This window comes from Pituophis catenifer, unplaced genomic scaffold, assembly GCF_029215685.1.
Source record: "Pituophis catenifer annectens isolate HBS135680 unplaced genomic scaffold, rPitCat1.0.hap2 SCAF_3, whole genome shotgun sequence".
NCBI classification, from domain to species: Eukaryota; Metazoa; Chordata; class Lepidosauria; order Squamata; family Colubridae; genus Pituophis; species Pituophis catenifer.
This window is the reverse complement of record NW_027256883.1, coordinates 99,385,665-99,457,753: the sequence shown is the minus strand read 5'-3', so window position 1 is coordinate 99,457,753 and position 72,089 is coordinate 99,385,665. Positions and strand designations below refer to the sequence as shown.

Genomic DNA, 72,089 nt, shown 5'->3' with positions numbered 1-72,089 from the left:
TAGAAAAAGGTACTTGACAAGGATGCCCATTGTCCCCATTGTTGTTTATATTGACGCTGGAAGTTTTAAATAGAAATATTAGAGAAGAAAAAGATATAAAAGGTATGAAAATCCGAAAAGAAGAATACAAATTACAAGCTTTCGCAGATGACCTGGTCTTTATTATTGAAGAACCACTAGCATCAATAAATAAACTGATAGAAAACATTGGAGAGTTTGGGGAAGTTGCTGGTTTGAAAATTAATAAAGAAAAGATGAAGATATGTTAAAAATATGTTAAAAAAACAAAAAGAAGAATTGATGGAGATTTCAAAGATGCAGGTCATAAAAAAGGTAAAATATTTGGGGATACAATTGACAACTAGGTGTAGTTCACTTAAAGAAAATAATTATAATAAGCTTAAGCAAGAGATAGGACAAGATTTGTTGAAATGGGGAAATTTGCAGTTATCTTTGATTGGTAGGATTGCAACTATTAAGATGAATATTTTGTATCTTTTTGAATTTTGAATTTTGTATCTTTTTCAGACAATTCCAATAAAGCTGGGTAAGGAATTTTTTGTAGATTTGAATAAAATGGTGTTGAAATACATTTGGCAGGGAAAGAAGGCAAGAATAAAATTTAAGCTGTTACAAGATGCTAAAATGAGGGGTGGTTTTGGTCTACCTAACTTTGAATTATATTACCAAGCAGCTAGTTTAATGTGGATTAAAGAATGGGTAACATTGAAAAACACTAGATTATTGAATTTGGAGGGACATGATTTGTTGCTCTCTACATGGGGCTCCCCTTGAAGAGCACCCGGAGGCTCCAACTGGTCCAGAACGCAGCAGCGCGGGTAGTGACGGGAGCAGCATGGCGCTCCCATGTAACACCGCTCCTGCGTGAACTGCACTGGTTCCCGGTGGTCTTCCGGGTGCGCTTCAAGGTGTTGGTTATCACTTTTAAAGCGCTCCATAGCATAGGGCCTAGCTATCTTCGAGACCGCCTACTGCCACCGACGACCTCCCACCGACCCGTGCGCTCCCACAGAGAGGGCCTCCTCGGGGTGCCATCAGCCAAACAATGCAGGCTGGTGACCCCCAGGGGGAGGGCTTTCTCTGTGGGGGCACCCACCCTCTGGAATCAGTTGCCCCCTGAGATAAGGAGAATCCATGACCTCAGTGCCTTCCGCCGTGCCCTTAAAACTTTCTTTTTTCAACAAGCCGGGCTGGCTTAATTTCTTTTTAAGGGTTTTTTAATTGTTTTGTTTATCGTTTTAATTAATGGGGCCAAATCTATATATATTTTTTAAATGTGTTTTAATATTTGTATTTGATGTTTTTATTTGGCTGTTCACCGCCCTGAGTCCTCAGGGAGAAGGGCGGTATACAAATTCAAAAATAAAATAAAATAAATAAAATAAACATTTGTTTTTTGTTGGAGGAAAGAACATTTGTCATATAATGAGATTTTGAAAATTTTCAGAGCACGAAATGATTTTAACTGATTGAAACACTGTCTGTAATTGTTTGGAAGGATGATGTTTTTATGTTGTTTTTGTTTAAAAAATAAAAAACTTTTTGCAAGAAAAAAAACCATTTAAAGTACTGAGCCCATTGTACTTGTTTCGGGGAGAGTTTCCTTGGGGTCTTTAGGGCTTCTAAATTTTTATGATCAGTCCAGACTTCAAAAGGGGTCTTACTCCCCTCTAGGAAGTGCCTCCAGGTTAAAAGTGCCAAACGAACTGCTTAAGCCTCTTTCTTCCAAATGGCCCACCTTTGCTCAGTCTCATTCAACTTTTGGGATGTGTAAGTGCATGGTTGTAGCTGGTCTTGCTCATTTTTCTGAAACAGGACCGCTTCTATTGCCACATCGTTGGCATCTGCTTGTATGACAAATGGTTTCTCTGTGTCCTGGTGTTTTAGAATTAGTTCTGCTGAGAACAGCCGTTTAAGTTTTTCAAATGCCGCTTGGCATTCCATTGTCCAGTTCAAAGGCTGCTTTGGTTTAGGGTTGCCCTCCCTCTTCATTTTTAAGAGCTTGGTAATGGGGAGGGCAATTTGAGTGAAAGTGAGGATAAATTGGCAGTAAAAGTTGGCAAAACCCAGGAAATTTTGTAACTGTTTACACATGCACAGTGGTTCCCAATCAAGTACAGCCTCTACTTTTTGAGGGCCCATTTCTATGCCCTGGTGTTAAATGCGGTACCCCAAATAGTAATTTTCTCTTGGTGGAATTCACATTTAGAAAGTTTAGCATAAAGTGGAGAATTTAAAAGTTTTTAAAAAAGTTTTTAAAAAGATTTTAAAAGGTTAAAAGGGGAAGAAAGAAAAAGATAGTAGAAAGGGTATCAAAGCATTAACATGGCTTGGACTGATGGGGTTTTAATTCTAATTTAATTTTAATTTGTTAGTCTTAATTGTACTTTTAACTGTTAAATTATGAGGTTTGGATTTAATTTTTTAACTTTTTATTAGATGTTTCTTAACTGTTGTGAGCCACCCTGAGTCCGGCTGGAGATAGGGCGGCATATAAATTTCATTAATAAATAATAATAATAATAATAATAATAATAATAATAATAATAATAATAATAATAATAATAAATAATGTTGATTTAAGGGAATGGTATTAGTAGTAGAAATTGTATGTAAGAAACCAATTGGAATAAATATATAGATTATTGTAAAAGGGAATACTTAATTGAAGTAAGACATAAAATTGGAATGTTAGCAAAGTAAAGTAAAGTAAAGTAAAGTAAGTAAAGATGAAATGAAATGTAAGGAGTTAAAAAAAAGAAATATATTTTATAAGGTAAAACAGACCAGTAGATGCAATGTGAAAAATAGAAAGGTTTATATTTTGTTGTCTGGGGATCTATGGATTGGAGAGAAACATCTGCTGATAGTAAAGAAATGTGTGCCAAAGATTGAAAAAACAAAGGAATTAATTTAAATTAAGAAATAAAATTGAAATGTTAGTAAATGATATAAGTAAAGATGAAATGAAATATATGTAAGAATTTTAAAAAAAGAGTATATTCATGTAATGTTCAATGTAAAACAGATCAGCAGATACAGAATAGTTTATATATAAAAATAACTGAAAGTAATTGAAATATTAAGAAAAGAGAAAAATAATTATTGAAGTGGGAATAAAAAAATTAGAATTTAAAGAAAATAAGAGGTGGAAGGTTAATTAATTTGAAAGATTTTAAGGTAAAAATGGAATAAGTTGAAATACATTGTTAAGAATTAAAAACATGATGAGAATCTTGAGGAATATATTCAATAAATGTAGAGAAAATTGGGGATGCCTGGACACTATAGAAAAAAAAACCACTGAATTGAAAATGAATACAGCAATAGAGAGAGATGAAAGAAGGAGTAGGGAGATCAAAGGAAGGGAGAAGGAGAGAGAAGAATAGAAGAAAGGAAGAGGAGAGAAAGAAAGGAAAGGGAAGTAAGAGTAGGAGAGAAGGTTAGATGGGGGGAAGAAAGGAGGAGAGGGAGAAAGGAAGGGGAAGTAGAGAAGGAGCAGGATAGGAGGGAAGAAGAAGGTAGGAAGGATAAAAGAAGGGAGGGAGAGGAAGAGAAAGAGAAAAAAGATTGCTGTAAAACAAAAAAGATGAAATGGAAGAAAGGCATCCCCAAACATGTTTAAATATATTAGGATAAAGAATGAATTATTAAAAATTAAAAGAGAATATATCTGATTAAAAATGGAGAAAATAGAATTTGAAGGTGAAAGAAGATGCTGTTTATAGAAACAAGAATAGAAATTGTTAGATATTAACAGGGTAGTTTTCTCTCTGGTCCACTGTTTGGGCAGGAAGAATGTTTAAATGTGATTGTCTGAGCTCCCTGACAACCCTCTATATAAAGGCTGGCTGTTAGAGGGACTGGCTGCTGGATTGTAAATAGTTGCTGAATAAAGAGCTGTTGTCTGAAGCCTGTCTCCAGTCTCTTCAATCCACCTATCTAACTCTGGCGATGAAGGTGGGATACTGAAGAAAACACTGAGACCAGAAAGAGCTGACAACAAAACAATCCAGCCCAGCGGCAAATGCGAACGGCAGCCATCTTGCATGCCAAATTCAAACGCTTGGAACTGCAGCAAGCATGTCTGCATTCTACCCCCGGCTCCATTCGATCCAGCGAAGGAGAAATGGGGCACTTACATGACGAGGTTCAAATGCTTCATGGAAGCAAACAGCATCCTTGGACTGTCAGACAACAGGAAAAGAGCACTGTTCCTGAGCCACCATAGGCACGATGTGTTCAACACTACTGAAGCCCTGTGCAAATCAACTCCGGTACAATCCATACCGTGGCAAATGCTACAAAACGCACTAAAAACACACTATGCTCCTGTGTTAGGGAATGGGGTTGAGGCGTACCCCGGACCGTGAACCAGCTCATGAGCAAACACACTGAGACTGAAATAAATCTGACAGAGGCGTCTTGTGTAAAAATATAATTTACTTTAAAACATTTAAAAAGCACTATGTCTTTAAGAAAGCACATTAAAAACAAAGTCTTATCTTGGTTATATGAAGCAAGGCTATCTCCCTAGATTCCTCTCCACAATACCGAAATAGTTCACAAGACAATAAAGCTAACAAGAAGATAAGCAGCTTCGGCGTCGATACATCATCGAGGTAATAGAAGGGGGGCAGCACAAACTTCACAGCTAAAAGTCACCTTAAATAAAAACAGTTCAAACAGCAAACATTGCTTGAAGCTTGTGGGAGGAAGAAGGTCCAGCAACAGCAGTCCCGATGATAGCTTGCGTGCTACAAAACAGCAAAAGATAAGCATCCGTGGGAGTTTCTCTGCAATGGCATCTGGAGTCCTTATCTGCATTCTTCTCCCATCTGCAGCATTTGCACTGAGCTTCCTGCAGGAGCTGTGCATTTAGGCCTAAACCGGAGTCTAGGCCCAAGCAGCAAGCGAAAAGGTCCTTGCTTATATGGGGAGTTAACCTGCAATTAACTAGGGCGGGGAAGGCTTGCAGGTAATTACAAACAGGAGATGGCTTGATTGAAACCATACTGTTTGTGAGTAGGCAAGTAGCCACAGCAATCCTGGAAACACTCGTGACATCCTGCCCCATCAAAGACGGTGAGGCACTATGAATTCCAGCACCGAATGTAGCAGGATGGAGAATCTATCAATCAATTTGTTGCTGCGCTACAAAAAGCCACCGTCCACTGTGAATTTAGAGAACTGGACGATATTTTAATTGACCAAATAATTTGTGGGGTAAAAGACCTCCGGCTGCAGAGAAGACTCTTAGCAAAGACAAATCTAATTTTGCAGGCTGCATTGGACGAGGCAAGGGCAACCGAGTCGTCAAATAGGGTGGCCGAGTCCCTCCGAAGCTTGCTACAGCTCCGGCTGCAACAAAACAAACTGCCATTATACATAAGAGCCATCACCAAGATGAAGAATCTGAAAGCAGCGGGGACAAGATTTATCAGACAAAAAGGAAGAAACACGCACCTGCTCGGGCTGGACTGGTTTAAGTCCCTTGGCCTGGGGGTGACTGGCATCAATGCCATCGCCAGCTCGTGGGCCGATGACCTAATCCGGGAATTCCAAGATGTGTTTAATCTGGAACTCGGCAAGTATGTGGGCACCCCAATATCATTCAGTCTACACCCCAAGGTGGCATCGATTAGGTTGAAACCCCGGAGAGTTCCATTTACCCTAAAACCTGGGATTGACAAAGAACTTGATAAACTGATCAGGCAGGGCATTCTTGAGCCAGTTGACCACGCTAAGTGGGAGACCCCCATTGTCACCCCAGTTAAGAGTAATGGCTGTGTGCGCATCTGTGCTGATTATAAGTGCACTCATTGAACTCTACAGCAGAGCGCATACCCAGTGCCCATAGTTCAGCACTTGTTGCATTCCTTGGGTCCCAGAAGGATTTTTGCAAAAGTGGACCTCGCACAGGCGTATCAGCAGCTGCCTGTAGAGGGCGCTACTGCCGAGGCCCAAACCATTGTGACGCATAGGGGGGTGTTCAAATGTCACCATTTACAATTTGGTGTAAGTGTTGCCTCAGGTCTTTTCCAGAGTGTAATGGAAAGACTATTGCAGAAAATTCCTGGGGTAGTGCCTTACTTTGACGATGTCCTAGTTACTGCTAGTGACGAACAGCAACTATGCTCCCGTCTGAGGGAGGTGCTGTCAAAATTTAGGACCGCAGGGCTCAGAGTAAAGGGCAGCAAATGCCAAATCGGGGTCCCCGAGTTTGAGTTCCTGGGATACAGAATAAATGGAGAAGGCATTCATCCTACCCAAAGCAAGGTCAGAGCAATTCAGGAAGCCCCAGCACCACGAAATCAGACAGAATTGCAAGCTTTCCTGGGATTGCTCAACTTCTATAGTGTATTTTTAAAGAACAAGGCTACCATTGCTGAACCACTCCACAAACTATTGGTGAAGAAAAGCCTCTGGGTTTGGGGACATAAGGAGGCTACCGCTTTTGCTGCTGTAAAACGCCTCCTTTCTGCTGACAGTTTTCTAATCACACACTATCATTGGTGCTAGTGTGTGATGCCTCTCCTTTTGATGTGGGGGCTGTGCTTAGCCATCGTCTCCCAAATGGGGCTGAAGCCCCAGTTGCCTATTTCTCCAGGACACTATCCAGTGCAGAGAGGAACAGCTGGACAGGGAAGCGCTGGCTGCAGTGGCCGGGGTCAAGCGGTTTCCTGAATATTTGTTTGGGAGGGATTTTGAATTGGTAATGGACCACAAACCTCTGTTGGGACTCTTGGCCGCCCCACACTGGCAGCATTGTCGCCTCGTTTTATGAGATGGGCCATTTTCCTGTCAGCATACTGCTACAAACTGATTCACCGGCCCGGAAAGACTGTGGGACATACTGATGCCCTCAGCATAGGCCCTCTGCCAGACTTATTGGATGACCCGACCCCGGGCATCCCCATTCTCCTCATTGACTGCCTGGATTCTGGCCTCGTGACTTCTGCCGCTGTGGCAAAGCACTCGGCTAAAAATGCTACATTCCAAAAAATTTTGAACTGGGTTTGGAGGGGATGGCCAAAGGGCCCGTTTGGCACAGAGTTTAAGCCATTTGCACTACGACAACATGAGATTTCGGTGCAAGGGGGTTATTTACTGTGGAGGGACCGGGTAATTATATCACCCAGTTTGAAGTATTCTGTACTTAATGCACTGCATGAGGGTCATCTGGGATTGTCCGGATGAAAGCCCTGGCTCGGAGTTTTGTATGGTGGCCCAATATGGACCAAGAGATACAAGAGTGGGTAGCCACATGCCAACCCTGCCAAGAATCACGGCCAGTTCCCCCTAAGGCACCCATCCAAGAGTGGGACCAAACAAGAGCCCCCTGGTCAAGGATATACATTGACTATGCTGGGCCATTCCATGGCCAAACCTTTCTAGTAATTGTGGATGCCTATTCCAAATGGATGGAAATTATTCTAATGGCTACCACCACAGCGGACGCAGTAATAAAAGTCCTCCGCAAAATATTCACAACTCACAGGTTGCCTGATGTCCTTGTATCGGACAATGGCCTGCAATTTACGGCCACACAATTTGAAGGGTATCTTGCAGAATTGGGAATACGCCATGCCCTCATAGCACCTTTCCATCCAGTCAGTAATGGGTTGGTTGAAAGATCTGTAAGATCTGCCAAAGAGGCACTAGGCAGGTTGGCATCAGGAGATTGGCAAGATCGGGCAGACAAATTCCTCCTGTACCAACACATAACCCCGAATGTGGTCACAGGTAGAAGCCTGGCTGAACTGTTGATGGGTTGCCGACTTCGATCAGTCCTAGACCGTCTGCACCCAAATTATGCACCCAAAACAACAAGTGAAATGCAGAACCGCACCAGGTCCTTTAGCATTGGGGACCTGATTCACGCACAAAACTTTGCCAAAGGACCCCTATGGCTACCTGGCAAAATAGAGAAAATCACAGGCCCCAAGTCGTATATTGTTAGACTGAACAACGGGCATCAATGGAGGTGGCGCATAGACCAATTACGCAGCCGCCTCAACTCTAACAACGAAAAATTAGGAACTGAACAACAAGAGTTTAATTCTAATCTCTTCCTAGCAGACTCAAGCCCAATGGAACCGGAGAACGCACCTGAAGAACCGGGAATCCAGCGACGCTCCTCCAGCGAACTGGTTCCAGTAGAATCCAAGACCCCGCCCAAAATTTTCCAGGACTTTCCAGAGGTGGAGCAAGAGGCAGCAGCAGGCACAACCTCTCAGCCTGCCACCACCATGCCAACCGAACCACGCAGGACAAATAGAGTTAGTAAACGCCCCGCCTACCTGCGCGACTACATATATAAAATGAATTGCTCCATCTAGAAGGGAGGGGTGTTAGATATTAACAGGGTAGTTTGTTTAAATGTGATTAGCTGAGCTCCCTGACAGCCCTCTATATAAAGGATGGCTGTTAGAGGGACTGGCTGCTGGATTGTAAATAGTTGCTGAAAAAAGAGCTGTTGTCTGAAGCCTGTGTCCAGTCTCTTCAATCCACCTATCTAACAGAAATATTAAGATTTGATTAAAAAATATGGAAAAAGAACACTTTGGCAGAAATTGTAACTAAGTAAAATATATTTGGATATGACAAGTTGTATATGATATGATATGATATGATATGATATGATATGATATGATATGATATGATATGATATGGTCAATACTCTGTTTCATAAAATATGTGGGTGTGTGTTGGGGGGAAACTAATAAAACTTGATTAAAAAAAAAGAAAGTGCAGCATTAGCACTCTCAGACAAAATAATGTTTAACAAAAAGAGAAAGACAGCTGACATTTGCAGTTGTCAACCAGCATGAATGGTTTATGAGGCCAATTTCCAGCAGAGCCAGATCTGTGGGAAGTTCTCCTGTTCTTTATTTTATTTATTTATTTATTTAATTTATTAATTTAATTTATATACCGCCCTTCTCCCAGAAGGACTCAGGGCGGTGTACAGCCAAAATAAAACACACAGATATAAAATTTAAAAAAACAATTTAAGAAATATTAAATAATTTGGCCCATATCTAATTAAAATAAAACTACCCATTTTGGACATTTAAAAGCTAAAGTTAATGATTAAAAATTTAAAAATTAGGCCAGCCCAGCTTGTTGGAATAAAAGCGTCTTGAGGGCCCGACGGAAGGTGCGTAAGTCGGGAATCCTCCGCATCTCAGGGGGCAATTCGTTCCAGAGGGCAGGAGCCCCCACAGAGAAGGCTTTCCCCCTGGGGGTCACCAGCTGACATTGTTTGGCCGATGGCACCTGGAGGAGCCCCTCTCTGTGGGAGCGAATTGGCCAGTGGGAGGCTATTAGTAGCAGAAGGCGGTCTTGTAAATATCCAGGTCCTAAGCCATGGAGTGCTCTGAAGGTGGTAACCAATACCTTGAATTGCACCCGGAGGACCACCGGAAGCCAATGCAGCTCATGCAGGAGAGGTTACATGGGAGCGCCATGATACTCCCATAATCACCCACGCGGCCGCATTCTGGACCAGTTGGAGCCTCCGGGTGCTCTTCAAGGGGAGCCCCATGTAGAGAGCATTACAGTAGTCTAGGCAGGAAGTGATGAGGGCATGAGTGAGCGTGTGTAGGGAGTCCCGATCCAGAAAGGGACACAACTGGCGGATCAGGCAAACCTGATAAAAAGCCCCCCTGGCCACGGCCGTCACATGTTCTTCTAAGGACAGCTGTGCATCCAGGAGGACACCTAAGTTGCAAGCCCTCTCTGTGGGGACCAACGACTCACCTCCAATAGTCAGAGATGGCACCAACTGACTATATCGGGACACCGGCAGCCACAGCCACTCAGTCTTGGACGGGTTGAGCTTGAGCCTGTTTCTCCCCATCCAGATCTGCACGGCCTCCAGACACCGGGACATCACATTAAGGGCATCATTGGGGTGTTCCGGGGTGGAGATGTACAGCTGAGTGTCATCAGCGTACTGGTGGAACTGCACCCCGAAACCACGGATGATCTCACCCAGAGTCTTCACATAAAAGTTGAACAAAAGGGGCAAGAGGACTGACCCTTGTGGCACCCCATACACAAGGCGCCTCAAGGTTGACCTCTGGCCCCCTGTCAACACAAACTGCGACTGGTCAGAGAGAAAGGAGGAGAACCACCGCAACACGGTGCCTCCCACCCCTAACCCCTCTAACCAGTGCACCATGATACCATGGTCGATGGTATCAAAAGCTGCTGAGAGATCTAATAGGACCAGGACAGAGGAAAATCCCCTGTCCCGAGCCCTCCAGAGATCATCAACCGATGCGACCAATGCCATTTCCGTGCTGTACCCAGGTCTGAAAACCCGACTGGAACCGATCAAGATAGACCGCTTCATCCAGGTACTGGGGGAACTGTCACACCACCACCACCACATTCTCAACAACCTTCACCACAAAGTGGAGGTTGGAGACTGGACGATAATTTGCTAAAACAGCCATGTCCAGGGAGGGCTTCTTGTGGAGGGGCCTCACCACCGCCTCTTTCAAGGCAGTGGGAAAGCAACCCTCACTCAAAGAAGCATTGATAATCCTCTGGAGCCAGCCCCGTGTAACCTCCCGGGAAGCCAGCACCAGCCAGGAGGGACATGGGTCCAATAAACATGTGGCCGTGCTAAGTCTACCCAGAATCCTGTCCACGTCTTTGGGAGTCACCGGATCAAACTCCTCCCAGATAACACTCTCAAGACCTTGCTCCATCACCCTATCTGAACCTACCCCGTCAGAGTCCAAGCCTTCCCGAATTTGAGCGATTTTGTCATGCAGATACTGAACAAAATCCTCAGCCCTACCCTCCAAAGGATCTTCCCGCACTCCCAGATGAAGCAGGGAGTGGGTCACCCTAAACAGGGCAGCCGGGCAATTATCTGCAGACGTGATAAGAGCAGGAAAGTAGTCAGGCTTTGCACTCTTATCGCCACTAGGTAGGTCTTAATATGAGACCTCACCAGTGTTTGGTCAGATTCAGACTGGCTGGCCCTCCAACCGCTCTCTAGGCATCTTTTCTGGCGCTTCATTTCTCTCAGCTCCTCAGAGAACCAGGGAGCCACCTGGGATCGGCACCGGGTCAGAGGCCGCAAAGGCACGATGTGGTCCAAAGCTCCAGCGGCCGCCCTATCCCAGGTGGCCACCAGGTCTTCAGCCACATCATGAGCCAGAACCTCAGGGAATGTCCCAAGCTCTGTCTGGAATTTATCTGGGTCCATCAGGTGCCTGGGGCGGAACCACCTAGTCGGTTCCGCCTCCCTGCAGTGAGGTGTAGCAGTTTGAAGATCAAGTCAAAGGAGAGAATGATCTGACCATGACAAGGGCTCGATCCAATATCCCCTATATCAAAACCATTCAGCCACTGGCCAGAGACAAAAACCAAGTCCAGAGTGTGTCCCCCCATGTGAGTGGGGCCATGAACTAACTGGGTCAGGTCCATGGCCATCATGGAAGCCATGAACTCCCGAGCCGCCTCAGACATTTCACCGTTAGATGGCAGGTTGAAATCCCGCATGACCATAAGCCTGGGGGTATCAACCGCCACCCTGGCTATCACATTGAGCAGCTCAGGCAAGGCCACCACCATGTGGCAGGGAGCCAGGTACGTGATCAGCAAGCCCATCTGCCCCCCCACGGCCCCACTTCACAAGGAGGGACTCACATCCAGCTATCTGAGGCACAGTGGCCTCCCTCGGACCAAGACCTTCCTTTATAACAACCACCACCACCCCACCCCTCCCCTGAGACCTCGGCTGATGGAATGCGCGGAAACCTGGTGGGCACATTTCAATGAGGAGGACCCCCCCTCCAGGCCCAACCAGGTCTCTGTAATACCCACCAGGTCTGCTCCCCCCTCCTGAACAAGATCACAAATGAGGGGGGCTTTATTTACCACAGACCCGGCGTTGCACAACATCAACCGAAGGCCCGGGCCCTGAGGATCAGTGCAACCCAGGGAACAAGAAGAGTATTTGGGGCTGGAGTGCGCAATTGCTTGAAGATAGCAAGTGTGCACTCCCCTAACATGATATGGCCCTCTGCTCCCGCCATATCTGCCCCTCCCACACACAGTACTGATGGAACAGCCCTCACTGATACGGAGACTAGCCCTCTCCTCAACCCCCGACCCCACACCCCCGGTCACATAGCCCCCTGTCAGACTAGGACCAACCCCTCATGGGTTACCCCCCAAACCCACACCCCTCCCCCTCCCCGGTGCCCCTAAAAACCTATTTAAAAAAGAATACAAAGAATACAAAGCCTTTTTTTAAAAAAATCCCAACACCCTCCTGCCAAATTCCTCTTTGCTGCGTGCCACCTCTCGGGGTTCCAAAACCCATCATCGAGGTAGGGCCTCGATAGAGTGGAGAGCCAGACCTGCGAGAGGGGGGAATCTCGCAGTTTGAGGAGTTCCGCACAGGCAATAAGGAGTTTCTTATTGCCTGTGTGATCCTATATCTATATGCTTGATCAGTAGAGAGATTCTTTATAACACAGTTGCTCAGTGAAATGAGAGGCTCACCAATTGAAATTCTGGTGAATGAAGGATCAATGTTATGTTCTTTTTTAAAAATTATTTTTAATATACATTTTCCTTTATTATACATAATGTTTCCATTTCTGCAATGGCAGTATACTGTCTGTATCAAATCTCTTTTAGTATTGAAAAAGGAACAAGATAAGGTTGTCCGCTATCCCCATTGTTATTTATTTTAACACTAGAAGTCTTGTTGAATACAATACGGGACTCAAATTCTTTACATGGAATAGTTATTAGGCAAGAAGATTATAGGACTAGGGCATTTGCAAATGATCTGGTTGTTACCCTAACATAGCCGATGGAATCAATAATCCAGATGAAAGACATTATAGAAGAATATGGTATGGTATCAGGATTTAGACTGAATCAGAAAAAAAATGAAGATGATAGTTAAAAATATGACACAAGTTCGAAAGCAGGAACTTGAAAGCAAGGCAGGCTTTGAAATAGTATCAAATGTTAAATATTTAGGAGTTCAAGTTGCAGATTCAAATTCAAAATTATTTCAAAATAATTATGAGGTGTTGTGGCGAGAGGTACAAAAGGATATGGAGACCTGGAAAAAACTGCAGCTGTTGCTACTTGGAAGAATAGCAGCAGTTAAGATGAACGTTTTGCCTAGATTTCTTTTTTTTTTTTTTTTGTTTCAAATGATTCCGGTGCTTAAAAGTGATAAACAACTGAGTGAATGGCAAAGAGGAGCGAATAAGTTTGTCTGGAATGAGAAAAAGCCGAGAGTTAAACTGAAAATTATGCAAGATGTCCCAGAAAGGGGAGGCCTTAAACTTCCAAACCTACAACTGTATTATGAAGCAGCGGCCTTGACGCAAGCAAGTGATTGGTTTGGAAGGATAAAGACTGGAATATTGAATATAGAAAGTCATGATCTTGAATTTGGTTGGCATGCATATTTATTCTACGAGAACAAAGTGGACAAAGTATTCAAAAGCCACATACTTAGGAACTCTTTGATGAGAGTCTAGAAGAAGCACCGACTCAAATGGGATTACAAAATACCATTATGGCTGGATCTTGGTCATATTATGTGGAATACAAATATAATGTCACTCGGGGAGGTTTTATACAAAGAAGTTATTTTTATGGATGGGGGCAGATGGCAACTAAAGACATTAGAAACACTGTTGGAAGAAGGGATTAATTTAACTTGGCTACAGTATAATCAACTCCAATTGAGATGGAAAGAAGATCAAAAACTTGGTATAATGATGTATGAAGAAGAATTGGTTAGACATATAAAAGAGAAAGGTCTAATGCCACCAATAGCCTCCCACCGGCCAGTACGCTCGCACAGAGTGGGCCTCCTCAGGGTGCCGTCCGCCAGACAATGTCGGCTGACGACTCCCAGGGGGAGAGCCTTCTCTGTGGCGGCGCCCACCCTCTGGAACAACCTCCCCCCAGAGATACGTACAATAACAGACCTCCGGATTTTTTGTCGGGCCCTGAAAACCCATTTATTTCAACTAGCTGGGCTGGCTTGAGTTAAATTTTAAATTGATTTTAAATTGGGTTGTTTTAATTTACGGCCAAAATATTTAATTATTTTAAACTGCTTTTAAATTTTGTATGTATTGTTTTTTACTTTGGCTGTTCACCGCCCTGAGTCCTATTTGGAGAAGGGCGGTATAGAAATAAGAACAAATAAATAAATAAATAAATATTAAGAGGGTTTATAATGTTTTGTTAGAAAGAGACTCAGAAAATGAACTGGTTAAAGATTGTATGATAAAGTGGGCACAAAATTTTTGCAGAACCAGTGATGTTGGAAACATGGGAAAAAATATGGGTCCAGAATGTTAAATTTACACAGTCACAGAACTTGAGGGAAAATTTTTATAAAATGTTTTATAAGTGGCATTTAGATCCTAAGAAATTATCGTGTATGTATCCTAATGTTCAACCAAAATGCTGGAGATGTGATTGTTTAGATGCCACATATTATCATATATGGTGGACCTGTAAGAAAGCGAAGGCTTTTTGGATAAAAATTTGGTGGGTTATGCAAAATGTTTTGAAGAAAAAACTTCAGTTTTCTCCACAATTGTTTTTATTGGGTATAGTTAAGGGTTTTACATTGGGTGAAACAAAGCTGATATTGTATATGGTGACAGCAGCGAGATTATTGATAGGCCAATATTGGAAAAATGATGCCATGCCCACTATTGAAGAATGGACTTTGAAGATGGCCAGTTTTGCAGAGATGGCGAAGATCTCAGCATATTTAAAAGATCGAACTCAAGAGACTTATATATGGGAGTGGAAAAAGTGGATAGATTATGTGCAGAATAAATATCAAACTAGGAAATATCAGATAGCTTTTAGCTGAATGTATTATGTAGGGATAGATTAACTGAGTTCTATGAAGATATAAATAGTACACAGGGGGTGGAGGGGTTTAAGTTTCAAAAAATGTAATTTTGATTTGGATTTTATCTAGAGGAAGTCATGGGGGGAGGGGAGGGTTAGGGAGGGTTTGGGTGGGGAATTGAGGAGAAAATGTATTTGTAAAACTTTTTAAATAAAAAAAAAAGAGGCAGTTCTGGTGGCCATCCCTAAAGAAAGGCATAGAAACACCAGCTGCCCTGTCTGCGCAGCCACAAAGAGAAGGCAGGAAAAAACCCCTGGCCTACTGCAAATAGTAGCAAATCTGTCAGCACCTTGAAGAAAGATCTCTATGGATTGTATTGTAGAACTGCCAGAAAGTGGAGGGAACACCGTTATTTGGGTCGTAATAGACCTGTTTTCCAAACAGGCCCATTTTATTCCCTGCCAAAAGATCCCCACTGCCAAAGCCCTTGCCAAAATGTTTCTACACCACATATACCAAAGGATCATATCCAATTGGGGGGTCCAATTCACATCAAAGTTCTGGAGAGTGTTCCTAAACCTTCTAGATACCGATCAGGGCCTAAGCTATTCCCATCATCCTCAAACTAATGGTAGGATGGAGAGAACTAATAGGGTTCTAGAGCAGTACTTAAGATGTTTCACCAACTACCAACAAGATAACTGGACCGACCTCCTGCCTTTTGCAGAGGTTGCTTACAACAACTCAGTGCATTCCAGCACTGGTTTCGCCCCTTTTAGAGTTGTCACAGGCAAGAGTTTAACCCAAAACCAGAACTGCCAGTAGAAGAACCAACCATACCCTTCTTTAAGGAGTGGATACATCAACTACAAAACACCTGGCCAGTGATAAAAAAAAAACAACTCTAAGCAATGCTAGAGTCGCTTTTAAAGCACAAGCTGATAAAAAAAGGGTGGAGCCCAAGCCATTTAAAGTAGGGGATAGGGTGTACTTATCCACCAAGTTCCTATAATCCTTGCAACCCTCTCAAAAGTTGGGACCAACATTAATAGAACCTTTTCCTATCGACCCAGTAACAGTCAAATTACTGCTCCTAAAACCCTCAGGCAAGTCCACCCAGTATTTCATTGCATCCTATTCAAACCCAAAATTACTTCCCCACTGAGACCACCATCAGACATTCCACCTATACTTATCATTATTGAGGGTGAGCAACACTTTGAAATTAAGGAAATCCTGGATTCATGCACACACCATGGCACTGTGCAGTACCTAGTTGCTTGGAAATACTTGCTCCCTTTTCAAAATGAGTGGGTGGCTAAAAACATATTAGGGTCCCCAATTTGCTGAAAAAAAATCTATTTACAGTATCCTGATAAGCCCAAATAACTCACTGCTCTGTTTTCTCTTTGTGCTTATTTTTTCAGGTGAATTTCTCCTATTCCTAGGAAGGCAACATGTCAGGTCCCATAGATCCCTATTGTGATGCTGCCATTCTGGTGGGGAGGTGGCCTGGGTGCATTCCTTAGTTTATAGCCTTTTCCCTGATGCCTATGTATCCTGTACTTTGATTTACCTTCTTGGGAATGTAAGGGGGGAGGGCCATCTGTTTTGTCTCAATTCCGAGGCCTCCATTAAGAGACGCCTGAGAACAGCTTCTTATCACCTTCTCAGCCTGTGATTCTCAAAACAACTTTGCACGTGTGGATTGGTTTATTCAACATCAGACTGAGGGGTGGGGTTTCTAACTGCTTTATCCTAACTGAATTGCATGGGAATCTTCAGATCCTGCTTCCTTTGTCCTGCAATCCCTTTCTTTCAATAAAAGGTTCCTTTTGAAATTTTAATTGTTTCAAGAGTTCTACTTTATTGAATGGAGAGGAGAGGCAGACCCTTACATTACCACTTTTTTTGCTTATTTTAACTTGTATTTCTAATCTGTCTTTTACAGTTATGTTTTTGGTGTCAGCATTCCAGAAAAACCCCCATCTCCAAGTAAAGACTCTTAAGCAAGCATTTTTTAAAGTTCTATTTACTAGAATAGGTAACTTCTGGGAAACCCCGAATCTGAGAGGTCTGGGTTTTCCCTCGGTAAGTCAAAATCCCCAAAACCATCCCCTCCCTCCTCAGTCGATCACATGCTCCAATCAACCACTGTCCCATCTCGAGACATCACTCTGACCACTTCTTCTCCAGATGCAGGATCGCCCTGACCTTGACTGACAGGAAGAATGCTATTATGTCTACAGTCAACCTGTCAGAGGAAAAGCCTCTGAGCATTTTGCTGCAACTAATTGATTGTTTAGTTTGCATGGTTTAAATGAACCAATCAGAGCATAGCTTCCTGCCTCTGAGTTTCCTGTGCTTTCCAATGGCTACTTGGCCAGTATATAAGTAGCAACAGGATTACAGCCACCTTAGAGCTGCCAGAGAGCTGCCAGAGAGCTGCAGCAGAGCAGCTGTGAGCTGAGCAGTTGAGAACAGCCAAAAGCCTCCAGAGCCGAGTCACTGCAAAGAGCTGAGTCATTGCCTTACTCCTGAGAAGACTTGCAGGAGAGGACTGGCAAACAACACAGAGGACCTCCCATGTTTTTGGGAAGAAGACTAGAGCAAATGGACTTTGCTAAAAGGAGAATCTTTTAGGCTGTTGATGCCTTTTTTGTAGGTTTGTTTTTATGTGTTTGGATTATTAAACTATTTTGATCTGTCCCCGTCCACACACACACACAAACACAGCCAGCTGAGGGTTAAGGAAGCACTTGGCACACACCCAGGTCTTTATCTCCAACTTGGCAGCGATATACACACCGTCTGCCAAGTGCTTTTATTGCCACAGAAACAGAAAGATAATATACTCAGCGTACAAGAGTCCAACAGAAACAATATTCCTCTCGGCAGCTTCGGACGAGGCTCTAGTGACTATCCAGGGTTTATTATTGTTCGTCACAGGGATCACTGGCCACCACCCTCTATTATATAGTCTCTCGGGTGTGGTCCAGTGACTCAGTTCTAATCCCTAGCACGCCTCCTGAGCTGCTGCAATCGTTTATCACGCCTTTGTTGGCGTGTGTCCAGGAATGACGTCTCTCCTTCACTCTCATCCGAGACACCTGTCTCCCGGCTAATCTCCTCTCCCTCGGCCGGCTCCTGAGACAGTGCCAGAGGGGAGGGGCCTGGAGAGGGAGGCCTGGCTGACTCCTCTTCCTCATGCTCGGAGCTTTCTTCCTCCGATGGGATAGGCTCAGAGGGCGGGGCCACAACATATTTACCTTTTTAAGACTCTTCTCTCAACTTGCATGCTTTTGTGCGTTTGTGTGTGTATCAGGCCACCGTTCATTCGAACCCAGAACCTCCTTCACAATTGGTAGCAGAGGATGGTTCAATGGACCTGATTCATAGCACAATGCACTAGCACGCCCATCATTAAACCAATGCGACAGGATAAAGTCAAGACCTGGGCATTTACCAAGAGTAAGCAACTCCAAGGCCGTTTGATGGAAGAACAAGCCAGGATTGCTTCAGCTGGAGGACTTCAAGCAATGGTCGGGCAGGAGAGTGAAGAGGCTGTGAGTTTTAAAGCAGATGCCCCAGCTCTCGAGCTGCACGCTGCAGAACGTGAATTTTCTCCCCTTGCAGGAGCAGAAGGTGGACAGGCATCCCCTAAGGCATCGAATGTGAGACCCATGGGAGAAGCTGAGATGAGGTCAATAATACTTCAAACCCTTGGTCTCCCCACGACATGTGAGAATCCAGTTGCTGCCCTCAGCGTTTTAATGCATGCAGCAATTGCGCCAGTGATGGCAGAGGACAGGATTGAAACTCAGGAAAATGCCAGGCTGGTAAGGGATTTTAAAACTTCCCCCGTAGCCCCCCTTGCTGGCTGTAGACCTAAAGCAGAAAATAAGAGACTGCCTGTTTTGAATTCTCTGCCAAATGTTATGGTGGCACCTATTGCTCAAACTGTTTCAAACCAGCTAGCTAGAAGTTTGAATGTAAAAGACTCACCTCCCGAAACTGAGGTTGCTAGCGCAATTGAAACATTTACTACATTGTTTGGAAGTGACTTTCAGTTGTTCCTGGCTCAACGTGCAGCAGCAGCCAGTATTAGTACATCCTTGATGCCTCCAACCCACCCCTCATCCGTTGTAAATGGGACGGGCTTTTCCACGGTGCCCCTAGTTTTTGGAGCTACCTCCGGGACTATACCAACTGAGGTTGAGGTTCCAGGAGCACGCTCAAGGTTTTCTATGGAGGGACAGCCAAGGAAGTCTTTGCATTTTGCATCACAGGCACGGATGAACTCTGAGCCCATGCAGGCTGAAAATTTGACCCCCCCTATTGAAGGAAGGTTGTTATTGAATGACCAATCGGCAGTTTTTAAGCCGACTGCTGTGATCCCTATGCCCTATTGTCAGTTTAAAAATTTGAAGCATCTGGGGGGGCAGCAATTTCCCAATTTTATGCCTATAAATGCAAATATTTTGCCATCTGGTTTTGAAACCTTACACATTAGTGGAAAGAATTTAGAGGGATGGTCTAAAAATGTCCAGGTAATTTTAATGAGGGAAAATGTGTTATCACTATTGTTGGAGCCTCCCTCAAAACCCTGGACTATGGAAACTGATCTTTGCATCACAAAGCGTTTTGTGTTTTGCTATCAGCCATTGACCCTGCTTTGTATCCCAGTATTCCACATGGTTTAACTATATATGAGGTTTGACAAAAATTGTTTAAATTGTTTTGTTGCAAGAATTCAAATGCAACAAGCAGAATTTCCAGGGAATTTCACTCTGTGAAATTGAAACCAGGTATTGATATGAGTTCACCTTTGTGAACTTCATAGAATGAGGGAGGAGTTAACTTTAAGGGGACAGCATGTAGATGAACAGAGTTTGATTAGTATCATAATTAACTCCTTGGATCCTAGTTGGGATAATTTTGTGTCCTGACTAGTTAACATTAGCCCTGAAAATATGTCCCTGGAAATTCGGTCTGGTAAATTAATTGGTGAAGACAATTTGAGGAAAGATAGGGCAACTTTCCATGGGAAGGATAGGCAAATGAGAGGGTCAAAAAGCCTCAAAAAGGTTTATATTGTTGGAGAATGTTTTAATTGTGGGTCTAAGGGACATTACAAAAGGGATTGCCCGCGTAATGTTAGAGCACACCAAAGGGTGCCCTCTGGTGCTCAGTATAGGAAAAGATCATCCACCCCACAATGGAAGCCACAAAGTAATACTTCTAGTCAGAGAAGGGGTAAATGGCCGAGGAAGGATGATAAGAAGGACAAATTGGGCTTTGCTAGCAACCTTGTTACTGTGATTGAGACATCTGAATCAGATCTCTCAAGGAAACAACGTGCTAAACTATGGTTGTTGGATAGTGGGGCCAGCAAACATATTGTGAATAACAGAGGTTTGTTTACTGAATTAAGGGGTTATAAATCCATGGTTAAGGTTGCAAATGGTAAAAGGGTAAGAGTTACTGGCATTGGTAAGGTTTTTATTCCTGGGCTTGGGGAAGTTGATGATGTTTTATATGTACCTGACATTGATCATAATTTACTCAACATTGTAAAGATAAGTGAGAACTCTAAGATAGAGATATTGTTCACAGAGGGAACTGCTGTGATTACCAATGATAAGCATGTGGTTGGGGAAGTGTTGAAAATCAGCGGTTTGCCCTATTATTCTCCTATTTCAAAGGCTGAGGAATCTGATGTTACAAACGAGGTTACCACTTTTGATAGTGATAATGATGAATCCCAATTTTATTTTATTTTTTTTATTTTTATTTATTATATTTCTATACCGCCTTTCTCCCGTAGGACTCAAGGCCGTGTACAGTCAAGAAAAATATAGACACACAAACATCATAAAATTGCTAATTAAAATTATTACTTAGTTTGGTCAATTAAATAAAACCCAGAATTAGATAACATTTAAAAAAATCATTCACATGTTCATATGTTTAGCCCCGCCTGTTGGAACATCAGGGTCTTGAGGGCACGGCGGAAAGCACGGAGATCAGGGATATTCCGTATCTCCGGGGGCAGTTCATTCCAAAGGGTTGGAGCCCTCACAGAGAAGGCCCTCCCCCTGGGAGTCACCAGTCGACATAATTTGACTGACGGTACCCTGAGTAGTCCCTCCCTGTGAGAACGAACTGGTCGGTGGGAGGCTATTGGTGGCAAAAGATGGTCTCATAGGTACCCAGGTCCTAAGCCATGGAGCGCTTTAAAGGTGATAACTAACACCTTGAATCGCACCCGGAAGACCAACGGGAGCCAGTGCAGCTCGCGTAGGAGAGATGTTACATGGGCGTAACGAGCTGTGCCCATAATCACCCGCGCAGCTACATTCTGGACCAGTTGGAGCCTCCAGGTGCTTTTCAAGGGGAACCCCATGTAGAGAGCATTACAGTAGTCCATACGGGAGGTAACTAGGGCATGAGTGACCGTGCGCAAGGCATCCCGATCCAGAAAGGGATGCAACTGGCGGATCAGGCGAACCTGATAAAAGGCACCCCTAGCCACAGCCGTCAAATGATCTTCTAAAGATAGCTGTGAATCCAGGAGGACACCCAAGTTGCGGGCCCTCTCTGTGGGGAGCAAGATCTCATCCCCTATTGTCAGTGATGGTACCAGCTGACTATACCGGGACGCCGGAAGCCACAGCCACTCGGTCTTGGAGGGGTTGAGTCTGAGCTTGTTTCTCCCCATCCAGATCCGCAGGGCCTCCAGGCAATGGGACATCACAGCAAGGGCATCATTGGGGTGGTCTGGGGTGGAGATGTATAGCTGTGTGTCATCAGCATACTGATGAACACTCACCCCGAAAACACGGATGATCTCGCCTAGCGGTTTTACATAAATGTTGAACAGAAGGGATGAGAGGACTGACCCTTGAGGCACCCCACAAATAAGGTGCCTCGAGGTCGACCTCTGTCCCCCTGCCAACACAAACTGCGAACAGTCAGAGAGGAAGGAGGAGAACCACCGAAGCACGGTGCCCCCTATTCCTAACCCCTCCAGCCAGTGCAGCTGTTTGATTCAGATGATGATGTTGAAGGTACACAAGAGAAGGGGAATTTTAAAGGTAATTGTAAGAATGTTTTAAATAGTAAGAAGTCTGTAAGGTTTAACTTAAAACAGGGAAAGAGTGAGCCTGAGAATGTCAATGCAATCTCCACTGGCAAGCCATTGCATGATGAATGTGCTCACCTTATGCATCGTAGATTGGGTCATGTAAGCTTCCCAGTAGTACAAAAGGTTTCTGAATGTTCAAATGGAACTAGGGTTAAAGATTGTAACATTTTTCTGGACTGTTCTATTTGCAGGATCACGAAGTCAAAAACAAATCCTGCACCCAAAAAATCCCTGAGATATTCTGAACACATATTTCAGTTGGTACATATGTATCTGGTGGGTCCTCTGAAAGCTTCTTTTAGTGGGAATCATTACTTTCTGACAATTGTGGATGACCATAGTAGGTTGGATTTGTTTACCCCATTAAATCTAAGGATCAGGCATTGTCTAAGTTTAAGGAATTTTGTTACCTAGTGGAGAACCAGCATAAGGTTAATATTCAAAAGATTTTGACTGACAGAGGAACTGAATTTAACTCAGCACAGTTCTCTGACTGGTTAAAACGGAAAGGCATAATACATTTATGAACTTCACCTTATTCACCATTCCAGAACGGAATTTCAGAAAGACGGAATGGCGTACTGCAGACAATGGTAAGATGCGCTCTTGAGGATGCTGATTTAAGCTTTTCATATTAGGCGGAAGCTGTTTCGTATGCAAATTATACGCTCAACCGGGTATGGTCCAGTGTGGTACAAAAGACCCCATATGAGATAGTGTATGGCCATAAGCCGAAATTGGTGCATCTTCACGTATTTGGAGTAATGGCTGATGTCCACATCCCAAAATAACTTAGAAAGAAGGGGGATAAAGTCTCAACCAAACTGAGGTTTATGGGTTATGAGACAGGTTCTAAGGCCTTTAGATTCGTGGACCCAAATGGCAGAATTGTAATATCCAGGTCAGCCACCTTTTATGAAGGCACTAATTGGAGTAGGATCCATGCAAATGAGATCCTGACTCAAGATCCCCCTCGTAGTAGAAATAAAAACGCAGAAAAAGTATCTAAAGGCCTATCTACTGATAGCGATTCTTCTGGTTTTGGAGATGAGGAGGACAGTACACCTCCCAAACCCTTGAAGGGAATTTTAAAGTGGAAGACAGAGACAGCATGGAAAGAAGGGCATCCCACTTTAAAAGCAAAGATGGTGATGGTGAGGAGGATAATTTATCAGACAGTACTGAAGTGGATGAAGAACCAGTTAAAAGACTTGTATGTGCATGTATTTCTGTGATCAATCGTTGCAGAGAAGGGGATTGTCAGAGGAAAAGCCTCTGAGCATTTTGCTGCAACTAATTGATTGTTTAGTTTGCATTTTTTAAATGAACCAATCAGAGCACAGCTTCCTGGCTCTGAGTTTCCTGTGCTTTTCAATGGCTACTTGGCCAGTATATAAATAGCAACAGGATTACAGCCACCTTAGAGCTGCCAGAGAGCTGCAGCAGAGCAGCTGTGAGCTGAGCAGTTGAGAACAGCCAAAAGCCTCCAGAGCCGAGTCACTGCAAAGAGCTGAGTCATTGCCTTACTCCTGAGAAGACTTGCAGGAGAGGACTGGCAAACAACACAGAGGACCTCCCATGTTTTGGGGAAGAAGACTAGAGCAAATGGACTTTGCTAAGAGGAGAATCTTTTAGACTGTTGATGCCTTTTTTGTAGGTTTGTTTTTATGTGTTTTGTATTATTAAACTATTTACCTTTTTAAGACTCTTCTCTCAACTTGCATGCTTTTGTGCGTATGTGTGTGTATCGGGCCACAGTTCATTCGAACCCAGAACCTCCTTCACACAACCCCTCTACTAAATCCCCCCTCCTACTTTCCCACACATGAGAAAGTGGCAGCATGGAAGCTTCTGGCCTAATATGGGTTCCAAAGCTGACATTTGGTAGGTTGGACTATGGTTTCTTTTTGCGTGAAGAACGATGCAAAGAATGAGTTAAGCAGTTCTGCTTTCTCTCTTTTGCCTGTTACTTCCTTGCCGTTTCTCTTTAGTGGACCAACTGTTTCCTTGATTTTTTTTCCTTATTTATATGTTGGAAGAAACTTTTTTAAAATTAAGTATATCTTGGGCTTGGGTAGTTTTGCCCCTGGAAGGATCTCAATCATGCAGTCTGTGGGCCTGTGAGCAGTAGTGCATTGCACTCCTCCTCCCCAAACATCTCTGCCAGGTCCTGGTATTCTTGGGGATGGTTAGGGTCCCCAGTGGCTGATCTGACCCCATCCTTGAGTGTTCTGGGCCTTTGGCTCCTGTCCTCTGTGGAGAAGTTTACACGACTTGGTCATGTGGGGAGAGAAGGGGCCTTTTTCCAACCTCAATTTCCTGTTTCCCCCTTCCTACCATATTGCCGGGCCCCACTTGTCCAATCAGACTAGCCCCAGGATCATGGCTTCTATCATCTTTGGGACAATCACGAACTGGATCATCTTCCAGTGCTGACCCATCTCCAGCTTCATGGGTTTGGTCAAATGGGTCACTAGAGCCCCTCCTATTAGTGAGCCATTGTCTTATTCAAATCTCATGGCCCTAGATAGCCTCCTCACCTGGATTTCCAGCCTCAGCACTGTGGGGAGGATTCTTAAGCATCAGGTGCAGCCTGAGTCTATTAGGGCCTCAAACTCCCCCTGAGCTCCTGATTTGGGTGCCATGATTCTCAAGAGGATTGTGAAAGGGTGGAGGGCTCTACTTACCATTGGATCTCTTTCTCCCTCATCCTTGCTGTCATAGGTGGTGGGTGACTGGTCTCCTTCAGCTGGAGTTCCTTCCCCCTCGGGTGGGGAAGAGGGGACCTCGATGGCCTGATGTCCTAAGATGGATTTCTCTGGTGGCTTCCATGGTGATTTTTTCGGCTTTGCTGATGCCATCAGTCCCGCTTTTGGTTTGAGCATGACTGCCAAGCATTTGGCTGCTCGATGCCCCAGCTGACTGCATTGGAAGCACTGTATGAGGGCTTGGGTTGGTTTTGTGGGAGCTCTGGTAGCTGTGACTCTGGCTGATTGCCTCCTGAACAGTTGGCTTTCTTGGCTCTTTCGCATCCTCACCTCAGCATCGCTCCTTGGTCTGCAGGCTCACAGCTCCACATCCAGTTCTGTGGTGGCCCGGTACCACTCTTGCAGCCGATCAGGAAGGCCTCACTACATACAAGCCTGTCGTAGGCCTCTATTGAGGGCCTCTTTGAAATGGTAGAGGAGCATCCATTCTGGCCAGTGCCACAGCCTCCCTGCAACCCTCTGGAATTCTCGAATGTATTCCTTCACTGACCATCCCCTCTGCTTTAACTCCCATATCTCCCCCTCTTCCTGTTGGGCTTTTGCCTCCTTTGAATCTTGTCCTCAACTCCCCCAGCCTCCCTCAGCTCAGAGGCATCGTCATCATGGAGGTACCCACCCATTCTGCTGCCTGCAGGTGATATATATGGTGTAGGAACATCTTGACTAGAGTTTTTGCAGTGGGGATCTTCTGGCATCGAATAAAGTGGACCTGCTTGGAGAATAAGTCAGTCACCACCTGAATGACAGTGTTTCCTGCACTCTTGGGCAATTCTATGATAAAATCTATGGAGATCTCTCTCCAGGATGCTGAAGGCTCAGCTACTGCTTGCAACAGCCCCGGAGTTTTTTCCTGCCTACATTATACTATTTTTTAGTAAACAAGTGGTTTTATGGTCCTGGGTCATGACATTGTCCATTGGGAGATCTGTGTTCGCTTGTGCTCTGGTCACTACTTTGGCTGCTAGCTGAAAGGCTGGGAGCAGAGGTTTGATTACTTCTGGTTTTGTGCAATTATATTGCAGCAGTCTAGATAGGGCATCAGTTAGGAAATTCTTCCCCCCCAGGAAGGTATTTGAGGGTGAAATTGAAGTATTTGAAGTATTGGGCCCAGCATACTTGCTTTGGGGATAGTTTCCATGGAGTCTTAAGGGCTTCCAGATTCTTGTGATCAGTCCACATCTGGAAAGGGATTCTACTCCCTTCTAGAAAGTGCCTCCACATAAGGAGGGCACAGCGGACTACATACTCCTCTTTCTCCCAAACAGCCCACCTCTGTTTGGTGTCTGTTAATTTTTTGGAGTTGAATGCACCTGGCTGTAACAAACCCTGCTCATTCTCTTGGAGGAGGACCACCCTGACTGCCACATCACTGGCATCTGCCTGAATGACAAAAGGTTTCTCTGGGTGTGGGTGCTTTAGCACTGGTTCTGCCAAAAACAGTCTTTTTACCTTTTCGAATGCCACTTGGCATTCCATGATCCAGTTCAGGGTTGCTTTGGTTTGGGTTTATTATCCCCCTTGGTTTTTAACAGGTTACTGATTGGAAGTGCAATTTGGGGAAATGCCGGAATAAATTGTCATTAGAAGTTAGCAAACCCCAGAAAACATTGTAGCTGTCTATCTGTGTAGGGAGGGGCCCATTTGACCACTGTCCACACTTTCTCTGGGTCCATTTCCATTCCTTCGTGGGAGATTCTGTAACCTAAGTAGTCTATCCTTTCCTTGTGAAATTTGCATTTTGACAGCTTTGCGTAATGTTTTGCAACATAGAGTTTGTTTAGGACTGTGTAGACAAGTTTTACATGCTCTGCTTTGGTTTTAGTGCAGATTAAAATGTCATCTAAATACACCAAGACTTCCTTTTATTAACTGCATGAAAACTGCTGGAGCGCCCTGCAGGCCAAATGGGAGCATGTTGAATTGGAAACACCCCAGATGGGTGTTGAAGGCAGTTTCCATTAGTTCTGTTCTTTAATCCTGATCCTGTAATAGGCTTCCTGCAAATCCAGCTTTGAGAAAACTTCCCCTTGGAGAGGTGGGCCAGCATGTTTTCCACGCTAACTGCATTCTGACCTCTATAATCCATGCATAAACACAAAGACCCATCTTTCTTTTCTGGGAACAGCACCGGGGCTGCTATTTTGGGATAGGTTGGTTGGATGAAGCCCCGAGTTAGGTTTTTATCTATGAAAGCCCATAATTCTTTGAGTTCACTCAGGGACATGCAGTACATTTTTGGCTTCAGTGGTTTCGCACCACAAGTATTTCAAAGGCACAGTCCTTGGGACGGGGTGGGGGTGGGGGTGGGGGAAGCTTATTGGCACCCTCTTTGCTGAACACCTTGATTAAGTCTCTGTATTCTTGGGTGATGCCTTGAGATAGCTCGTCCTTCCCTGTGGTGGTTGTTTGTTTCTTCGGGTTTTCCACCTGTTCCTCCCCATGGTCATCTGGTCTGATCACTCCCCATTAGAATATTAGGGTCCCCTCCTTCCAGTCTACTTGGGGGTTCCACCACTTCAGCCAGGTGACCCCTAGAACCACTGACCACTCCATTCCTGGTGCCACTATTAATGTAAATCTCTTGTCGTGGGCCCTCATGACTATTTCCAGGGGCTCTGTAGCAAAAGTGGCTGGTTTCCCACCCGCCACTGACCAATCTAGCTGACAGAATGCAATTGAGGGTTGGGCTTATCAGGCACCTGATGCATCCCAAGTCTAGAAGGGCAGAGAGTTTTACTTTTTTTTCGGCTGGGGATGAATAGTCTTAGGGGCAATGTGACCAGTTCAACCAATTCTCTTACCAGCAGGTTGTCTTCGGAGTCACTTTTGAAAGGGCCAGGTCCTCCTTGGAGGGGGCTGAAGTTCCCTCCCCCAGTTTTGCTAAGGGATGGAACTCCACAATCTACCCACTTCTCAATGCGGTGTCCTTCCTGCATGGGGTGACTTTGCCTGGCTTCCCACTTGGCAAGTGGTCTGGTTTTTGGCCCAGTATTTTCAAGCAGCACTTGGCTGTGTGATGCCCATCTTTTCTGTATTTGAAACAGGTGGTCAATCTTGGAGGGACAGCTTGAGGCTTGAAGGGCTCTCATTTCCCTTGGGGTGGTGACTTCTTCCAGGTTCTCCTGGCTCAGTACTGGTTTCTGGCCAGGTCAATTTCCACTTCCTCCTCCAAGATGGAGGAGGAAGTAGAAATCATGGAGGTAATTCAGGGCTCCACAAACTAGGCAGGCATGGTAGAGGTCAGCATTCAGCCTGTCTTTGAACCAGCTTACTAGGATGCCTTCCAGTCAGTCACACAGGTCTCAGAACTACTTGGTGTATTCAGCCACTGGCCAGAGGCCCTGCTTCACTGTTCTGATGTGGTCACGAACTTTGTGGTCTGCCAGTGGGTCCTCAAACCTGTGGCAGAGCGCCATCATGAAGTGGTCAAAATTCTGAAGCTGGGGGCATCTGCTTTGTGGAGGGTCACTATCCATCTAGCCGCTGCCCCCTCCAGGGCCAGGGTGACAACTCTATCCCAGGTGCCCTGGGTTTGGAAGTCTTACCAATATTCCTGCATGTTCGTGAGGACCTGTGCCAGGAAAAAGCCCAACTACCGTGAGTCGCCATCATATTTGATACCTGGGGAAGTGTCTTCCATTCTAGTTGCGGGGCTTTCATCAGCCTCAGGACATTTGAGGGGACTAGTGCCAGGTGTGGTGGGTTTGCTGGTGTGGCAGCCACCCCATCTGCCCTGTCTGCCCTCACACCATTGGCTGATGCAGCTGCTTTGTCTCCTCTGCCCAGGCAGTCTAGTTCAACTTGGGCTCTCAGTGTCAGATCCCTAAAACTGATATTGCCATTCAATTGGAGGAAGGGGGAGACTTGGATTCGATTTACTAGCATTGCCTGTGTCAACAGATATTTTACAACCTATATCCTGGCGCCAAAGAGCCCTGAGATACTCTTTACCTGGAGGAATTTTTATGATAGCCATGTGGGTTGTTTCACTTTAAAGGATAACAGTGGGAATGCATGTTTGTTCGGGTTCTCAGGGAAACTGGGAAAGAAAGCATCTTCACACTTGTGTATTGGCTAAAATCTGCATTCTGACTTAAAGGGAGGGGTCTCTACTGCTTTAATCCTACTTGTCTTGCCTAAGGGTAGTCAGATCTTGCTTTAAGTGGGTGGCTATCACTTCTGCTTAATAAAAGAATCCTTTTGAACAACCACATTTCAAGAGTTCTTCCTTTCTTAAGTTGGAAGGAGAGGCAATCCTTACACTCAGGTTCTCAAATGTCTCCATCACATGCCTTGCTTCTTGAGGAATTCATCTTGGACCGATTCTTCAGCCAAGTCCTCATGGTCCAACAGGGCTTCCAGCTCACACTTCTAGCTCTGCTGCTGGCTGCCATGGGTGAGGGTGACATCTTTAGTCCTCCCCTCCCAGCTGTCCTTCTTCCCTTCTCTGATCAACCAACTCAGCTTCACAGGATTCTCCAGGGCAGCTGGTTCATTGGTAGGACAGCCAGAGGTTGCATCCAGCTTGGTGGTGGTGGAGGTTTCACCCCAGCATTCTCCCTCTCCATGCTCACTGCCCGGATCGGACATGGTTTGCAAGGTCCCCTCAGTAGAATGATGCTTCTCCAGGTTGACCAATTTGCAGATCCTGCTTAATGTAAGGACTTGCCTCTCCTCTCTCCTCAAGAAAGCAGACCTCTTGAAACAGGCATTATTTCAAAAGGAAGCTTTTATTGAGAGAAAGTGATAGCAAGACAAAGAAGGCAGAATCTGAGGATTCTCGTGTGTATCCATTAGGTTAGAAGAGATGGAAACTCCTCCCCTCAGTCTGGTGCAGGCCAAGCCAATCTGCAAAGTTGTTTTCAGAACCATGGGCTGAGAAGGTGATAAGAAGTTGTTCCCAGGTAGTCGATTTTGTCCTTGTGGAATTCATATTTGGAGAGTGGCATATAGTTTAGTGGCATAGAATTTGTTTAGGACTGCATGGACCAGTTTCACATGCTCAGCTTTTGTTTCAGTATAAATTAATATATCACCAAGGTACACCAAAACCCCCTTATATAGGTATTCATGGAGCACTTTGTTTATCAGCTGCATGAACACAGCCAGAGCTCCTTGTAGCCCAAAGGGAGTACATTGAACTGGAAACATCTGAGGGGGCAGTTAAATGCAGTTTTCCACTCATCTCCCTCTTTGATTCTGACTCTGTAATAGGCCTTCCTGAGGTCCAACTTAGAAAAATATTTTCCTTTTGACAGGTGGGCTAGCATGTCTTTCATGAGGGGGAAAGGGTACACATTCTCCATGCACACTGCATACAGACACCTGTAATCAACACACAATGAAGAGACCCATCTTTCTTCTCCCAGAGAAGAGGCAGGGCAGCTACTTTGGGTCTAGCTGGTTTAATGAAACCTTGGGCTAGATTCTTGTCTATGAAAGTGCGTAACTCACCAGCCATTTGGGAGTCATGGAATATAGTTTTGGCTTTGGCAGCTTAGCTCTGGGAACAATTTCAATTGTGCAGTCTGTGAGCTGGTGTCAAATGTGTTACTGAAGTCCAAGTATATTATGTTCACAGCATTTCCCTAATCCACTAATCTAGTCACTTTATCAAAAAAGACAATAAGGTTTGTCTGGCATGATTTGTTTTTAACAAACCCACAATGAAAATAGCTTAATTTAGTTCACAGAATTCAAGCACTGAATATGTGACAGTATACTCAATAAATTAGTTTATGGAGGCAATAGTATGTTGTCCTGCAAGATAATCTCTTAATAGACAACTTAATTTATATGGAGCAATCTGAGGGAGATGGGTGGCTAAGAAGTATTGAAAATCAATCAATCAATCAGTCATGCTCCCATTCACCTGTTCTTATAGAAGGATTTGAATAGCTGGCATTTCCTATGCATATTGGGATAGAATGTGGTGGAGGGCCTCATTCTGCCTAGAGCAGTGTGGGAAAACGTTGGTCTAAAATGCCAGGAATTTTATTTCAGTTGTGTGGTTTTTTTGTTTTTATTCCTGTTCTAAGAGTTACTCAGAGTTGTGGTTCACAATATGGATGGCTAGATAATTTTTTTAAATGAATAAATATGCACATTCTTGGGTAAAACTGGGTTTTCATTATGTTCAATCAGCATACTGAACAAAATGTGCCTAAACTCACCAGCCATACCCTTAATACTCACTGGAAAATGTTGCTTGTAGCACAGCTGCAGTTGGTTATCTAGTTTATATATTCAATATGTCAATGGTGGATGCCAATGGTGGACTTGATGAATGCAGAGGAGTGAAGGTGTAGGTATAAGTATGAATGAAAGAGCTAAAATGTATGTGATAAAGTATGGAATGGAGTCATAGAAGTTATGGTAATACAATAGGTCAGTGTGTGCTACAATGTATGGTAATAATGGAAGAATCAGAGATAAGTTGTGGAAAGATTATGAATGAGTACAATTCAGGGGAAAGGCTGGCATGAATGGTTAGATGGGAATGATTGAGCCATTTGGAGAGTCCAGAATGAATGGGAATGGTCCTTAGAAAAGGACCATTCATTTCTTTCTTTTTTAAAAAAGGATCATTCATTTCAAATAGTGATTTAAGTATAATTCATATTATGTATACAGACATAAAAAAGGATAAAATCTAAAATCTATGGGGGGAGGGGAACCCAGTCGCATGAGTGGTGGCTTGGTGTGTACGCACAGCTCCATTCACACAAGAGAGAAGAGAATCCTTGGGGCACAGTTTCATGCTCCTTCAGGCTTGTCCACACCAAAAGCTTTTCCAAAGGGAGAGAAGGCCTGAAGCAGCACAAGATGACTCCCCCGAGGCCTTTCATCCATTTGCAAAAGCTATTGGCATGGAGAAGAGAAACCTTTGGGGGCACAGTATCATGCTCTTTCAGTCTCACTGAAGTTGCCTGACACTCCAAAAGCAGACTGGGTGTCCTGCTCAGGCAGCCTCAGTGAATCAGTGAAGCTGATCAGGGCGCGTTTGTCCCACTCAGCCTCTGCTCTCACTGCTCTGCTTTTCGAGCATTGGGAGTAGGTGGCTTGGCAGCCTAGCTGGGGCTGGAGAGGGGAACTGGGCCATGTGAGTGGTGGGCCAGCATGCATGTACATGTGTGCAGCTCCACTCACACAAGAGAGAAGCCTTTGGAGTGCCACTTGTGCAAGTGGAGCTCCATGCGCATGTGCGCATATCCACCAACCAGCTTCTCATGTGGCCCAGTTCCAAATAGGCTATGGTCTCATAGTGGGCCACGGCCCAGGGGTTGGGGACCCCTTTTCTAGAGTCTTTTCATTTACTATATTATTCAGCCTAGCTGTGTCTTCTTTGTCTTTCATAATTCCATTATCTAAATTCATTCATATAAAAAAAAGAAATGGATATCAAAGAGATTGTCAGGGCTGCCTTTGTTCATTTCCTAGGAAAGGAACTCTATTGACTCCATAGATTTAAAGAAAAATACTTTTACTAGGTACAAACTGAAAGCAAATAGTTTCAAGCAAGCTATGAGAGAAAACGAATGAGCACATCAACTTCAAACACGATATACAGCCCAACCCCCTTGTAGCTGGGCAACCGCATACCAGAGCCAACTGATTCGGCCTTGGAGATAAGAGCAGTTGCAAAGCTGCAATGTATCTTCCCCCTTTTTCCCTCCCCCCATTCTATGGCAGCAAGCAACAGGCTGGCTGACAGTTGGTCCCCCATAACAGAGGCATTAGTCAGACAGATAGAATTTATACAGTTAAAACATACAATACATCACACCAAAAACAGCGAACTCATCAGGGTTTGTCAGGGTATTTTCTATGGAAAGTCTGGAGGTGTTTAGGCACCCAGACATGTTCGACATCCACCCATTCAGACTGTGCAGGGGAAAAATGTTTCCAGGCAATGAAATATTGGACCCTCCTTCTATGTTTACTGGAGTCTAGAATTTTTTTTAACTTCAAAATGCTTTTTCCCCTTCAATCAGAGTGGATACAGGAGGAGTGTCAGGTGCAGGGTGAAGGGGTGATACAGTTTCAGGTTTCAACAGACTGCAGTGAAATACAGGGTGAATATGCCTGAGGTTCTTGGGCAACTCCAGTTGTACAGTGACTGGGTTAATTACTTTAACAATTGGGACTATTTAGGATCAAGTTTCTTAGATGGTTGGGTGGACTATAAGTACTTTGTGGAGAGGTAGACTCTGTCACCTACTTTAAACTCTTTTGGCTTCACACATTTTTTGTCAGCTTGTTTCTTATGTGCCTGATGTGCCTCCTCCAGTGCCTTATGGGCAACTGGACAAGTGTTCTGCAGTTGGGCTATCCACTCTGCTAAGGAGGGTACATGTGGTTTCCCTTGAGGCAGCTCTGGAATAGCTACAAAGTCCTGACTGGAGGCCATCTTAAAGGGGGTGAACCAGTGGTGAAATCCAGATTTTTTTATTACCGGTTCTATGGGCATGGCTTGGTGGGCATGGTGTGGCTTGGTGGGTGTGGCTTGGTGGGTGTGGCAGGGGAAGGATACTGCAAAATCTCCATTCCCATCCCACTCCAGGGGAAGGAAACTGCAAAATCCCCATTCCCTCCCCACTCTGGGGCCAGCCAGAGGTGGTATTTGCCAGTTCTCTGAACTACTCAAAATTTCCGCTACCGCTTCTCTGAACTGCTCAAAATTTCTGCTACCAGTTCTCCAGAACCTGTCAGAACCTGCTAGATTTTACCCTTGGGGTGAACCCCATGCTACTATGCACAGAATTGTTATATGCTACCTCTGCAAATGGCAAAAGTTCAGTCCAATTGTCCTGTTGGTAATTAATGTAGCACCTGGGATACTGTTCCAGGATTGCGTTAGTTTCTCACAAGCCCCAATAGTTTGTGGGTGATGGGACGAGCTTAAGCCCTGGGTGGTTCCCAACAGCTTCAAAAATTCCCTCCAAAACTGTGATTTAAATTGCACTTCCCTATCAGAAATAATGCGCTCAGGCACACTGTGCAACCTATATACGTGTTGTATGAAGAGTTTACTTAACATCTTCGTGAAGGGAATTTTGGGGCACGGAACAAAGTGCATTTGTTTTGAAAAAAGATCAGTATCAACCCAAATAACAGTGTTCCCCCCACTTTCAGGCAATTCCACAATAAAGTGCTTAGATATTTCTTTCCACGGTGCTTGGGGGTTAGCCACCGTCTGTAAAAGCCTTGTGGGTTTCCCCAGAGGCCTCTTTGCCGCAGCACAAACTGGACAGCTGGCCACATAGCTTTCAATGTCGACCAGGGCCTCAGTTCTAGTCACCATCCTCAAATGAAAGGGGCGACAGAATGCGTTAACTCAGTTCTGGAACAGTACCTCCGATGCTTTATTAACTACCGACCTATTGCCATTTGCGGAGGTAGCATACAACAATTCAGTGCATACCACCATGGGTTTTACCCCATTCCAGGTAGCCACAGGTGAAGAATTCAATCCAAACTACCTACCACTGAACCAACAATCCCCTCTCTAAAGGAGTGGCTCAATCAGTTAAAGACCACATGGCCCATGGTTCACAAAGCCCTAGATGAAGCAAAAGCAGCCTAGAAAGCTCAGGCAGATAAAAAGAGAGCGGAGCCTAAACCATTTAAAGTTGGGGATTGAATCTACCTTTCCACTTGGGTCTTACAATCCTTGCAACCATCTAAAAATTTGTAGGACTGTTCCCTATTAGCCGCATTATTAACCCAGTCACAGTGGAACTGCAATCACATAATGACAAATTCATTATGTCAAAATTGTCAAGATTGTCTGCAAGATTGTCTGCTCTCTCCAGCAGTTTGAAGGCAATATTGCCTGAAGGGCTCAAGGTTGACTCAGTTGTCCATCATTCAGAGGTCTGTGAAATAAGGACTCAGATTGTTGAGGGCAATATGCAAATAATGTTTACATTGTAAACCACACGAAGTGTGCTGTAAAGTGCTATGGGGAGGTATATAAGCCTAAATGCTATTTCTATTTCTATCTTGCAGAAGATGTAAGGGAATTAATTGTCTACCCCTCATTCCTGAATTTATCAATATTCAGGACTTAAATCAAAACCAAATAAGCTATTGTAGAAAGTTAGCACCCACCCCTCTTCTAGAAGAATGAAATATTTTGGGAAATATTATAAAATGCAGAATATTATATTTCCCTAAAGGAGAAACATGCTCTTGGAAAGCAGCCCCCATCTTTCTTAATAGCCCCAGCAAGACTGGGCCAGCCTATCTACAAAACAAAAGACCTTCAGCTCCAGAATGATGGGATAATCCTTCAGGGCCAAGCCATTCAGTCACAATAGCTATTGCACAACAAGCCCCTTCATTGCATCAGCAAGCTTCAACCAAGCCTGGGACTCAAGACAGCCTACAAAGTTAGCTATGACCCCTGCATAGCCCCATGGGTGTCTGACAGGAGCCAATAAAATACATTTCTTGCACAGGAACAAGAAGCTCAAGGGCAAGGCCTAAGAGAGGGTATAAATAACCTTCTCTCTACTCCATGTGTTCAGCTGCACCAGGACTTCAAACCCATGTGGTCCTGTCCATCAATAAACCATCTTTCCAATCAGCTTCCATGTTTCCAGTGTCTTTCTCCCTACTTGGAACTGAACCCAGATGGATATTTCTTCCAACACTGTGATAATCATATAAAAAGAAAATGTTGGTTTGTTTTCACAATATATTGATACTATTTTTTTTATTTTTGACTTGCAAAAATAAAAAAAATCTGTTTTAGGGTAACATTATTTCAAAATTTGAAAAGAAATTTTTTTAAAAAAATCTAGATGGCGTACACACAATTTGGGGGTGGGGGTGGGGGTTATATTTTGTATGATATATACCTTAGGTGAGATAACAAATACAACTTTGTCTATAGCAGAGAATTTGGGAGGACATTAAATAATTATGTCTTGGAAGAGATATATGTCTTTTGCTAATCTAAGAGTCTGAGATGGAAGAAATACAATTCTTCTACTAACTGAATATCAAAAAACCTTAAACAAAGATAAATGGATAACAGTCTGCAATCTCTGATACCTCAGTGTTCCTGCTTGAGAATACACTTTGAATCCCAAAATCATTGAATCACAGGTAGCATGTTCTAAATGTTGGTTGGTGGAAGGCAACAGTGGAAGAAAGCTATGTTGTTCTTTTCTGTCCTGTGAGTATGTACTACTGACACCATGATGGTAATGATAGCTTCAATGTCAAGGTTTGATTTCACATATTAATTCCATTTAAAGAATTTACAAACCAATTTTATTAATTTTGAGCATACAAATACAATATTAAAATCTGGCTTACAATATGTATATGGTATTTTAATTTTGACTTTACATAGTGATACAGTGCATAAATCAAAATGGGTGTACTTATTCTACATCCTTTGAAGCATTTTCTTGCTGATTCCAGTTGTTTCCTCATTGCATCCTTCACTATCTAATCTGCTACATCAATATACTACTTGCTAATCTTTTTCATCCACAGATACAAATCTCTTTACAATTGTGATTTTTGTGATTGTTTGAACACAATACTACTAGCAAAACACAAAATGTACAGACATCTCATTCAGCTATGTAAGCATAAAACTAGAAAATTATATTAAAACAGGATTTTTTAAAATCCTATGTTTAAAATCCTATTTTAAAAAGTAGTCCTTAATAGAAGCACTTTCTTATAGATTTACTACTGGATTACTTTTTTTTTTTTTGGCTATAGAATGTACTGTCAATATTGGTGTTAAAAGTCATTTACTTACTCTTGGAATATTTCTGATCACCATAAGTAAATAGATCTTAAAGGGCAGCAAAGGAGTGAGGGAGCTTATGTGGTCCTCTTGACTATAATGACACTGAGGGCATAGCGCTCTTTTCAAATTGTGCATAGTTCATTCCACTTTTTCCAAAAGAGAATTAGCTACCTTGCAGTATATTATGTATGTATGCATGCATTCATGTATGTGTGTATGAATGTACAGTATGTAATACTGTACACTGTGATGGAAATCAAGAATAATTGTTGATTACTGAAATTCCATTTTGCATGTAGACATGCACGTGTAGTGTTTGGGTATTGTGAAAATCACTATTTCAAGGCTAACCTCAGATCACGAGGTAACTGAGGACTTAGATACACTGAGGATATGATGTGCACCATCATTAGGAAAATCGTTCTCTTTTTTTCTAACTAAGCATACCTAATCACTTGTGTTATCAGAAATTTAAGCAGATACATTTTATTATTTAAATGAATAAAATGTCCAAAGAATTAATATAACTATTTAAAATATTTTATGGAGAGCAGCATAATCTCATAAATCATAAATCAAAGAAGAATCATAATGATAAACATGTAGCTGGGTCCCCTAGGTCAAAAAAAGCAGTATCCTATTGTAAAATTCTACAAAGCAGAAATAACAAATCAGTTATATATTAGGTAAAATGTATTCATATAATCCATTTGTATATTATTCCACACAAATACAGTCAAAGTGAATGGAACAGCATAAGGGCATTCTTGTTATTTTCAATCTGGCTTGCTTAAAACAGTTTTCAAAGTTTGTCTCTGATGTTCTTTTATAGAAAGGACCCATTCTTTTCAGGCTAGAGGATTCTTGCATGTATCTTCTGACAGAGACAGAATGATGGATGGAGTTGGTAATTGTAATCTAGTGATAGGAAAGCCAGTCACTTTGACCAGAGTTCATATTTGCACCTATTGCTTGATTTACAGTACAACTTGGGCCTCCAGATTTAGCAGCAGGATCTTCAGACAGAGGAACTTTGCCCTGCAAATTGTAAAAGGAAACATTGTAATTTTTCCAATACTGAATTATATTTGCATAGCTACTTTCAGTGAATTATATTGCAATATGAAGACATACTATAAGATGCCTTGCCTAGCATATGAGTCAAAAAACACCAGGTTTAAACTGTGTATATGGATATTCTCTCTCTCTCTCCCCTCCCTCCCTCCATCCCTTTCTGTCCCTCCCTCTCTCTCTCTCTCTAACCTATTGGCACATTTAACTTGAGCCCAACCAGAAGAAGAAACAAAGATAGGTTTAAAGTATTGTCCACTATTTTCAACTTTCTAAATTATAATAAATTGTTCAGAACATTAACAATCTACTTGTATTGCTCCAAAATACTGATATTCTTTATTATATATATATATATATATATATATATATATATATATATATATATATATATATATAATATTTTCATTCCCCCCCCCTCATATTAACCTATTGGCACATTTAACTTGAGCCCAACGAGAAGAAGAAACAAAGAGAGGTTTAACTGATGGTACGAGACTAAGCAAACCCATATTCTAGGAAGTGACTAAGGAAAATGTCAGATCCCTAAAAGTGATACTGCCATTCAATTGGAGGAAGGAGGAGACTTGGATTCGATTTACTAGCATTGCCTGTGTCAACAGATATTTTACAATCTATATCCTGGCGCCAAAGAGCCCTGAGATACTCTTTACCTGGAGGAATTTTTATGATAGCCATGTGGGTTGTTTCACTTTAAAGGATAACAGTGGGAATGCATGTTTGTTCGGGTTCTCAGGAAAACTGGGAAAGAAAGCATCTTCAAACCTGTGTATTAGCTAAAATCTGCATTCTGATTAAAGGGAGAGGTCTCTGCTGCTTTAATCCTACTTGTCTTGCCTAAGGGTATTCAGATCTTGCTTTATGTAGGTGGCTATCACTTCTGCTTAATAAAAGAATCCTTTTGAACAACCATGTTTCAAGAGTTCTTCCTTTCTTAAGTTGGAAGGAGAGGCAATCCTTACACAAAGCAAGATCAGCAAAACGATCAACCCAGAGAAGCAATCTTCGCTCTAGTGAGGGGACCTTGCAAACCATGTCTGAACGAAGCACAGAACTGGGAGAAGCTGATTGCTGGGGACAGACATCAACCGCCACCCAGTCGGATGCCTGTTTCATACACCTCCATCAGAGAGGATGAGGTAACCCTGGAGAATCCTGAAAATCCCCGCTGGTCAATTGGCATCGGGAAGAAAGATAGCTGGGATGAGAGAGCCAGAAGAGTCACCCTCAGCTGTGGCAACTGAAAACCGGGGTGGAAACTGGAACTAGAAGCCCTTGCTGAGCAGGGAGGACTGACCGAAGCACCACTGAGGGAGGATTATCTGAAGAGGCATATAACCCAATTGGTGATGGAAACTTTGGAAAATCTCAACATCTGAAGGGAGCCAGGACAACAACCAAAGGGCGCGGAAAGGGCAGCAGTCGTGGATGATGCCATGGGAGGCACCCACCTTCTGGAACCTGCCTATTGAGCAGATGTCACAGCAGCAGGAGAAGGCCCAGGAAACCCTCCCCCCCAGGCAGTATGCACACTGGCGCCCATTCCCAACCAGCCCCGAGTCCCGCAACTGGAAAGAGAAACTTCCTCCCTTGGGGTGAAGTTTGATGGGACTCCACAACAATTAGGATTCTTTGTAGCACATGCTAACACATGTGGCACAAGAGTACGGGCATGATTTCCAAACCCAAGGATCCCAAGTGCGAGTTGTGACCCTAGCCCTAAAGGGTGCCGCTGCCAGATGGATGGTGACCCTGCATAATGCCAACATACCAGAATTGCGGGATTTCGACCATTTCATGACGGCCCTGTGACGCCGGTTTGAGGACCCACTAGCAGATTGCAAAGCACGTGACCACATTAAAGTGGTGAGATAGGGCGACGGCCAGTAGCAGAGCATACTGAAGAATTCCAGGACCTCGCGTGTCGTGTGCACTGGCCAGAAGATATTTTGGTGAGCTGTTTCAAGGACGGGCTGAGTGATGATCTATACAATGCCTGTGTGGCCTGAGGTGCACCGAATCACCTACATGAATGGTACGTCACCGCCAAAGAAGCTGAGATCGATATGGCCAGAAACCAGTATCGAGCAGGGTGAGTATGGAAGAAATCCCCACCCCAATGGAAGCAAGAGCCACTCAAACCACAAACCACATTCTCTCTGAGAGCTTCAGCCTGTTTCAAGTGTGGAAAAGAGGGGCACCAAGCTGCAAAGTGTCATTCGCAAACACCTGCCTGGGACCACCCACCGGGGGAGAACCCTGCAAAACTGGGCTGGCATGGGAAGGAGACTGCCCTGAGGAGCAGGGAGACCATAGAAGTTCCATGTCCTCCCCCCTTTGGGGAGGAAACCCTGGCATCTGAACAGGAGAAATCACACTCATTCGGAAGCAATCCAGATGATGAACCACTGGTAAGCAAACCAATTAAACTGCTTACCCTCCCCCTAAGACTATTTATCCCAAACTAGGACAGGGAGATAAATATCTCCACTCTAGTGGATTCAGGGTGCACCCGTTGTTTGATCAGCCCAACCCTAGTAGGGAAGATAGGGATTAATGTAAGAAAGCTGAAAAACCCCATGGCTTTCTGCCAACTAGATGGGTCAATAGCAGGAGGGGAGCCAGCTTCTTTTGCTACCGAGCCTCTACATATAGGCATCAGAAGCCACAAGGAAATGCTTACATTTATAGTGGCACCTGGCATGGAATGGCCGTTGGTCCTGGGCCTTGCATGGCTGAAAAAATGGAACCCAAAAATCAATTGGAAACAAGGCATCATAAAATTTCAGATGAATGTGACTTTTGCTGAGAGTCCACATAAAAGAACTGAGGGGGCAGAGAATCGAGAAACAGCTATGCCTGGTCACGCCATACCAACTGAGGGCATACCCATAGAATACAAGGATTTGACTGAGGTTTTTAGCAAAAAAGCCTCAGATGAGCTCCCCACCACCGTGCCACTGACTGTGCAATAGAAATCTTACCCGGTGCGAAACTCCCTAAACCCAAGATGTACAGCATGTCACCAAGGGAGTTGGAAGAGCTGAGAACATTTATTGAGAAAAACCTAGCAAGGGGTTTCATCGAGCCAGCCCGACCTAAAATCGCAGCTCCAGTGCTATTTAGGGAGAAAAAAGATGGCTCAAAACGTCTATGTGTTGATTTTCGTACCCTGAATGCGATCAGTGTGGAGAACATGTATCCCTCCCCCTTATGAAAGATATGCTAGCACACCTCGCTAAAGGGAATTTTTTTTCAAAGCTGGACTTAAGGAAGGCTTACTACCGTGTCAGAATTAAGGAGGGGGACGAGTGGAAAATGGCATTTAACACCCCTCTCGGCTGCTACCAATTCAAGGTGCTCCCCTTTGGGTTACAAGGAGCTCCTGCAGTGTTTATGCAGTTAATAAATGAAGTGCTGCATCAGCATTTATATAAGGGGGTCCTAAGATAGGTTTAAAGTATTGTCCACTATTTTCAACTTTCTAAATTATAATAAATTGTTCAGAACATTAACAATCTACTTGTATTGCTCCAAAATACTGATATTCTTTATTATATATATATATATATATATATATATATATATATATATATATATATATATATATTATATTATATTTTCATTCCCCCCCCTCATATTAACCTATTGGCTCATTTAACTTGAGCCCAACGAGAAGAAGAAACAAAGAGAGGTTTAACTGATGGTACGAGACTAAGCAAACCCATATTCTAGGAAGTGACTAAGGAAAATGTCAGATCCCTAAAAGTGATACTGCCATTCAATTGGAGGAAGGAGGAGACTTGGATTCGATTTACTAGCATTGCCTGTGTCAACAGATATTTTACAATCTATATCCTGGCGCCAAAGAGCCCTGAGATCCTCTTTACCTGGAGGAATTTTTATGATAGCCATATGGGTTGTTTCACTTTAAAGGATAACAGTGGGAATGCATGTTTGTTCGGGTTCTCAGGGAAACTGGGAAAGAAAGCATCTTCACACTTGTGTATTGGCTAAAATCTGCATTCTGACTTAAAGGGAGGGGTCTCTACTGCTTTAATCCTACTTGTCTTGCCTAAGGGTAGTCAGATCTTGCTTTAAGTGGGTGGCTATCACTTCTGCTTAATAAAAGAATCCTTTTGAACAACCACATTTCAAGAGTTCTTCTTTCTTAAATTGGAAGGAGAGGCAATCCTTACAGAAAATGTCAGAGCACTCAGAAGCAACTGGGCAGCACTGTGACGGGTCACTCCATTCTGTTCTGATTTAGTATTTGGATCAGTAGAACAGTAAAAAACAACAATACTGCATGTTTTGAATGATTTCTATTTAAAAAATTTGTAGAGAGAAAAATCTGTAATGTTAATTGGCAAGATTCACTAATGTATGAAGATTACAAGTGAAATAGCAAGAAAGTGGAGGGGAAATACCTGAAGCCTATTCTACAGGAAGCAGTATAGATGGCACTGTGGAAAGTCTCCCCCCTCCCCAAAGAATGAAATATTTTGGGAAATATTTAAAAAGGCAGGATAAAGTATTTCCCCTAAAGGAGAAATGAAAAAAAATCATAAGGGAGGCAGAAACGAGCCCGTTTCCTTGCCCCAAGCAGAAACTGAGGTGGCCAGCATTTTGAAATGCATATTTGGTAATCCATTCAGAAAGACTGGGTCAAGACAGAAACTCAGACTAACAACAAACAAAAGGTTGACAAAATTAGCTCAGACAAACACCTAGGATTTGCATTTCCTATTTTGCCTATAGAGCCAGTTATGACCCCTACATAACCCCATAGGAATCCAGAAGGTATTAAAAACCCACCCATCCTAAACTCCATTTTGTCAGCTGCCACAGAACCCTGGTGGTTCTGCTTCATCAATAAATGAACCCCCTTTCCAATCAGCTCCCAGCCTCCATTTTATTTCCAACGTCTTTCTCCCTGCTTGGAACTGAACCAGATGGATTTTCCTTCTGCTCAGCCCACTATCTCTATCAGCCTGTACTTTTAGGTAATACTTGCATTTTAAAATAATAAATATATGTAGATTAACATGAGAAAAAATGAAAGAAGAGAAGATGAAATCATAGTGGAAAAAAGATAAATGGAACAACAATATGTGAAAGAAAAAGGAGCATCAACTAAAATATTTTTAAAATAGGTATTTTACAATTTAGCAAAAATAAGGAATGCAAGTCAGTATTAACAAAACAGTTTTCTCACCCATTTCTTTGCAGCAATATTTACAACCTGCTCAGAAGTACCATTGATGCCTGAAGAAATCCTAGAGTTCCCTGGGACATTAACATCTCCTGCCGAAAAGACCGGAAAGAGGGGCCTGAGAAATTGGAACTCGCTACTTAAGGATCCACCAGTTAAACAAACATCATAACGGTAAGTTTTGGAAAGCGACCCATTCTGCGAATCAGCACAGTTCTCTGGAGTATCAGCACTGGCAGGTGGGAAGTGAGGATGAGTGGCAGGAAATTGGCTTTGGGGGTCCTTCTTGAACACTTTGACCACAATAAACACAACAATACAGACCAGGAACACAAAGGAGACTGCAGCCAAGCAGATCACCAAATACTTGGTCAAGGTTTTATCTTCTTCCGGTTCTTGCACACTGACATCCACCCTCCTCAGGAAGGGATCTGAAAAGCCATCCACAAGAAGAACATTAAGCAACGCCGTGCTAGTCTGTGGAGGGAGACCGTTGTCTCTGACCAGTATCACCAGCCTCTGCTTGTTTGTATCTCGCTCATTCAGGGCTCTCCTGGTTTTCACTTCCCCATTCTGTGCTCCTATTCTGAAAAGGGCTGGATCCGTGGACTTCAGCAATTCATAGGAAAGCCAAGAGTTTTGGCCAGAATCTGTGTCCACTGCAACCACCTTGGTGACCAGATAACCAGCCTCGGCTGACTTGGGAAGCAGCTCATTGCATGGGGATGTGTTATTCTGGAGGGGATACAAGAAGAAGGGAGCGTTGTCATTCTCATCTATGATGTGGATTCGGACAATCACTTCTGAGCTAAGGGAAGGAGAACCACCATCAGATGCTCTCACAGTGACACTGAAGTATCTTATCTGTTCATAGTCCAGGGATCGGAGGGCATACATGTTTCCTGTTTCAGAGTTGATTGAGATGAAAGTGGGCATGACATCATCATCTTTCCCAGACAAAAGTGAGAAAGTCACTTTAGCATTCAGCATTGTGTCTAGATCCAGAGCATGGACTGAGCCGATGAGGAAGCCTGGAATATTATTCTCCCTGATCTGCATGTCATATGAAGACTTTTCAAAAAGGGGAGAGTTATCATTGACATCGGAGATCTGAACATTGATCAGTCTTGTTGAAGTGAGCCTAGGAGATCCCCAGTCAATGGCAGTGATAGTGATGTTGTATTCAGTGACCGTCTCTCTGTCTAGGGGACTTTGGAGCACAAGCTGATAAAAGTTGTTCATGGTGGCTTTCAGCACAAAAGGGAGATTCATCTGCACGGAGCAGACCGTTTTGCTGTTGTCTCCAGAGTCTTGGTCTCTCACACTGAAGAGGGCCACCATTGTGTCTGGGGGAGAGTCCTCCTTTAAAGCGTTGGTCAGAGATATGATGGACACTTCTGGGGGGTTGTCATTCTCATCTTCAACCTCTATCAGTACATTGCAGTGCCCTGAAAGACCCCCTCCATCTGTTGCTTTGATGTTCATGTTATAGGTTTTCTCTTTTTCATAATCAATCTGTCCCCAAACAATTATATCACCAGTAATTTCATTTAAATAAAACAAATTGTTTATTCTTTCTAGGACTCGATGGAATGAGTAGAGTATCTGTGCATTTGAACCCAAATCCAGATCTGTAGCTTCCACCTTAATCACAAGAGTGCCCTTAGGGAGATTCTCCTTTATTCTTGCCTTATATTCAAATTTACTAAACAGAGGAAAGTTATCATTATTATCCAGAACATTAATATTAATTTGAACTGTGCCGGTTTTCTTTGGAACTCCTCCATCAATAGCCATTAGAATCAATTCAAGGCGTGGCATCCTTTCCCTATCTAGTGACGTCTCCAGAACAAGATCTACATAGTGGTTTCCATTTTTATTCCTTTGCACATCAAGCCGAAAATGGTCATTGGGACTCAGAATATAGTTTTGGATGCTATTTTCTCCCAAGTCCTCATCCTGTGCTGATTCCAAGGGGAATGTTGTATTTTCAGGAACATTCTCAGGAATGTCCAGCAGCATTTCATTTTTCCAAAATTTGGGTGCATTGTCATTCACATCTTCTATCTTGATTTCAATATTAAAGATATCTAAGGGGTTTTCCAAGACAAGCTGAGAAAGAAGTAGACAAGGATCATTCTGGCTACATAAAGCTTCTCTGTCTATTTTATCATTAATCAACAGATTCCCAGTATGAATATCAAGATGGAAGTATTCCTGAATTTCCTCAGCAACTAAATGTGCTTTGCGTGTGGAGAGCTCTCCTGTTTTCAGTTTCATTTCCTTGATGACATTAGCCACCAGAAACCCCTTTTTCTTTTCTTCAGGGACAGAAAAGCGAATTGAAGCACACATTACTCTAAGGAATGAGAAAGAGAGAATGACATACAGACCTTGCCTTTTCCAAAAGCAATTCTCCATGACTCCAGTCTCTTCCTTGTAGGCTCAAATTCTGCCCCAAAATTCAGTCTTTCTTTCCTTCCTTTATGATTTAATTGTTCAAATCATAGTTAATTGTTCAGTCTTTTGCCATTTTATAATCTGCAAATGTTTCGCTGCCAGAGTCAAATTCCTTTTGTTCTATTTTGTATTACTGTCTGCCCTGATTCTGAGCAAGCAGAACAGAACTAAATGTCTTTGTTAATATCGCCACCATGTGGCAAAAATTCTATTTGCATGGTTTAGATGCCATAATCACATTGAATCCATTTTTATCTATCCACTAGCTAGCCTACCAAGCAGATTATCTCATTAACTGTTTAATTATATAGAAAAAGAAACAGAGTGACAATCTGCACAAAAAATTTCAAAGTTATTGATAAAGGTTGTAATCCAGTCCTTTCACAGTTGAGTTATGAATGACTATGGGCATATCCAGTGACTCTTTAGGTGGCTTCTGTTGTGTGCCCATGGATATCAAGTTTAACCCTGTGTAAGGAGATCATTTCTGCTTTGAGGCACTTTGCCAACATTTTTCAATGCATTCAGTTTGGATTACAGGTGACAACATCCTTCCACATTTTTTTTTGCTGCGTCTTGTCTAGTGGTGGGATTCAGCCAGTTCGCACCACTTCGGGAGAACCGGTTGTTAACTTTCTGAGCAGTTTGGTGAACTGGTTATTGGAAGAAATCATTAGGGCAGAGAACCGGTTGTTAAATTATTTGAATCCCACCACTGATCTTGTCCCATTTGGGGGGATGTGGGCTTTGAATCAGTTTTTTGATTCTAGAATTGAACAGAACAGAACAGAACAAGTTAGAAGGGATGTTGGAAATTTTCTAGCCAGGAGACCTCTATCATTCCAGACAAACTGCTGTTTGTCTTATATTGTCTTATAAAACTTTAGTGATAGAGCACCCACAACTTCTGAATGCAAGTTCCACTGATTGATTGACAGCAAGTTTCTCTTTATTTCTAGGAAAATTTCTTCTTGTCCTGCATTCAGGTACTTTGGACAATAGGTGACCCTTATGGCAGTTCCAGAAGTGGGATTCAGCAAATTTGACCCAGTTTGGCCAAACCAGTTGTTAACTTTGTGTGCAGTTCAGCGAACCGACTGATCCCACTAGTGGTTGGCCCCACCCCTCGCCCCTCACCCCTCCGCTTCCAGACACTCCTCACATTGGCTGGCCTCTCCTGGGGCCATTTTGGCATCTTGGCATTCCTCTAACTGCCCCCCCACCCCCTCCAAGCAAACAAAACCCCAAGGCATTTCTGACAAGGCACTTGGAGGGAGGGACTGGAGCTATTAAACAAGCAGCAAAACTAAGTGCCTGAAGGACACTGAAGCCTCTTCATGGATGGTGGCCTGCAGGTAGGTGTGGCGGGGGGTGGCCCTCCATACCTCCCTCTGCAGGCCCAGCCAAGTGCCCTTCCTCCTCCCCCACAGGTGGCCCCAGAGCTGCCGCCATCCCTGCACCCAAGCGAGGCTGCCCTTCTGGCCTGCATCTGCCACCTGGGTGCACTCTGTTGTGGGGGCAAGGCTCGGTCACCTTCAGGCCCAGCTCTCAGCTCCCACGAGGTCCAAGAGAAAGCACCTGGTCTGGGTACACAGCCCTTCATGACAGAGCCCTTCCCAGGGACCAAAGCCTTGGATGACTTAATCTATCCTGAAGGCATTGAGGGGCTCCAGAGCTTCCACATGCTTCCACCAGCCTGACCGCCCTGCCCTTCAGATCCCAATGGGGCCAGCGCCTGGTGGTGCTCCTGGCAGGCGGGCAGGACTGTCCCGGGGCTGCACATGCACACCTCACCATGGAGCAATGGCTTCCACCCCAGAGCAGTGGTCTCCCCCTCAGGCCATCTGGCCCAGAAGCAGCGCGTCCTGTTGTGGGCTGGATGTGGGACCCGAGGTGGAGGGGACGGCGAGCGGGCAGCAGTCACCCAGAGACCCCATGGAAGCATCAGGCCCAAAAGGTGAGTGAGCCTCGCTGTGTCCCCCTGAGGCGGCTCTTCGGGCAAGTGCAGTTGGTCTCCCTCCCCCGCCATCAGCCTTACCTTCCAGAGCTTCCACATGCCTCCGCCAGCCTGAATGCTTCAGATCCCAATAGGGCCAGCGCATGGCTCCCCACGAAGGTAAGTCCAACAGTGGGGGCCAGATCCGAGTTTGACATCCCTGTTCTAAATGGTCAAGATTATTGAGTAGAAGGAAGACTACTTTCAAACTGCACTAAGAAAATGTGCCTGAAAGTCAACTTTGCAATGGGAGAGAGAGAGAGAAAAAGTTCCTATTTTCCAAAAGTGGTTGAAGTCCCCTTTCCAGTGGCAATTAGGTGGTGTAAATCAACCTTCTATGACCATCCCTTTAGAATGAGTTGCGTATATAAAATGTATTGGCCATCCTTGGAAAGTGATAATATCCAGTAAATATCCCAATATGTTGGCATCCTGTCCCCATGTCTTTCCATGTTGCAAAAAGTGATTTTTCACTGATCACCTCTGCATTATTAAAACCTTCAACTATTTCATACCCCTTCTTTTTTTTTATTGAAAAGTTTTATAAGAGATACAAACAATTTTCTCCCCCCCACCCTTTCCCCCTCCCCACATAATAGAAAATGTACATTTTCTTATACATGATAAATCCTACATATACATGTTTCCCTTAAAGAAAGCATTAAAATAAGACATTTTAATTACATTCAGAGTTGCTCTTCTTCTCTTTCTTCCCTCATTCCACAACAAACCTTCTTCTCCTCCTCCTTTCTTTCCCTTCCCTCCCTCCTCTTCTCTCCTACTTTCTCCTTCCTCCTCTCCTACCTCATCCTACTTCCTTTTCCTTTCCCCCACTTCTCTCTTCTTCCCCCCTTCTCGCCTTCACTCCTACTCCTGTCCCCTTCCCTTCCTCCTCTCCTTTCTTCCATTCCTCTCCCTCCATCTCCTCTTCCTACCCTCTCCTCCTCTCTCCTTTCTAACTTCTTTGCTGTGAAATATTCTCCTCCTTTAGTATCTGAGCAACTCCTGTATTCTAATCGTAGATACTTTCTTCTGTTAAAACATTTCTCTATTCACCAGTTTTTCCCCACCCCAACCCTTATCCCACCCTCCCCACCCCCCCTGATTTTCTAGAGCAAAAACAGGGTATAGCATCTAACAAACATACTCTAAAATAAACTAACTAATTATAAAGTTCAAAACTCCCACACGTTCTTTAACTCCCCTTGCTCCAATTCATCAACCTCCCTTTTATAAATTCTCAAGACCAATTAAATTAAATTCATTCTTCCTGGTTATAAAAAAACTTTTTCTTGATGCATAATCCAGTACTTTAGCAGTATTACAAGCAATAAAAATCATGAATAAATTTCATTTCCTTACCCTCGAACATCATTCTTTTTCAACATTATTCCCTAATAAAATTCTGAATTTAATATTAATCCTCTTTCCTTCAAAAAATTGGGCATCTTGAAATCTTACACATTTTATCTCATATATCTTTTAAAATAATATAATCTTATGTTAATCATTATAAAAATCTCTTAATACCATTAAAACACTTATTTACCAGATATAAATTTCAAAATCTGCAGGAGGATATCTTTCAAATTTTCAATTAACCATTTTAATACCTCTAACTTTTTAGAAAGCAGCCCTTTTACTATCCAGAACTAATTATCATTTTGTAGTAGAATTCTAAATTTAACATTAATCCTCTTTGCTTCAAAAAGTTGGGCATCTTGAAAACTTACACAATTTATCTCATATATCTTTTAAAATAATATAATTTTATGTTAAACATTTTAAAAATCTCTTAATACCATTAAAACACATAATTGCCAAATGCAAATTTCAAAATCTACAGGATGATATCTTTCTTAATCTTCTGTTCTTCTCTTCTTTCTATATTTTTCCAATCCTTTTTTTTTTATAAATTCTTTCAAGATTCCCCCCAATTTTATTTTTGAAAATTTTAAAATGTTGATTTGAGGTTGATGTTTCTGAAATACTCGCTCTCTTCTTGAAGTCACGTTTTCTAATTTGAAATCCACATTTCGACTCTTTTTTTTATTATTATTTGATTTATATGCTGCCCTTCTCCGGAGACTCAGGGCAGCTTACAATGCGCTAAGCAATAGCCTTCATTCTTTTGTATATTTATACAAAGTCAGTTTATTGCCCCCACAACTGAGTCCTCAATTTACCTACCTTAGAAAGGATGGAAGGCTGAGTCAACCTTGAGCCTTGGCAAGATTCGAACCTGCAGTAATTGCAGGCAGCTGTTCTTAATAACAGGGTGCTTTAGACCACTGTACTACCAAGTCTCTTTTTGACCATTTGTTTTTCACGTTTCTGGAAGACTTCACCTCATAGTTCCCCAAATCCTGTCCAGATTAAGCATTACATTACTCGTATCACTCTCCACCAATCAAACTTGACCCTTGATCATAAACTGCATTACAAAACCTGTCAGAGTTTGTTGCAGAAATTAAATCCAGAAGCATACACAGATAAACTGATTCAGCAGGATTCATCAACTTCTTTATATACATAATAACAGATGAAGTATTTACAATACCAATAGTTGATTCTTCAAGATGGTAGAAGTTATTGCAACTATCACTTATGGGAAAGATTGCAATAATCAAGATGAATATATTACTGAGATTGTTGTTCTTATTCCAAACAATTCCAATCAGAATTGAAAAGACCTATTTTCAACACCTTAATAAAATAATGAGGAAGTTCATATGGCAGGGTAAAAAGGCAAAAATTAATATAAAGTTGTTACAAGATGTAAGAATAAGGGGAGGATTTGGACTGCCGAACTGGGAATTAGGCAACAACACTGACTTGGATGAAAGAATGGATAGAATTAAGAAATACAAGATTATTAATTTTGGAAGGACATGATTTACAATTGGATGGCATGCTTTTTTATGGTATGGTAGAAGTAAGATACATACGTATTTTCATAGACATTATGTAAGAAATGCATATTAAGTAAGAAATGCAAATTATTAGTATGGGAGAACATTAGAGATAAATATTAAGTGAAAATTCCAACATGGCTATCAATATTGGAAGCACTAATACACCCAAATATGGTTAATTTTAAAAATATGTTTAGATATAAAGATTTACTTACAGATAAGGGGGAATTGAAAGGGAAACAAGAATTGATAGAACAAGAGATTGTGATGGACTGGTACAGTATATGTATACGCAAATACAAGCAAGATATGAAAAAGATGCAAAATTATATGGTTTCTATTTAGAAATGACAGATCTGGATAGGATACTCATGGGAACAGAGGACAAAATAATTTTTAAAAATTATAACTTTTTGCTTAGTATTGAATTAGAAGAAGAGCAAGTAAAAGAAACAATGATTGCATAGGCAAAAAATTGTGGATGCTCAATTGAGCTTGATAGATGGCAACAATTATGAGAAAGGAACTATAAACTAACAATGTTGACTGCATATAAAGAGAATCAATATAAAATGTTTTACAGATGGCATATGCCTCCTGAAAAATTGGCAAAAATGTTTAAAGATAAGTCAGTTAAATGTTGGAAATGCCACCAAATACCAGGATCTTATTATCATATGTGGTAGACTTGTCCAAAAGCTAAAGATTATTGGAGCAGAATTAAGATATGGATAGAAGAAATGACTCAATAACATATTGATTTAAAACCTGAGTTGTTCCTACTGGGTATCCTACCAGAGAAAATTAGTAAAGAGAATGTATATTTGATTATACATATAATAACTGCAGCAAGAATAGTATTTGCACAAAGATGGAAAGCAGAGAAAATCGCTTTAGAAGGGGAAGTAATTAGAAAAATTTTGGACTGCGCAGAGATGAATAGATTAACTTTAATGATTAAAGAGAAAGAGGATAACGGAATATTTTAAGATATGGGGGAAGTTTTATGATTGGATAGAAAAGAGATATAGATAAAGAATTTGATAAGTAAACAGGAGAAAGTTACATTAAATATATGTATTTTGGGGAAAATATTGAAATAGAGAAATGGGATTTATTAAGGAAAAAATAAGAAGAGGAGTAACAAAAAGAAGTCACCAAAGAAACACCGAGATGACACACAGAAGGACTGATATATTATATGTTTGTTTGTCTTTTAAAAAAAATCTTTTTTATTAAAAAAACATGGTAGAAGTTACAGGCAGAACACAAGGCAGGAGAGAACAGTTAGTTTCATTTCAGCAGAGAAGACAGCACGCACAGATTGCTTAGTTTCAGTTTCAATTCTCTGCACAGACTCAGAGCTGCAGACTAAGACAAGCCCTGGCTTCAGTCTGTCTCAGCTCCCAATTGTCTGACTTAGTTGCTATGCCTATTCATTGGCTGATCTTGTTACCAGGTCTCTCCCAGTTCATGAATAATCTGACAAAACCTTTTTCTAATCAATGTATTCAAATCTCATTTAAACAGTTTTTAATTCACTTCACATTCCTTCTCTCAAACACCCATTCAACAATCTGCAACATTTTAAACACCTTCAAATTGCTTTCTTTCAGGAAAATTGTAGAGTTTTATTTTAAGGCAGGATCTATTTCAGAAACTCCCCCCCACCCAAATTTCATGGAGGGTAAAACCAATACAAATTTGTCAATATATCACCCTAAATAAACTAGTTCTCTGGAAATTCACAGTAATGAACCTTAGTACACAGCTGTGGTGGCACAGTAGTTAGAAATTGCAGGCTATCTCTACCAATTGCCAGGAGTTTGATCCTGACTGGCTCAAGGTTGACTCAGCCTTCCATACTTCCGAGGTCAGTAAAATGATGATCCAAATTGTTGGGAACAATATGCTGACTCTTAGAGAAAGATGTAAAGCACTGTGAAGTGGTATAAAAGTACTAATAGATAATCTTTCATTTTGAAAAATTAATTATTTCAGAGTCATTCAAACTATATAGATTTATAATGTAATTATATTAATAATTATTCTCACCTGGGATATAGGCTCTCTTTCTTCCAATTGATTAGGAAGATTATGGCAATCATTATGAAACTGTGGATTCAGCAGAGTTTTTTGATGCTCCATAGTAAAAACAGGAAAGAAAGGCCTAAGGAATTTAAACTCACTGCTCAGAGACCCATCAGTTAAGCACACTTCATAGTTGTAGGCCTGGGAAGATGTCCCAATATTAGGATCCACACACTTGTCTTGCAAATTTGGTCCCCCAGGGAAATTCAATGCAGAATGAGAACTTCCTAAGAACTTCTTTCGCTTCTGAAACTTGGTTGCAATAAACACCATAACAGAAAGCAGAAAAATGGATGAGATGGCAACCAAACAGATAATCAAATACAGTGTCAGAATATGATCTCCCTCCTGCAGGACTTCACCCTTAGGATTATCCATAATTTTCATGTAAGGATCAGAGAAGCCGTCCACTAGAAGAATTCTTAGGGTCACAGAGGCAGACTGAGGAGGATGCCCATTATCACTAACTGCCACAATAAGAATGTGTTTGAAACTGTCTCGGATGTTCACCGGCCTCATGGTTTTCACCTCCCCATTCTGAGTCCCAACAGTGAAGAGACTCGGATCTGTGGCCTTCAGCAACTGATAGGAAAGCCAAGAATTCTGCCCTGAATCTCTGTCCACTGCCACCACTTTGGTGACTAGGTAGCCTGTCTCTGCTCCCCTGGGAACCAGATCATTTGATGGAGAAGTGCTGTTCTGAAGGGGGCAGAGGATGAAGGGGGCATTGTCGTTTTCATCGGTGATAAGAACTTGGACCATCGTTTCTGAGCTCAGAGGAGGTGATCCTTTATCTACAGCCCTCACCATCACCTGGAAATCTTGTATATCCTCATAATCCATAGATCGAATGGCATACAAATTCCCAGTTTCAGAGTTGATGGAGATGTAAGATGATGCAGGCTCTTCCCTGATCTTTCCAAACAAAAGAGAGTAGGTTACTTTGGCATTCTGTTCTGTGTCCACATCTGCAGCATGGACTGATCCAATGAACAGTCCTGGAATGTTGTTTTCTCTTAAGTGCAAATTGTAGAAACCTCTTTCAAACATTGGAGGGTTATCATTGATGTCTGAAAGTTGAATGCTAATAACTGTGATTGAAGTGAGTCTGGGAGAACCTTGGTCGATGGCTGTGATGGTGATGTTATAACATGACATTTGTTCTCTGTCCAATGGCTGTTGAGTCACAAGCTGGTAATAGTTGTTCTTTGTGCGTTTCAGGTGAAAAGGTAGATTTGCATCAATGTTACAGGTAGTTCTGGCATTATCTCCAGAATCTTCATCCTTGACACTGAATACAGCCAGCAGTGTTTCAGGTGGAGAGTTTTCTGGGAAGGGATTGGCAATGGATGATATAGTTACCTCAGGGTAATTATCATTCTCATCCTCAACATCAATAAGGACTTTGCAATATGCAGACAGTCCCCCTCCATCTGTTGCTTTGATGTTGAGTTCATAATTTTGTTTTTCTTCATAATCAATTTTCCCTACAAGCGTAATTTCTCCAGTATGATTGTTTAACCTGAACGATCGGAGTATATCTGTTGGTGCTTGGCTAAAAGTGTAAATGATGTAAGCATTGGATCCAATGTCTTTGTCAGTGGCTTCAACTTTAGCAACCAATGAACCTGGATGACTATTTTCCATTAGCTGCACTTTATACATTGTTTGTTCAAATTGGGGCACGTTATCATTGTTATCCAGAATATCAATAATTATCTGTGCTATGCCAGTTCTCCTTGGGATCCCTCCATCCACAGCTTCCAGAGTGAAGATAAACTGAGGGATCATCTCACGGTCTAACGGTTTTGCCAAAAGCAGTTCTGCATATTTGCTGCCATCATTTTGACTTTGTACGTCCAGCTTAAAATATTCGCTTGTGCTAAGTATGTAGTTCTGGATAGCATTTTCCCCTTTGTCTAAATCATGGGCTGTCTCTAAGAGGAAACGTGCATTTATGGGAGTCTGCTCAGGTATTTCAAAAATGATTTGATTCTTAGAGAACGTAGGGGAATTATCATTGACATCTTCTACCTGAACTTCAATTCTGAACACTTGCAAAGGATTTTCCAATACAATTTCAAAGAACTGAATGCAAGGATCATTCAGAGCACACAAAACCTCTCGGTCAATTTTATCCTTTAATATTATATTCCCAGAGTGAGGATCCAGCTGGAAATCCTGCCTGGAACTCTTAGAAATCAACTGTGCTCTGCGAGCAGAAAGCTCCTTCACATCTACTTTCAAATCTTTTAGCACATTTGCTACTATTGATCCAGCTTTCTTCTCCTCAGGCACTGAATAGCGGAATGGTTCACACAACATACCAGAGCTACATAGAGAAATAAAGAATAAGACCACTTGCCTGCTAGGATGAGATATTTCCATTTTCTCAGCCTCTTTTTGCGAATATGATTCTTTGTAAAGCAGCTCCTACAATTTCTTTTATATTTTTGATCAGTATTTTTTGGTATTCATGCTCAAATATTTTCTTCAGAAATTTCTCAAGATTTAATTGAGAGCTGTTGCCTTTTGTTCTGAGATTCCTTTTTCTAATGACTAGATCATTTCTGTAAGTAAAGGAATCTCTCTTTTTACTGTTTGGTGCAATATCACCACCTTGTGTTTAGAGTAAGATGTAACACTGAATTTATGAAGCTCTTTTGAATAGGGCATTTATTTAAATTATAGAACAAAATTCTGTATCCAATCTGATAAACTGAAAGATAATATAGATTTTAAGATTCATTATATTAGAAGGGTCATATTATGTATATGGAATAGACTTGCCCCCCAAAATTTATTTAGGAATCCTAGCACAAGTAGCATTTTATCAAAAAGAAATAGCAGACCACTTTTCTGGTGGTCTCCATTCTTTTATTTGTAATCCAAAAGCAAAAGTGAATCAATTACAGAAATGAAAATAATAGGCAAGTCTCCCTCATTTTTTCCTCCACACCCAGTTTAGCTTGAAGAGCAGAAATATATAAAGAAGCAGCACTTTTCAATTGAGGAATGCAGGTAAAAAGAACTGTACGTAAGGAATTGGTTAGAGAACACCTAGCTGTTCTGAAAGAGTTCAAGTCTTCGGGACTGGATGGTTTATACCCCAGGGTGCTAAAGAAGCTGGCAGAAATGATCTCAGAACCACCAAATGAAATCTTTCAGAGATTCTGGAACATAGGGGAACTGTCAGAGAACTGTCAGAGAGTTTATGTGGTTTCAATATTTAAAAAAGTGAAAATGATGGACCCAGGAAACTACAGACCAATCACCCTGTTCTATGTTCCAATATCTGTGAAAATTCTGGAAAAAGTAGTCAAACAGCATGTTTGTGAGCACATAAAAATGAATAAGGTGATCATTAGAAACCATCATGGGCTTATTAAGATCAGGTCATGTCAAATAAATCTTGCCTTCTTTGATAAAGTGACTAAATTAGTAGATCAAGGAAATGTGGATAGAGTATACTTAGATTTCAGCAAGTGATACTTACTTTGGTAAACTAGACCATAGCTTACTTCATTGTAAGATAGAATAATGTGGGATAGACAGTAGCACTCCAAATGGATTTGCAGTTAGCTGACCAACCACACTCAATGTATGGTCCTCAATGGAACTACATCTAAGCAGAGGTGGGTTGCTCCTGGTTCTGTCTGGTTCTTGCAAACTAGTAGTAAAAGCGACGGGAGGCTCTGCTCACCTACCCAGACATCATAATGGATTATCTGCGCATGCGCAGAAGCTTTTGCGCATGCGTTCCCATTGCAAACTGGTAGTAAAGGTAAGTAGAACCCACCCCTGCATCTAAGTGGAGGGAAACATGCACTGAGGACAATGGACAGTCATCTGTCTGAAATGGTATAGGGTCTTCTGCTTGAGCAGAGGATTGGACTAGAAGATCTTGGAGGTCCCTTCCAACTCTGTTATTCTATATTCTAAATTTGCGTATGACCCAAAACTGAGGGGATTTGCTGACACTTCAGAAGGTAGACTCAAGATTGAAAAGAATGTTGACATTGGGCCCTCTCCAACAAGATGCAGTTTAGTGATAAGAAAAATAAGGTCCTGAACCTCAGCAGGAAAAGTCAGATGGATAGATACAGAATAGGCAGTATGTGGCCCAATAAGAGTAATTGTGAGAGGAATCTAGGTCTCCTGATGGACCAATAGTTAAAATATGAGTCAGCAGTATGCTGAAGCTACCATAAAACCAATGCAATCCTGGACTGCATCAACAGGGGGATAGCATCAAGATCATAAGAAATAATAGCACCATTCTATACCACACTGGTGAGGCCACATTTGGACTGCATCCAGTTCTGCTCAGCACAATACAAAAAAGATGCTGAAGCCCTGGAAAGAATAACAAAGATAATAAGAGGTCTGAATGCTTTGAATTGTTTACTTGACTTTTTTGGGTTTCTTGCATATTAAAATACACTTTTAAAAATTATTTTTGGCATCTGTTACAAGACTTAGTTCATTCTGAACTTTAGCTTTCCTGACTTGCAGATTCAGGCCAGGGGTGAAATGCTCCCGGTTCAGGCCGGATTGCCTGATCCGGTAGCGATGGAGGTGGGTGGTTCGGAGAACCGGTAGCAAAAATCCCTGCCCCCCCCATGCCCAGCTGAGCCATGCGATCATCAGAGGCTTTTTTTCTTTTAAATGCCTCTGACGATCCAAGCTTTGACAATCCCAGCTGAGTTGCTTGATTGTCAGAGGGTTTTTTAAAAACCCTCTGACGATCAGGCAACTTAGCTGGGATCATCAGAGCCTTTTGAAAGCATTTTTTTACAACCTCTTCGCCGAAGAGGTTGTAGAAAAAATGGTTTTAAAAGTAAAAAAAAAAATGGCCACGCCCACCCAGTCACATTACTCCCCCCCCACCAAGCCACACCCACAGAACCGGTAGTAACAAATTTTAGATTTCACCACTGATTCAGGCTATTTGCTAGTATTCTGTTTTAGTTATGTGCCATCTTTTCACTTTTTATACTTGTTTCTCAGTATATTAGAAAGTTCTTTATGCAACCATGCTAGTTTCAACTGGAGTCTCTTGTTTTTTTCCTCTGTAGCATCATGTTAGACTGGGCTTTTATAATCTCATTTTTCAGAATTTCCCAAGCATCTTGGGTTGCTTTTCCTTCTAAGATTTCTATCCATGGAATACGCTTCCTAAGCTCTAAATTTGTTGAAGTCAGTTCTCTTAAAGTTTGAGACAGCAGTTTGACTTTGTTTGATTACTTTTACCCACATTATGTTGAATTCCAGTATGACATGGTCACTCTCTATCAAAGTTCCCACAACTTCAACCACTTATATGATTTCATCCCTATTATTGAGAATTAAATCCAATATAGCTGACCCTCTAGTTCCCTACTTTACCTTTTGGATGATAAAGTTGCCTGTTAGGTTCATCAGGAATCTGTTTAATTTTCCATTTGGTGGAAAGTTTGTCTCCCAGTTGATATCAGGGTAGTTAAAGTCTCCCATTACCATGGATATGTTGAGGGAGAGGTTTGGGGAAGCCAGCTTCTGGGATGCCCCTTTCTGGCAGTCCTGGGCGCCCGGGGTAGATCAGTCGACCACATGGCCAAGTGGGGTTGGACCGTCAGCAGGCGGAACCTCTTGAGTCCAGGGTGCATTTGGCCACTCCCAAGTTGCGGGCAGACCCCAGCAGATATAGGAGCAGAGGGGAAGAAGTATCTGCTCCTCAGGAAGGGGGTTCATCGGTAGGCGAGGGATTACACGGTGCAGTGCAACCCCGCAGTCATATACACCGTGAGGAAAGGGAAGGGGAGCCTGTTACTAGATGAACACAGTCACGAGAACGTAGGGGTCCTCGGGCTGGGGAGGGGGCTGGTCATGGCTGAGACCCGGCGGGCCCCTGGGTTCCAGGACCATGGATACCGCAAGTACCCTGGGGTTTTCCTCCCTTACAAGCTACGTTTGATGGGAACCCGGATTGTGTAGCTCTGTTTCTCAGTCAGGTAATCAGCTACATGGATGCCTACGGACATTGTTATTCTTCTCAATGGGCCAGGGTAGTGGCTGTTACAACAGTCTTAACGGGCGAGGCAGCTGACTGGGTAGCAAGTTTACATACTATGCATGCTCGAGAACTAGTGGATCTAGGCCTGTTTCTGGAAGCATTATGGAGCAGGTTTGAGGACGATGCCAGTGCCCAGGTTGCTGCTGAAGGTGATTTAGTTTCTTTAAAGCAATGCAGTCGAGCAGCCAAAGACTATGTTAAAGAATTCCATATGTTGGCTGGTCGAGTGAGGGGCTGGCCTGAACGCCTGTTAGTTCACCATTTCCATATGGGTTTGGATAGAGAACTACGGCAAGCCTGCATTTATAGGGGTCTTGGCCCTTATATAACAGCCTGGTACAAGGCAGCTATTGAATTAGACATTGGTCTGAAGGAGTTCTGTACACGAAGTGACACCGTGGCTCCACAACGAAAGGTGTTGGAAAAGCCACCAGTAGGGCGGGGAGGTGTCTGAACCTATGCCCCTACAGGAATAAGAGGTGCTGCTTCCTCATGACGACCATTCTGGTGTTACCGTTGTGATCAGGAGGGTCGTAGGGCGCTTGACTGCCCACTCCCTCCCCACCGGGGCCCAGCTGTACCGACTACAAGTTCCAGCAAATGGACGAGCCTACGCTCCAGACCATCGGAGCGCTCCTGCATTGCAAGTCAATCAAAGAGCAGTGAGACCGGTGGTCGTGACGAGAGTGGTCAATTCCCCAACGTTGTCCGGATGCCGGTGGAGGAGGAAGTTACCAAGGAGGATACAGAACAAACAGATCCTATGGTATGTGATCCTATCCGTCCCTTTGTTATTCAGGTAACATTGAACCATCCTAGGACAGGTAGAATAGAACATCAAGGGGCCTTGGTAGATACTGGTTGTACCTGTTGCTTGTTACGGAGATCGATAGCAGACAGTTTAGATATTCGCATTTTGAAGTTACAGAAACCTATCATTTTTGAACAAATGGATGATTCGACGCTAGGTGGGCAACCGGCTAGTCATGTAACAGAGCAAGTAACACTCGAAAATGGGGAATCATCGGGAATTAATACGGTTTGTAGTCGTGGAGAAGATGATTGAACCTATAATTTTAGGCTTATCATGGTTAGATAAATAGAAGCCTACCATCTGGTGGGAAGGGGTTTTTCGCAAATTGTGGTTGGCAGTAGGCCCTACTCCACCTGAAGACAACCAGACTACAGGAGCAGTTGGGAAGGAGATACCGTGTTTAGAGAAGGTCCCACATGTATACAGGGATTTGTGGCGGGTCTTTAGTGAAAAGGAGTGCAAAACCCTTCCACCCCACTGTCCTACAGACTGCGCGATAGAATTAAAACCTGGTGTTACCCTACCCAAACCCCGTATGTATTCCATGACCCCCCTCGAGTTGGAGGAATTACGGCATTATATAGACCAAAACCTAGCCAAAGGTTTTATTTCACCCAGTCGGTCACACATGGCAGTGCCAGTTTTGTTTAAAGAGAAGAAAGACGGGGGTTTGAGATTGTGTGTTGACTTTAGGGGTTTAAACACTGTCTGTATGGAACCCTTGTATCTCTTACCTCTTATGACGGATTTACTGTCCACTCTAATGACTGGAAAGGTTTTTAAGAAACTGGACCTCTGAGAAGCTTATTATAGGGTTCGTGTGAAAGCAGGTGATGAATGGAAGACAACATTTAATTGCCCCTTGGGCACTTATAAATTCCGGGTTATGCCCTTTGGCCTACAAGGGGCCCCCACAGTTTTTATGCAGCTTATTAACAGTATATTATACGACCATTTGTATAGAGGGGTTCTCGTGTATTTAGACGACATCCTGATCTACTCCGAGACCCTGGAGGAACACATCCGTCTGGTGCGTCAGGTATTAACTAAATTGTTGAAAGCTCAACTATATGTGAAACTGTCAAAATGTGAATTTCACAAGGGGGAGATTGATTACCTGGGATTTAGGATTACAGGAAAAGGTATAGAAATGGATCCAAATAAGGTCAAAACGGTATTGGAATGGCAGGCTCCAAAGACCCGAAAGCCGTTACAAATTTTTTTAGGATTTGCTAATTTCTATAGGAGGTTTATCCCCTCGTTTGCCAAGATAGCCTTGCCGTTGACCAATCTTTTAAGAATGAAAACCCCCACGATTGGGACAGGCACACCAAAACAAAAGATCGAATGGACACCGTCCTGCCAACACGCATTTGACACATTAAAATCTCTTTTCGCTAAAGAACCCATTTTGAGACATCCTGACATGTCAAAGCCTTTTGTAATACAGGTGGATGCGAGTGACGTGGCGGTGGGGGGAGTTCTCTTACAAAAGAACGAGCAAGGTATCCTCCAACCATGTGCCTATACCTCCCGAAAACTAACCCCCACAGAACGAAACTGGACAGTCTGGGAGAAGGAGGCCTATGCCATTAAATGGGCCTTGCAAACGTGGAGACATTTGTTGGAGGGAACTAACGTGGAGTCCGAGGTATGGACGGACCATAAAAATCTAGAGGCTCTTCAAACGCCTCGCAGACTGTCTTCAAAACAGGTGCATTGGGCACAATATTTCTGTAGATTTACGATTCGGCTAAAAGCGATTCCAGGGGGAACGAACTACCTAGCAGACACCTTATCGCGTATACCTCAATACGAGAGTCAAAAAGAAGATATAACTCAAGCTTTAATACCTGATCAACAAATAGGAAAGCAAGATAGGGATACATTCCCACTCCCTTCCGCCTGGATGGTAGATTTAAAAAAGGAATTAGCAATGGATGTCTGGTTAAAGGCCAACCCCCAGGTAGTGACACAGAAAGGAGGACTAGTCTGGAAAGGGGATAAATTATACATCCCTGCTGTGCTGAGGAATAAAATATTACAACAATGCTACGATGTAAAGACAGCAGGACATTTCGGTTTTGTGAAAACATTGCATCTGGTGCATCGACAGTTCTGGTGGCCACGTATGCGCAAACAGATAAAGACATATGTACAAGGTTATCCAGTCTGCATAAGAGCCAAACCGTTGTCAGGAAAACCCCTCGGTTTATTACAATCTGTGGCTGACCCACATAGGCCTTGGGAGGATATTGCCATGGATTTTATTGTAGAGTTGCCTCCTAGCAAAGGACATAATGTAATATGGACAGTCATTGACTTATTTTCCAAGCAGGCGCATTTTATTCCCTGCAAAGGACTACCATCTGCAAGACGTTTAGCGAAACTTTTTGTACAACATATATATCATCTTCATGGTGCCCCCAAGCGAATAATTTCAGATAGAGGTCCCCAATTTACCGCTCAGTTCTGGAGAAATTTCTTAAAACAAATAGGAACAGAACAGGGGTTAAGTTCTGCGTTTCATCCAAACACCAACGGAGCAGCTGAAAGGACCAACGCCATGGTAGAAAGATACCTATGATCTTATGTGTCGTACCAACAAGCTGATTGGTACGAACTCTTATCTTTTGCAGAATCAGCATATAACAACACTGTGCACAGCAGTACAGGGTATACACCTTTCCAAGTAGTTTCTGGGAAGGAATTCCCAGCCATCCCAGACCTAGATGTACAAATGACAGGTCCACATAATCCAAGAGAATGGACAGAGAAGGTGAAACAGAGTTGGCCACATATCAAAACTGCATTAGAAAAAGCATCTAAGGCATATAAAACCCAAGTAAATAAACAGAGACGAGACAACCTACCATTTAGGATAGGAGAGAAACTATATCTTTCTACAAAATATATCATTTTACGTATGCCCAGTAAAAAACTGGGTCCTAAATATATAGGTCCCTTTACCATCACCAAAATAATAAATCCCTTGATGGTATCATTACAACTACCCCCATTACTGAAAAGAATACATCCAGTATTCCACAGTAGTCTCCTAAAATCAGCAACAACATAAGGGACACGTCCAGGACCCATAACAGGAAACATATACGAAATCAGAAAGATACTAGATTCCAAAATATATCATGGTAGGATTAGGTATTTAGTACGCTGGAAAGGATATCCTGATTCTGAGGCGTTATGGGTAAAAGCTAAAGATGTAAATGCTCCCAGCTTGCTAAAATGTTTCCATGAGAAATACCCAAACAAACCAGGCAGACACGGCTCCAACTAATGATGTTGATAGATTGTTTTTGTGTCCCTGCAGGAGGAGACCTGGTAGGGGGGCCGCATGTCGAGTGTCAAACAACCCCTCGACACAATATCCTGGGGAATATGAAACACCTGAACATGAGTGTTAGGTTCAGCTTGTAGCTTACTCCTAACTTGTTGGTCAGGCAATATATCTGTTTCTTTAAGAAACAACTGAGCCACGTAATCAGGGTTTGCTGAACCCTGTAATTAGGCTACAGTGCATAAATAAGCAGCACAGAGAAGCGTTCGTTCTTCCTGCTTCTTCCGGATTGATACCTGATTGTATCCTGTTGCTTACTGCGTCTGTTATATGGTACTGTATACCAAGAGTTACTAAAGTCTGTTTGCTTTGGTAAGGGAAGATACTTACTGGACTGATATTACTGTTTATGACCTTGGACTGTTTTACTTACACCGAGACTGCTTGTTATCTATAAAGTATTTTTCTCACACGAGCTGCACGTTTATCTCCTTCCCTGTGTGTTTCTGCTCTGCTCGTTGCACAAGCAACAAATACTTTTTACACACACCCTAACATTGGTTATGGGCCCAGAACGTTCCAGGGCTCTTTAATTTGTTTTTGCGGAAATGAGAAGTGCAGGCAGTGGGTGTAGTAGTCAAGATGATGGCTTTTGAGCAAGGTACAAGTTATTCTACTATAACCCGGTTGGATGGAACAAACTATGTTACCTGGTCCACAAAATCCTGTCTACTTTTGCGAAAAGAAGGACTGTGGGATGTGGTTAATAATCCACCGGACATAACTGCACTGAATGCTGATGACGAAGAAGATGCCAAAAAGATAGCGAAGTTTCACAGGGACAACGAGCGTGCTTTATGCATCATTGGCCTGACACTGGGAGACCAGCAACTTGTCCATTTCCGGGGCGAAGAGTCTGCTGCGAGGTGTTGGACAAAGCTAAAGAAGCTCTATGTTCGTGACTCTGTGGGTGTCCATATCTACCTGACATGGAAATTATTTCGCTTACATCTTCAGAAAGGAGGAGACATGATGGCTCACCTGGACTCCATGACAGGGCTTTTCCAGGAGCTACATGAGAAAGACCTTGTGTTTACTGAACTGCAGCAAGTTTATATTATTCTTTCATCGTTGGATGACAGTTATGACTCTTTTGTTTCATCATTAGAAGTATTGTCTAGAGATGAACTAACATTGGCCAGTATAACTGGTAGGTTACTGGATGAGGCCAAACGTAGGCAAGAACGAGACCAGTTAAGGATGCAACAGCAACCAAAAGTGGAAGCTGTATATGAGAATGTCAATATTGTTAAATGCTGTTATGCATGTGGGGCTAAGGGGCACATTGCAAAATATTGTAATAATAAGAAAGTGTCTGCTAGAAACTCTGCTAAACCCATGAAAGGGTGTAATTTAGCAACCAGTTCATCTAATAATATACGAGATGATTGGTGGGTGATTGATAGCGGTGCCTCTCAATCAATAACAAAAAACAGAAAACTGTTTCTAAACATGAAGAAAAGTACTAAAAAGGTCAAATTAGCTAATGGCTGGAATGTGACTGTAGCTGGGGAGGGACTTGTTCAATGTTCTATTAGTAAGCACCCTTTACCCATGCTTTATATCCCTAGTTTGAAATATAACCTTTTATCTGTAAAGTCATTACTACATTCTGGGTTTACAGTAACTTTTAAAAACAACAAATGTTTGCTGGAATGTGAAGGCACTGTAGTTACTGCAGAATTAGAAAACGACTTATTTGTCATTAGGGATAAGTCATTACTGTTAGTTCAGTCAAAAGCTAAATTTGGAAATGTAAAGCCGCATGATGAATGCGTACATTTACTACATAGAAGGCTTGGTCATCTGAATTTCAGGTTGTTGCATTCGACTGTTAAGCAGTCTAAAGGCATAAAGTTAAGGGCTTGCAGCAAATACCTGAACTGTAATACTTGTAACCAGCATAAAAGTAAAGTTACACCTGCAAACCGCTGCAATGGGTTTAAAACAACTAAACCTTTGGAGGTAGTCTTTTTAGACTTAATAGGGCCAAAGAAACCCAGTTTAGGGGGAGCATGCTATATTTTGAGTATAGTTGATCACTTTAACAGATATGGTTTTTGCTACCTTATGAAGTCCAAAAGTGATACGTTTCAATGTATCACAAATTGGCTTCGTTTTGTAGAAAGGAAGCAGAGGTTTAAAGTGAAATGCATTGTTACTGACAATGGAACTGAGTTTACTAACCATCAGTTGGCTAAGTTTTTGAAGGATGCTGGGATACAGCATAAACATTCTGCCCCTTTTCAGCCGGAACATAATGCATATATTGAACGAAGAGGCCAGACCCTACAAGCTATGACTAGGACTATGCTGGCTGATGCTTGTTTACCTGATAAATTGTGGGGAGAAGCAATACTATGTGCCAATCATATTTTAAATAATGTGGTGCACTCCTCTACAGAAAAAATTCCTTTTACTTTATGGCACGGGAGGAAGCCTGATTTAAGTTATATACATACTTTTGGTGCACCAGCCTGGGTGCATATACCGGTTAGTCAGAGAAGGAAGGACCAACAGAGAGCAAAGAAAATGATTTTTGTTGGCTATGAGGCTAACCATAGGTCCTATAGGTTCTGGGAAACAGGAACAACAAAGGTTTTGTGTAGCACTAGTGCTAAATTCCTAGAACATGAAGGCTGGGACAGGTTAGAGAAAGCAGACTATGGTTTTACAGATATTGATGTTAAGATGGACCATATTCCTGATGATAGTTCATCTGAGATGGATGATAAACCATCTATTAAGGTTGAAGAACAGGAAGAGGAATCAGGGTTAGGGGAGGATGAACCCAATATACCTGATGTTAGTCCTGTTATGCCTAGACGATCTTCCAGGGACCGGCATCCACCAGATCGCTATAAAGCCACAGTGGTTTGCCAAGTAGATATCGAACCATCCAGTTATCATGATATAAACTTATATCCAGAAAAGGAGCAAAAAGCCTGGCAAGAGGCAATGGATAGAGAAATTGATTCTTTGAAGAGGCTTGGTGTCTATGAAGTTGTAAGAATACCACCAAATGAGAAACTAATAGGCTGTAGGTGGGTCTACAAGGTAAAGAAAAGTGTAGATGGGGTAGTAACCCATAAAGCTCGGCTTGTTGCACAAGGGTTCTCACAGACAGATAGAGACTATGATGAGGTTTTTGCTCCAAGTTTACGAGCGAGCACTTTGAGAACGATGCTGGTTTGGGCAGCTAGAAATAAATGCTCTATTACTCATATAGATGTCGAGACAGCTTACTTGAATGCTCCGTTGAGGCATACAATATATATGAAGAAACCTCCTGGTTATGATACACAGGATAGAACTGAGTGTTGGAGGCTACAGAAAAGCCTATATGGTTTAAGGCAATCAGGTTACGAGTGGAACCAATGTATAGTGCAAGAATTGCATAATATTGGGTTCTATGAGGGCATAGCAGATAAATGTCTGTTTAAAAAAGAACAGGATGGATGTGTTTCATTCTTGTTACTCTTTACAGACGACATTGCCATAATTACCAGAACTGACGCTGAGGCCAGAGAGATTATTGGTCAGTTGCAAACAAAATTTAAACTTAGAAATCTAGGACATATACGGCATTATCTAGGGCTGGATATCCTGAAAACATCTAGAGGATTTAAAATGTCACAATCTAATAAAATCTGCAAATTGTTGAAAAAATATGGGATGGAATTATGTAAACCTGCCAAGACTCCTATGGCACAGGAATTCCAGCAGGATAGTTTGCAGAGTCCACAGTTCAGTAAAGAACTGTATCAATCATTAATAGGCAGTTTGTCGTATTTGAGCAACTGGACACGGCCTGATATAGCTTTTAGTGTTAATCAACTAGCACAATATAGTTCAGAGCCTACTGATAGGCATTGGCAGGCTGCTAAACGTGTTCTTAGGTATCTTAAAAGAACATTGCATTTTGCTATGTATTTAGAACCAAATGCCAATATGATATTAAAGGCATATGCTAATGCCAGTTTTGCCAGAAAATCTACGTCTGGAATAGCAATCATGTTGGATAACTGCCTGATTGGATGGAGATCAATTCGCCAGAAACACATCAGTTTGTCTACCATGGAAGCGGAGTTTTCTTGTCTATCACTTACATGTACTGAACTGATTTATTATAAACAGTTGATGGAAGATATTGGATTCAAAATGGACTATCCTATTACGGTTTATGAAGATAACCAGGCAGCCATTAAAATGGCAACAAATCTTGCTGTAAAGACAAGGACTAAATACACTGATATACGTTATCTGAATGTTCGGCAATGTATTAAGGATAACATGATTACATTGGAATATTGCGCATCAGAGGACAATATTGCCGATAATTTTACCAAAGCGCAAGGTGCCATTAAACACACCAATTGTTGTGAAAGATTTGGATTAAGAATCTGAAATGTAACTGATACCACTGTATAATGTATGATTTGGATGTGTAGTTTTGTTTCTGTATCTATTGTGTATATTGTCCTGCCCAATGGGGAGAATGTTAGGTTCAGCTTGTAGCTTACTCCTAACTTGTTGGTCAGGCAATATATCTGTTTCTTTAAGAAACAACTGAGCCACGTAATCAGGGTTTGCTGAACCCTGTAATTAGGCTACAGTGCATAAATAAGCAGCACAGAGAAGCGTTCGTTCTTCCTGCTTCTTCCGGATTGATACCTGATTGTATCCTGTTGCTTACTGCGTCTGTTATATGGTACTGTATACCAAGAGTTACTAAAGTCTGTTTGCTTTGGTAAGGGAAGATACTTACTGGACTGATATTACTGTTTATGACCTTGGACTGTTTTACTTACACCGAGACTGCTTGTTATCTATAAAGTATTTTTCTCACACGAGCCGCACGTTTATCTCCTTCCCTGTGTGTTTCTGCTCTGCTCGTTGCACAAGCAACAAATACTTTTTACACACACCCTAACAATGAGCATCTGTGCAGATCCAGAATGAGATGGAACAGACCCAGAAGAACACACACGGTGGAGGGGGTGTAATAGCGTGTAGGATGACACGGTGATATTAGGTGATGGACGGTATAAGGGAAAAGGGGGGGGGAATAAATCCATCAACGTCAAACAGATCCCAGTGACAGGAGAAGATAGTATAAACCCAGAAGTAAGGGTGACCTGTAGGTAGCCAGAATGGGATAAGCAGCACGGTTACTTTAAATTTGTAATAGAGCAAAGGAGGGGCGCTTGAAGGGCATTCTATAAAGCCGGAGGCACGGGAGAAACAGCCGTCTCTGACTTTGTTTCTCACCAAAGAACTTCAGCGCTTACTGTTTGACCATCGCGTAAGCTATGATTAAACTGGATAGATTCTTCTTCTGAGCGTGAGTGTGTGTGTTTATCCGGTGCAGCACAGGTGGTTCCAAGTGGGGCTGAAATTAGTCATATGTTTCCATGTATGCATGGAGTGATTGTAGTTCCATTTAGGAGTTTGACAGCCTATGGATAAAAGCTATTTTTAAACCTGTTTGTCCGACTGGCTATACTATCATGTCTCTTCTGGTCCTTCTCTTCACTAGACTAGCCATCCCCAGTTTCTGTAACCGTTCTTCATATGTTTTAGTCTCCAGTCCCCTAATCATCCTGGTTGCTCTCCTCTGCACTTTTTCTAGAGTCTCAACATCTTTTTTATAGTGTGGTGACCAAAACTGGATGCAGTATTCTAGGTATGGTCTTACTAAGGATTTATATTTAAAGGACTACTCATTGAGTATGGTTTGTCAGCCAGTTACAAATCCATCTGATGGTCATGCTATCTATCCCACTTTTTTTCTAGCTTACCAAGAAGTATGTTGTGGTCTACTTTGTCGAATGCCTTGCTGAAGTCTAAGTGTCAGCCTTGGAAGCCATATTAGGCCGGAAGCTTCAATGCTGCCATCTCCTCGTGTGTGGGAAAGTAGGAGGGGGGATTTAGGAGAGGAGAATTAGTAGACATAATAGCATTCTTCCTATCGGTCAAGGTCAGGGGCTGAGTCGAGGTGGAATGGACGTTGACGTTGATTGGAGCATGTGACCGACTGGAGAGAAATGGGATGGTTTTGGGAGCTTTGAATTACTAAAGGAAAGCCCGGGCTTTTCAGATTTGGGATTTCCCAGATGTGCCAGTTTGCCTATTCTAGTAAAGAGGACTTTGGAAAATGCTTGCTTCCGTGTCTTTACTTGGAGAGGGTTTTTTTTCTGGAACGCTGACAGTACCCCTTACAGGGGGCTGTCAGGGGTACTGAGCCCCAGCATCTACCTAAATTCTGGGTGATGCAAAGACTCAGTGAAGATGGAGGAGAAAGGAGAAATCGGAGGGAGGCTCGCCAGGGGCCCGAATGCTCAAGAATTTGCCGATCCCTTGCTTTCTCTTGCTGAAGAAATGGGACGAGCCATGGAAACTGCCGAGGCATCAGATTCCTGGAAGAGTTGTCACTCCGACCCAGCTCCAGGAGGGGAAAAGAAGTCACCCCGTGAGCCAGACTGGAGGATGGAAGTGGGGCTTCCCCCCACTTCCCCACCCCTGGAGGTGAGTTGGAGACTAGCGAAACCAATGTTCACCCTCCCTGATCCAGGACATGGAGGGGGGATTAGTAGGACCCCCTTACCCATCCAGAGGCCAACCAAGAGGATTCCAATCCTGCAGCAGTGGGGCATCAGGCTCAGCTGGCATACAAAATGCAAAAAACCCCTTTCGGAACCCCTTGCCAGCCCGCCTTCTTGTTACCTCCTGCTGAGAACATATAGCCCAGATGGGGTTTCTGTCCCAGCCAGGGATGGATCCAGGGCCAGTGGTATCCCGTGCTACCTATTTCAAACTTCCAGGGATCCCCCTGGGCCCTCTCCTATGGCTCAATGATCCTGGCACCACAAGGAGGGCTAATCCAGCAGCCGGCTGGAGTGCCTTTCCCTCCAGCACAGCAAGCAGCTCAGCAGCCAGGCCCCCTCCCCTCACAGCCGATGGCGTTGCCCCCCCCCTCCAGCCCATCTACCTTCACACCAACCTGTTGGAATGCAATAACCAGGGGTACCACAGGGGGGACTAATCCAACAACCGGCTGGAATGCCCCCCCTCCAGCGCAGCAAGCAGCTCCGCAACCAGCCCCCCTCCCCCAACCACCCCACTTCAGAGCAACTTTTGACGGGATGCCAGCCAAGCTAGTTTATTTCCTCAGCAGGGTCTGGGCTCACGTTGATCAATACGTGACCAATACGAATCAGAACAGGACTTGGTGTTGGCAATCTCAGATGGGATGAATGAGGGGGAGGCCTCTGAATGGATAGCCCAGCTGCATGATGAGGGCGCTGTTGAACTGTATGATATCGATGGCTTTATCGCACTGCTACGGTCCCACTTTGACGACCCAGACCATGTAAATGAAACTGAAGCCACACTAAAAGTCATGAAGCAAGGTAATTGACCAATGAAAGACTTTGTATGGGACTTTAGGTGAGTCGCAGGGAATCTGGGCCATTGGCCTGACCGCATACTCCTGCACTACTTCAAGGAAGCCATCGACCCAGAAGTCAGAAAAGCCTGTGGGATCTGGGGTGTGCCTGAGTGTCTCCATGAGTGATATACCATGTCCATTGCTCTAGACAGAGAAGTCCATTCCCCCAGCCCAACCCCAGCACAGCAGCCACCTTGTATGGTGTTAGCTAAAAAGCCCATTTCAAAACCTGCAAATCTCACCCCCCCTTCACCGGGGGGGTGATTAAATGCTATCGCTGTGGACAAATAGGGCATTGAGCTTCTGAGTGCCTGGCCCCTGCCCCAGTTCCACAACGACCCGCCACAGCTGCATGAGGGAGGAGGGCTCCAAAGAAAGCCCCAGAAACCGGCTGATTTGCCAAACAAGCTGTGGAGATTCCCCTCCCCACTGAAGAGAGGGGGGACCCTCCAGCTACAGGAGCACCTCCCGACAAGCCCAGTGGGGATGAAGACCCGATGGTGAGTGCACCCATCACCTCTTTCTCAATTAAAGTAAAAGTAGCCCTGCCAGAAACAGGAAAACAAACAGAACTCCCAGCAGTAATAGATACTGGCTGTACCAGATGTCTAATCGGTCTTAAGATTGTAGAACAACTGGGCATCAAAACAACACCCTTAAAACAACCGATTAAATTTTACCAGGTGGATGGCATGCTAATTGGGGGAGTCCCTTCCACTCATATTACTGAACTGATTAGATTGGAGATGGGGAAACATCATGAACTTATACGATTTATAGTAACCCCAAAGATGTTGGACTCTATCATACTAAGCCTGGCTTGGCTAGACAAATGGGGCCCCACCATCACATGGGAAGATGGATACCGAAAAATGAGGATAGGGGTTGGCCCAACACGCCCTGCCCCTCCCCCCAAACACCAACCTACCCAAAATGACCAGCAGCCAGAAACAGCAGCGGCTTGTTCAGACGGGCCTCCAGGCAAACACCAAATCCCTAAGGTGTATGCAGACTTAGCCGAAGCTTTCAGCGAGGAGGTTTTAACCTCCTCCCCCCTCACCGGCCCACAGACTGCGCCACTGAATTACAACCAGGGGCTAAATTGCCAAAGCCTAGATTGTACTCCATGACACCTGCTGAGATGACTGAATTGAGGAAGTACATTGACACCAACCTAGCCAGAGGTTTCATCGAGCCTGTGAAATCCACCATGGCCGCCCCAATATTATTTAAAGAAAAGAAAGATGGCATCTTAAGGTTGTGTATTGGTTTTCGATCCGTGAAAGCTATTTGCATACAAAATACCTACCCCCTCCCACTGATGAAAGACTTACTGAACCACCTATCGAAAGGGAAAATTTTCACCAAGCTAGATCTAAGAGAAGCCTACTACCGAGTTCGCATAATGGAGGGAGACGAATGGAAGACCGCTTTTAACTGCCCCTTGGGCAGCTTCCAATTCCAGGTCATGCCTTTCAGACTCCAGGGGGCCCCAGGGGTCTTCATGCAACTGATCAATGAAATTTTGCATGAGCATTTATATCAGGGGGTTCTTGTTTATCTCAATGACATTCTTATATTCAGCGAAAATATGGAAGACCACGTCAAATTGGTCAGACAAGTGCTGAAAAAACTCCTAGCAGCCAAACTTTATGCAAAATTGTCCAAATGCAAGTTCCACAAGGAGGCCCTGGACTATCTGGGATACAGGTGTCCAATAAGGGCATCGAAATGGACCCAGAGAAGGTGAGGACAGTACTGGACTGGCAGCCCCCATGCACCTGTAAGCAGCGCCAGAGCTTTCTGGGGTTTGCAAACTTTTACAGACAATTCATCCCTTCCTTCGCTGAGGTCACACTCCCTTTGACAGAATTGCTAAAGACCAGCCCATCTCCCACCAAGCCAAAACCTAGCCAGCCCTTAGCTTGGACAATGGACTGCCAAAAATCTTTTGAATGATTAAAATGCCTATTTGTAGTGGAGTTGATCCTACAGCATCCTGACCCAACTAAACCCTTCGTGGTTCAGGTGGACGCAAGTGATGTGGTGGTGG

At 43.0% G+C, this 72,089-nt stretch overlaps 2 protein-coding genes across 2 annotated transcripts; both read right to left on the bottom strand.

Annotated features, from left to right (window-relative positions):
• Positions 1–37,297: 37,297 nt before the first annotated feature.
• On the bottom strand, positions 37,298–54,747 carry LOC139315008 (protocadherin beta-1-like). Its single transcript, XM_070941032.1, has 2 exons — positions 53,173–54,747; positions 37,298–37,628 (listed from the first exon to the last, which is right to left on the bottom strand). The coding sequence occupies exons 1-2, from the start codon at positions 54,745–54,747 to the stop codon at positions 37,509–37,511; spliced, it is 1,695 nt and encodes a 564-aa protein (XP_070797133.1). The 3' UTR covers positions 37,298–37,508.
• LOC139315545 (putative protocadherin beta-18) lies at positions 40,328–46,544 on the bottom strand. Its single transcript, XM_070941927.1, has 3 exons — positions 46,495–46,544; positions 42,901–45,256; positions 40,328–40,417 (listed from the first exon to the last, which is right to left on the bottom strand). Exons 1-3 carry the CDS (start codon positions 46,542–46,544, stop codon positions 40,328–40,330), a joined length of 2,496 nt encoding a protein of 831 aa, XP_070798028.1.
• Positions 54,748–72,089: the final 17,342 nt, after the last annotated feature.

Bases quoted from the DNA above. Each gene is read 5' to 3' on its own strand.
- LOC139315545 (XM_070941927.1), bottom strand. From the start codon at position 46,544: ATGGCCCCAGGAGAGGCCAGCCAATGTGAGGAGTGTCTGGAAGCGGAG. The intron at 45,257-46,494 runs GTGAGGGGCGAG...CTCATTCCTTAG, and splicing joins GAGTGTCTGGAAGCGGAGGG to AGTAATGTGTGCTTCAATTC. The intron at 40,418-42,900 runs GTGAGAAAACTG...CCATTTTTTCAG, and splicing joins ATATTGCTGCAAAGAAATGG to CCATGCAAGGCCCAGGACCA.
- LOC139315008 (XM_070941032.1), bottom strand. From the start codon at position 54,747: ATGGAAATATCTCATCCTAGCAGGCAAGTGGTCTTATTCTTTATTTCT. The intron at 37,629-53,172 runs GTGATGGTGAGG...TACAATTTGCAG, and splicing joins AGGATATACAAGATTTCCAG to GGCAAAGTTCCTCTGTCTGA.